The sequence below is a fragment of the Lepus europaeus genome, chromosome 2, assembly GCF_033115175.1.
Source record: "Lepus europaeus isolate LE1 chromosome 2, mLepTim1.pri, whole genome shotgun sequence".
NCBI lineage: Eukaryota > Metazoa > Chordata > Mammalia > Lagomorpha > Leporidae > Lepus > Lepus europaeus.
The window spans coordinates 110,633,543-110,704,095 of record NC_084828.1 but is presented as its reverse complement, the minus strand read 5'-3'; the positions used below and the strand labels follow the sequence as shown (position 1 = coordinate 110,704,095).

The 70,553-nt window shown below is 43.1% G+C and overlaps 3 protein-coding genes, 1 long non-coding RNA gene and 1 other non-coding gene across 8 annotated transcripts; 3 read left to right on the top strand and 2 right to left on the bottom strand.

The window, feature by feature from the left end:
• The first annotated feature begins 21,458 nt into the window (after positions 1-21,458).
• Positions 21,459-23,757, top strand: LOC133748990 (uncharacterized). The gene is made up of 3 exons (XR_009864559.1): positions 21,459-21,986; positions 22,109-22,407; positions 23,034-23,757. It is a non-coding gene; the product is annotated as an uncharacterized LOC133748990 (long non-coding RNA).
• A 1,642-nt stretch (positions 23,758-25,399) lies between these two features.
• ACTRT3 (actin related protein T3) lies at positions 25,400-27,553 on the bottom strand. Its single transcript, XM_062178031.1, has 2 exons — positions 27,329-27,553; positions 25,400-26,499 (listed from the first exon to the last, which is right to left on the bottom strand). The coding sequence occupies exons 1-2, from the start codon at positions 27,526-27,528 to the stop codon at positions 25,581-25,583; spliced, it is 1,119 nt and encodes a 372-aa protein (XP_062034015.1). The 5' UTR covers positions 27,529-27,553; the 3' UTR covers positions 25,400-25,580.
• Positions 27,554-28,584: 1,031 nt separating this feature from the next.
• Positions 28,585-28,657, top strand: TRNAV-AAC (transfer RNA valine (anticodon AAC)). Its single transcript has one exon. It is a non-coding gene; the product is annotated as a tRNA-Val (tRNA).
• A 911-nt stretch (positions 28,658-29,568) lies between these two features.
• Positions 29,569-49,292, top strand: MYNN (myoneurin). Of its 4 annotated transcripts, none has more exons than XM_062212025.1 (8): positions 29,570-30,220; positions 31,018-31,314; positions 37,118-37,911; positions 38,609-38,768; positions 41,493-41,671; positions 42,513-42,596; positions 43,652-43,738; positions 45,769-49,292. In XM_062212025.1, the coding sequence occupies exons 2-8, from the start codon at positions 31,049-31,051 to the stop codon at positions 46,029-46,031; spliced, it is 1,833 nt and encodes a 610-aa protein (XP_062068009.1). In that variant the 5' UTR covers positions 29,570-30,220; positions 31,018-31,048; the 3' UTR covers positions 46,032-49,292. The 4 variants fall into 4 exon arrangements, with proteins under 4 accessions (XP_062068014.1, XP_062068009.1, XP_062068022.1 ...); XM_062212044.1 differs by lacking the exon at positions 29,570-30,220 and adding an exon at positions 36,568-36,666 and having other exon boundaries at positions 31,235-31,314; XM_062212030.1 differs by lacking the exon at positions 42,513-42,596 and having other exon boundaries at positions 29,569-30,220.
• LRRC34 (leucine rich repeat containing 34) lies at positions 49,285-64,994 on the bottom strand. The gene is made up of 10 exons (XM_062212053.1): positions 64,913-64,994; positions 64,285-64,406; positions 64,120-64,184; positions 63,511-63,594; positions 62,137-62,265; positions 57,893-57,988; positions 54,514-54,668; positions 53,989-54,144; positions 52,957-53,083; positions 49,285-49,615 (listed from the first exon to the last, which is right to left on the bottom strand). The coding sequence occupies exons 1-10, from the start codon at positions 64,984-64,986 to the stop codon at positions 49,412-49,414; spliced, it is 1,212 nt and encodes a 403-aa protein (XP_062068037.1). The 5' UTR covers positions 64,987-64,994; the 3' UTR covers positions 49,285-49,411.
• Between the last annotated feature and the right edge of the window lie 5,559 nt (positions 64,995-70,553).

The window sequence follows — 70,553 nt, the reverse complement described above, 5'->3', positions numbered from 1 at the left end:
CATTTTGGAAATTTTTTAAAATAAGCAAAAAGGTTCTATGAGTAGGTAACAAGAGCTAAGCATAAATTTTAACAGAACTAAAGAAAAATTGTTAGTTTAACTCTCTTGTTCTTGCTTCAGACTGCCTATCTCCCAGGTTTTTTTTTGTTCACCTGCATTCAGCAGTCTTCCCTGGAATTGCCTGCCTGTCACCCTGGAGTGAAATTCACACACTTTTGTTCCGGTCTTCCAAACTTTTTAAAAAGAAAGACTGTATTGACGTGCAAACTGTTTCGGTCTTCAATTTACAATTTTAAATACAGTGATTTCACTCTACAAGATGAGAGAAAAGGTCCAAGTCTACAGTTACTCATGTGATTGGAATCCTCCCCACAGGTGAACAGATATTGCCATCTACTGTTGAGAAAAAATAAAATGGCTGAGCCAAAACTTTGCAGCCTTATTATGGTTTTGACAGATCATAAATTTAAAATGGAAAAAAGATGGCTTTATGAAAGTAGTCAGTTTTTCCTCCCTCACACTGCTAACTAGTAGTCACAAAGTAATTTGAGAACTAAAAAGCAGACAAAATAAAATAAAGCAGAAAACGTTCTCCCTAAAATCAGAGAAATGACTATGGGTAATTATTCTTACTTTTAATTAAAGGTTGAAAGCAGATCATGCTTTATTGCTTTCTATTTGACCCACCACGTTAACTGCTGCAACCAAGGAAAAGAAATGTAAATAATGTATCCCTTTTTCATTATCCTAATTTCATTTCAAAATTTACTTAAGATGCCATTTATTTTCTGTGTTTTCTTGTAATGCCACTAGCAGTGCTCACTACAAAGTCTGTTTTTAACTTAAGATTTAGCTATAAAGAAATTTTCTCTAGAAAAACTCCAGCAGTTACCATTCAGCCATTTTTTTTTAGGCCTCTAATAGTACATAGTTAAGCTAGAATTTAAAGAAAGTTGCTATAGGGCAAAAAGCTACCACAAAAGTTATACCTCTCAGAGAATGCCGCCACATCCAAACTCGCCTGCTAGCAATGGGAGACAGAGTTCCAAGCTCCCAGATCCATCAATGTGAAGAATGGCCTGTCTTTATTCTGGTGGCTGGTGTTGAGCTGGAGGAAATGATTTGGTGGCCGAAATTCAGTTGTTTTTGCACATAAAGAAGTATTTTCCTTTTTAAAGGGTATTTATTTAACTCTGTCAACAGCCAAGCACCATGCCACGTCCTGTGTCAGCTCCCTCGCAGTGGAGAGAAGCAGATGTGAAGTGTGAGGTGTGGAGGGAGCAGAGTGGGCCTCCAAAACATGAATGTCTGCGAAGAAAAGGGAAAGACATCTTTCAGCTCTGCAGTGTATGAAGGCTGCTTCCATGCTAGGCACTATAGCATCAGTGTGTATGTGCATGTATGCACATGCAGGGGAGTTAATGATTTTAAAAATCAGTAGCTGATTTTGCTATATCAACAAATCTGGTCCCAACTATGATGGCTTCTTTGGCTGGTATTTCCATCATTCCTAACATTGGTTTAACAGTCACTACTTAGAAAACATCCTCACGCATGTCACAGATTATTTGCCCATTTAACAGATGGGTACTAGACACCAACTATGTGCTGGGCTCTCAAGCACAAGAAATACAAAGCTGAAAAAGAAACCAACCCTTCCTTCAGCAACAAACCAACGCTCAGCTGGATTTCAGAATCAACGTTAGATATTCTACCAGAAGGACGAGGGAGTGTTGAGCAAAACAAAGGAGCACAGACCTGTATCCACAGGAGGACTGCAGCCAGGCGCCAGGACAGCATCACAGGAAGTGAGGAACTCCTGATCCAGCAGAGAGGAGACACTCCTTGAGACCCACAGGTCATTGTTGGATGCCATACATTCAGTGGGCATCAGCAGGTGAGTGAGTGGTAGGAAAATCAGGCATTTTCCAGGAACTTACTGAAGATGCCTTGTAAGTGTCTAGTATAGCAGATGATGTAAAATACACGTTATAGGAGAAAAGCTGACAAGCAAGGAAAAGTAGCATGTCCACAATCCCCTGAACTCCCATTATTCTCCAGCTTGAGCCCAGCAGATGATCCACACGCCCAGGACTCACATTCCAGCACACAGGGGCTCTGCATGATAACATCCTCATTTACAGTACACAGAATCAGTAGGATTCCTCCATATGAAATGAACAATTATGCCAGCTGCCAAATAAGGAAAAGGAAGTTGAGCATGTAGGAAGAAATTGGACAATTTATACTTAAATTATGATCGGCAGAGGGTGTACTGCAGACTGAGATGGGATAGGAGAATGAGAATGTGGCTTTGAGTTGCAATAAAGCAACTGAAAGAGAGTGTAGGATAATCCAGTCTGAAAGCTCACATGGGGTCTTTTTTATAAATGTAGAATATGTGAGTTGAAAAACTCTTCTGTCAAGTGGGATTCTAAGCCACAGGTGTTGTGAAGAATTCAGAGGCGGAAGCACAGAGGATAAACCATTTGTATGATCAATGACTCATCCGTTGAGTATAATTTAAGGCTAAGTTCAAGAATAAGTACACATCATGTTGGAGTGGACATGGCCCCGACTGGGACTAGAACCTGGTATGCCGGCGCCACAGGCGCAGGATTAGCCTATTGAGCCGTGGTGCCAGCTAATTCTTTGCATTTCATACCTTTCCCAACAACCCCCCACTATCAGAATCAGAACACGTTCATGAGCTACATTAATTTCCTTTATTATCATTCTCATAATATGAAAAAATGACTCAAAATCTTTCTCTTAAACTAAGGACAGAGGTTGTAGAACTGAGATTTGCATAGCAGTGCACTTTCACATAATTTACCTAATTTAATCTTTAAAAATCACTGTGAGTTAAAGCAAATATTAATAACTTTATTTTAGAAGTGAGGAAATGGAAGCTCAAGTTTAAAAGAACTGCCCAAGGTAATTGAGAAACTACATGGAAATAGACATTTAACCTCAAATAGTCTCTCAATTCAGTGTTCTACTTGTGAGAACAATAAAATTTCTCTGGCCCAGTCAGGATTTCACATATCAAAGCACAATCTCCTCATTACAATATTCATATTCATTGAAACACAAGAAGAACAAATATGAGAAGCACTATACTCAAACTGTGATGGGGCAGGGGTGGGGTTGGGGGGAGGCCTGACACTGTGTCATAGAGGGTAAAACTACCTGAAGTGCCAGCATCCCACATGAGTGTTGGTTCGAGTCCTGGCTGCTCCACTTCCAATGCAGCTCTCTGCTAATGCTCCTGAGAAAGCAGTGGGAGATGGCCCAAGTTCTTGGGCCCCTTCACCCACGTGGGAGACCAGGAAGAAGCTCTAGGCTCCCAGCTTCTGATTGGCCCAGCTCTGGCCATTTGGGGAGTGAACCAGTGGATTTAAGACTCTCTCTCTCTCTCTCTCTCTCTCTCTCTCTTTCTCTCTTTCTCTCTCTGCCTCTGCCTGGCTGTAGCTCTGTTTTTCAAATAAATTAACTAATTAAAAAAAATTGTTATGGTAGGGGATGGCACTATGGCATAGCAGTTAAGCTACAGCCTGCAGTGCCAGCATCCCATATGGGTGCCAGTTTGAGTCCCGGCTGCTCCCCTTTCTTCCTTCCTTCTTCTTTTAAGATTTATTTATTTATTTATTTATTTGGAAGTCAGAGTTACACAGAAAAAGAAGGAGAGGTAGAGAGAGAGGTCTTCCATCTGCTGGTTCACTCCCCAGTTGGCTGCCTCGGACGGAGCTGCACTGATCTGAAGCCAGGAACCAGGAGCTTCCTCGAGGTCTTCTCACGTGGGTGCAGGGGCCCAAGGTAGGCCAAGCAGACAGCTGGATCAGAAGTGGAGCAGCCAAAATGGGAACCGGCGCCTATATGTGATGCCAGCGCTGCAGGCAGCGGCTTTACCTGCTTTGCCACAGCACCGGCCCCTGCTCCACTTCTGATCCAGCTCCCTGCTAATGCACCTGGGAAAGTAGTGGAAGATGCCCAAGGTCCCTCAGACCCTGCATCCACATGGGAGACCCGGAAGAAGCTCTTGGCTCCTGGCTTCAGCCTGGCACATCCCTGGCCATTACAGCCATTTTGGGCATGAACAGATGGAAGATTTCTCTTTCTCTCCTTCTCTCTCTGTAACTCTACCTTTCAAATAAATAAATAAATCTTTAAAACAAAAAAATTAAAAACTGTGATGAGGGACCAGTTCAAGACCCAGCTGCTCCATTTGCAATCCAGTTCCCCACGAATGCCCTGGGAAAACAGCAGAAGATGGTCCAAGTGCTTTGGTCCCTGCACCCACATGGTAGACCTGGAAGAAGCTCCTGGCTCCTAGCTTCGGGCTGGCCCAGCCCCATTATGGCCATTTGAGGGTGAACCAGAGGATGGAAGCTCACTCGCTCTCTCTCTCTCTCTCTCTCTCCTCCTTCTCCTCCTCCTCCTCCTCCTCCTTCTCCTCCTCTCTCTTTCCTCCTCCTCTTTCTACTTCTTTCTCTGTAACTCTGCCTTTCAAATAAATAAAAAATAAATATTTTTGTTTAAAAAAAGAAGCTATAAAACTGTGACAAAGGAGGAATCAGGTCAGACACTGAAGCAGACTCTAAACTTTAGTGCCATGAAAGGATGGCTATCGCTCACCCCCTTCTGCCTCAGCAGCTAAAGGCTGGCGAGGCAAGAACTTTAATTAGTACAGAGCAGGTGAAAGCAGGAAGGACAGAGGCAGCATCACTTAAAGGAGGGCATCAGAGGTCTCACATACCCGCAGTCTTAACCCATGTGAGATTCAGATCACAGTAGCTCTAACACAGTGTTTTGGTTCTGATAAAATAAGGTAATCGGTGACAAACACTCAATAAAGGGTAGTTCAAATGTGATAAGATTGAAAGAATCCTTGCAAGTGACCTAGGCTCTAATGTCACAGAGAAAAAAGCCATAAAACATGAACCCCTTTAATTTCTCACTATCAGTCTTCAAATTGACTAATAGCTAATGGCTTGTCTCCTTTCCTCTTTGCTTTTTTTTTTTTCTTATCTTTTTTCTTTTTTTTGAGAGAGTTACAAAGAGAGGGAAAGACAGAGAGAGGTCTTCCATCCGCTGGTTCACTCCCAAATGGCCGCAATGGCCAGAGCTGGGCCGATCAGAAGCCAGGAACCAGGAGCTTCTTCCTGGTCTCCCACGTGGGTGCAGGGACCCAAGCATTTGGGTCATCCTCTGCTGTTTTCCCAGACCACAGCAGAGATCTGGATCAGAAGAGCAGCAGCTGGGACATGAACCAGCACCCATAAGGGATGCCAGCACAGCAGGTGGACGCTTAGCCTACTATGCCAAAGTGCTGGCCCCACTCTTTTCTGAGGCCAATCTCTCTGCTGCTGTACTGTCTTTCTTAAACCCTCTCCCCCTAGTTCCTATCAACACTCTTTTTTAGTCTACAGGTACCACCCTATTAGCACATGAACATGGTTCTTCCAAACTCCCTCCTTCAATTTATAATCCCATCCTCTGATTCTCCTGTTTCTCTTCTCTTCCTCTCAAACTGAAAAAGAAAATGTATAGTCCTATCACCCCTACAGCAATCCCTCAAAGTCAACTATCAGTCAACTATATACTGGTTCCTTGCCATCCCAGTCCATCAAAACTACTCTTACCAACAGATAGGTGACTACATAATGAATTATTCAAACCTAGATGCTCATTCTTACGAATGAAAGGTGACATAATAAACAATTACTCTAGAATTACAAGAACAAACAAGATCTGCCTCATACACAAATTCGGACTTCTGGCAACTCTATACATATGCCACTTGGACAGTTCATCCAATGTGAAAACACTGAATCATTGATCTCCCTACAAAAATCTGTTATGGGAGACGGCACTGTGGTGCAATGGGTTAAGCCGCTACCTGCAGGGCTGGAATCCCATATGGACACTGATTCAAGTCCCACCTGCTCTATCTCCAATCTGGCTTCCTGCTAATGGCCTGGGAAGGCAGCAGCAGTTGGTCCAGGTGTTGGGTCCCCGACATCCATATGGGAGATCCGGATGAAGCCCCTGGCTCCTTCAGCTTGGCCAAGCACTGGCTGTTGCAGCCATTTGGAGAGTGAACCAGTGGGTGGAAGATCTCTCTCTGTTCCTCCTTCTCTCTCTGTAACTCCCTTTCTAATAAACAAAAATTCTTAAAAAAAAATCTGTTCTTATATTGTTAAATTCCACCTAGATCCATGTAGTTTACTCAAGCCAGAAAGCTGGCAGCCATGCCCAGTTCACCCTTCCCACTCTACCCCTATACTCTCATATCCTTTCTGTAAAATCTCTGACACAGATCTATAAAACATAACTCGAATATACCCACTTCTCTCCTCCTCCAGTCACTACCAAAGATTTCCTCCACATGCGGTTCTCTGCACATCACCCTGATGTTTTTTTTCACATTCTGTAACTGCTGTGTAGATTTACTCATTATCTGTCACTATATGTCTTTTCTAGTTTACTGCCACACTGAGTTCCTGAAGTGTGGTCACTATAGTGCACAGTGCACTCCACAGCACAATGCTGATACATAGAAGATGCTCAATAAAGTAGATGAATGCACTAATAAACAAAAGGGAGGGGGCCGGCGCTGTGGCATAAAAGCCGCTGCCTGCAATGCCAGCATCCCATAGAGGGTGCCAGTCTGACCCTGGCTGCTCCACTTCCAATCCAGCTCTCTGCTGCAGCCTGGGAAAGCAGTAGAAGGTGCCCTAAGTCCTTGGGTCCTTGCCCTCCATGTGAGAGACCCAGAATAAGCTCCTGGCTCCTGGCTCCTGGCTTTGGATCAGCCCAGCTCTGGCTATTGTGGCCATCTGGGGAGTGAACCAGTGGATGGAAGACCTCTCTCTCTTTCTCTCTTTCTCTCTCTCTCTCTCTGCCTCTGGCTCTTTGTAACTCTGCCTTTCAAATAAATAAATATATTTTTAAAAAGTTAACAATAAACAATCATCCTGTGAAACACCTTTGGAAAATACTGGTTAAAAAAGTGTGAGATTAAGAATACTACAGCTGAATCCTGGGCCTTAATGAAATGTCAGCATCTGAATCTCTGAGGCAAAGACCAAACAATTAAATAAGATCAGAAGTAGGCCAGTAAATTACAGAAGACAAGGAAATAACAGAGAACTAGTGAATCCAAAGCATTCCCTCTATTCTTCTCCTTTGATTCCTGCTTTCTGTATGACCCTGTTTTAATTCCCTATCTTGCATCAACAGAGAAAAAAACACTAATGAACAGTTTTTTTAAAAAAACCCTTCTGGTTAAAGTACATCGTTCTGTCTGAGAGAGGGGCAGATCAAAATCTGTTGATATAAGGTGGCATGTAGCAATGCCTTCTCACTAGTCAAAGTGATCAGTTTCAGTTCATAATTGATCATAATGATAGGACTAAGAGTCAAAGGGATCACATAAACAAGACTAACGTCTGCTAATACTAACTGATAGAATAAAAAGGGGAGAGAATGATCCAACATGGGAAGCGGGATACACAGCAGACTCATAGAATGGCATATGTCCTAAATAGCACTCTGGCCTCAGAATCAGCCCTTAAGGCATTCAGATCTGGCTGAAGAGCCCATGAGAGTATTTTAGGCATGGAAAGCCAAGACACTGTGGCAAAAAAAAAAAAAAAAAAAAAAAAAAAAAACCTAAATGAAAGATCTCTGCGAGTGAGATCCCAGTGGAAAGAATGGGCCATCAAAGAAGGAGGTACCTTTCTCTGAAGGGAGGAGAGAACTTTCACTTTGACTATGACCTCGTCTAAATAAGATCAAAGTTGCCAAACTCAAAAGGCTTTCATAGCCTTGGCAACTCATGACAAGAGCCTAGGGTGATTACTGACGCCATAAACAAGAGTGTCAATTTGTTAAGTCAACAACAGGAGTCACTGTGCACTTACTCCTCATGAAGGATCTCTGTCCTTAATGTGTTATACATTGTGAATTAATGCTATAACTAGTACTCAAACAGTATTTTACACTTTGTGTTTCTGTGTGGGTGCAAACTGTTGAAATCTTTACTTAATAAATGCTCAACTGATCTTCTGCATATAAAGATAATTGAAAATGAATCTTGATGTGAATGGAATGGGGGAGGGAGTGGAAGAGGGAAGGGTTGCAGGTATGAGGGAAGTTATGGGGGGAAAAAGCCATTGTAATCCATAAACTGTACTTTAGAAATTTATATTTATTGGGCCGGCGCCGCGGCTCAGTAGGCTAATCCTCCGCCTTGCGGCGCCGGCACACCGGGTTCTAGTCCCGGTTGGGCACCGATCCTTTCCCGGTTGCCCCTCTTCCAGGCCAGCTCTCTGCTGTGGCCAGGGAGTGCAGTGGAGGATGGCCCAAGTTCTTGGGCCCTGCACCCCATGGGAGACCAGGAGAAGCACCTGGCTCCTGCCATCAGAACAGCGCGGTGCGCCGGCCGCAGCGCGCCTACCACGGCGGCCATTGGAGGGTGAACCAATGGCAAAGGAAGACCTTTCTCTCTGTCTCCCTCTACTGTCCACTCTGCCTGTCAAAAATAAATAAATAAATAAATAAATAAAAAGAAATATATATTTATTAAATAAAAGTTTAAAAAAATCTGTTGATGTGGAAATCAAACTTTCAAAGAGATTATCCTCAGCAATGTTATATATTTGCTATAGTTAGGTTCTTGCAATAAATAGCAAAAGAAGATTTATTCCATAATAAGAATGATAGTGATAACCATCAAATAACAGCTTTTTAAATAGTTTTTTAAAAATTAAGACAAAAATAAGCTAAACAGATATTCTCATGTCAACTAAAACATCATTTATGACTCTGTCTTTAACAACCAGCCAACCAAATAGGTGAGAACTAGCACAAAACGGGAGTGAGAAATGGAGATGAGCAGAACCATGAATCTTCATTATCATGTTTCATGAAAAGCTACACACTGGACACACACACTCAAAAAGAAAAGAGTCTTCACCTTTAGTGATAAACACCCCAAGCACACTCAATGGTTCTGCAACCCTGAACAGCAAAGGGCTGTTGTCAAGATTGATTCTGTCCCACAGTTAACAGCCTGTATACCTTTGTTATTCGATGTTATAAATAATCAAAGATCATGTCCATGGTACCTGGTAGTTACAAAACATCTCAACTAAGAGAAATTTTCCTTGTAAATAGAGCATCTGAAAGTTGCATGTCCCCACTTTAAAAACAGCAATGCCACCTGTCACTGCAGCCAGGAAAGAGGAGTGAGAGAAGAGTGGCTCCCAGAAACTGCTGAGGCAGGCCTCCTGTGTTGCAGAGAACATTTTCTTCTTGGACAGTGCCACAATACAATTACTGGCAAGATTGCAATCATATTGCAGTCTTGCCAATCTTCCTCCATCAATTAAGGTACTTTTGAATGGAAGCTACAAAAACTCTGACTCCAACTGGCTTAAATGATCAAAGTGCTCTCAGTTCACATATTTGAAAAATCCAGAAGTAGAGCTCCACCTGTCTTTTTCTCTGGTTTTCTGGGCTCCGCCTTTCTTTGTTGCCTCGGCCTTCAAACTGGCTTCCCTCTTAGTTGCAAGTGGCCAAACAACACTGGTTACCTCTTCATTAACATTCAAGCGGAAAGACCCTTACTTCACTCAACCATTGGACTGCATTTTGGCACTTTGTTCTGTTTGGGCCACCCCAGAGCTGATCCTGAAGGTCTGGGAGAGGCAATTGGATCCATCCCTGGATATAGGCATGGGTCAATCCATTCCACATATAATGCAAGGCTGCAAATGAGGGAAGGAGGAACGTGTGAGGCAGGGGAGGCACTGTCATATCCACACCCAGCTTCTGCATTGATACCCTTGGTCTCTATGACTCAGAATCACAAATTTTAAAAAAATGTGAGAAACAGACTCAATGTTGTAGCCATATTCTCTCTCTCTCATCCATCTTTACCTTCTGCTTTGTCAAAACATTTGGCAATGAAAGCAAGGTAGGAAAGGGAATAAGCAAAGATAAGACAGGAATAATGTGTTCTTCACTTAGGAGTTTAAGGACTCTGGAAAAGATTGAATGATTTAATCAGTGCAGCTACTCCAGGGTTGTAGCCAGATCTTGTGCTCTGGAGAAGAGAGTATGCAGTAATCAAGAAAATTCATTTAAATTTTCATTTAAATTATAGAAGAGAGAGTAAAATAAATAGATCACCCAGAGGTACTATATGAATGACAATTCTTGAAATAAAATACTGGCCCTGGTGTTAATTATGAACTCTATAATTACATAAAGGGCTAATCTAAAACATGGAATATAACTGCTAACAATAGCAGGAAAAAAACTGAAAATAAGCTTAATATTCATTAGTAAGTGAAGTTTTACATCATGATACAGCATCCAATGGGACATTAGCAACAGTACTAAATGATGGTTTTGAAGGCTCTGTCATAACCACAGAATAAAACTTAGGATTTAACTAAGTGAAAAAAGCAGAATTTGAAATGTAATTGTGTAAAATGTACATATAAGATATAATCGGGCTGGCACCATGGCTCACTTGGCTAATCCTCCGCCTGTGGCGCTGGCACCCCAGGTTCTAGTTCCTGTTGGGGCGCCGGATTCTTACCCAGTTGCTCCTCTTCCAGTCTAGCTCTCTGCTGTGGCCCGGGAGTGCAGTGGAGGATGGCCCAAGTGCTTGGGCCCTGCACCCGCATGGGAGACCAGGAGGAAGCATCCAGCTCTTGGCTCCGGATCAGCGCAGCATGCCGGCTGTAGCAGCCATTGGGGGGGGGGTGAACCAACGGAAAAAGGAAGACCTTTCTCTCTGTCTCTCTCTCTCTCTGTCTAACTCTGCCTGTCAAAAAAAAAAAAAAAAAGATATAATCGAACATGTAAAGAGACTGGAAATACACCAAACAATAACTTGAATTTTACAGAAATGTGATTAATTCCCACTTCTCACCTTTTTTTGTGATACTGTTACATTCATTTTATAACTGAAAAAAATGAGAAAACATTATTAATTGTAGCTGTCTTAGCAGTTTGCCTCTGTGCTGGTAAAAGAGCAGTTCTAATTAGCTAGTCAGTTCCCTACCTCGAAAGCATTCATTCTTTCACTGAACAAGAAATCAATTATTGGGCCAGTGCTGTGATGTAATGGGCAAAACCTCCTCCTACGTAGCTGGAATCCCATATAGGCGTTGGTTCAAGTCCAAACTGCTCCACTTCTGATACAGCTCTCTGCTATGGCCTGGGAAAGCAGTAGAAGATGGCCCAAGTGCTTGGGTCCCTGCACTCGCATGGGAGACCTGGAAGAAGCTCCTGACTCCTGGCTTTGGATCAGCTCAGCTCTCGCTGTTGTGGTGGCCATTTGGGGAGTGAATCAGTGGATGGAAGATTTTCTCTCTCTGCTTCTGCCTCACCCTTTCTGTAACTCAATCCACCTTTCAAGTAAAATAAATAAGTCTTTAAAAATAACAATTATTGACCACCTATTATGTGCTAGGCTCCAGTGATCTGTCATTGAGCTAAATAACATGTTCTCTGTCCCCAAGCTCATAGCACAGTGAAGAACATGGATCACAAGCAAATAATTTATTTCAAATTAAGAAAAATTGCTATGAAGGTAACTAAGAAAACATCATAAGCAGAGGAGGAATCTGCTTTAAAAGGGAGTCAGAGAGATTTTTTTAAAACAAAAAATATATTTATTTATTGAAGGACAGAGTGACAAGGGGAGAGGGAGAGATCTTCCATTCGCTGGTTCACTCCCTCAAATGACCACAACAGCTAGGGCTGGGCCAGGCAGAAGCCAGGAACCCAGAGCTCAAAACTCTATCTGGGTCTTCAATGTGAGTAGCAGGAGTCTCAGTACTTGGGTCATCTTATAATGCCTTCTTAGGCATATTAGAGGGTGCTGTATTGAAAGTGGAGCAGCCAGAACCAGAACCAGCACCCAAGAGTAGGTTCTCCAACCAGTGCTTCAACATGGATGCTGGTGTCACAAGTGCCACAATGCAGGCCCCAAGAGGATTCTGAGGAGATGGTATTTAACTTGAGGCTGAAGAGTGGGAAGGTGTCTGCAAGCATAAAGTAAGCAGTGAACTTGAGATAAAAAGGAGTTGCCAAGGCATGGGGATTGAAAGGAGGCGGCCAGCATGGCTAGAGCAGGACACAAGAAGAAAAAAGGGTTAACATGAGTTTGCAAATCATGCAAAGCCTTGATAAGAGTTTTGGATTTTATTCTCAGTGCAAGAGATATGCCAAGAAGAAACCTGGCTCAGTTTGACTTTTAAAGAGATTACCCACGCCTGATTGTGAAGAATGAACTGGTAGTGGGTAGGAGGCAAGATGAGCAGTAGGGAGTCAGAAGGTCTCCGCAGAAGATGGTGAACTGGATAAGGATAATGGGAAGGAATATGAATTAGATGGAAGGCTTTGGGATATGTTTTCAAGATATACCAGAGAGGGAGGAGAAAGCAAGACATCAGGGATGGTACCCAGATTACTGTTTGAGCAGTTGAGCATATGGCAATAGCATTCACACAGGGGAAAGTGAGGAAGAATAGATTTAAGGATAAAATGAAGACTGTAGTTAAGTTTTAAAAAAAACATGACTCTCTGTGTAACTCTTTCAAAAAATAAATAAATCTGTAAAAAAAAAAAAAAAAAAGAAACTGGACCACACAATCTGTTTCTATAGTCTCTCCCTAGGAAGACCTTTAAGGATGGAGAATATGCTTTTTCATCTTAGAAATCTCAGCATCCTAAACAATACAACATACTGTAGAGTAGGCATTTAGTATGTGTTTCTTAAGTGAACATCACAGCTTTGCACATATTTCACTCATTCCAGTGTAAAAGGATTCTAGTCAGGCTGGCATTGTGGAGTAGTAGGTTAAGCCGAAGCCTGTGACACCACCATCCCCTTCGGGCACCAGTTCACCTCCTGGCTGCTCCACTTCTGATCCAGCTCCCTGCTAATGCACCTGGGAAAGCAGCAGAAGATGGCCCAAGTACTTGAACCCGTGCACCCACATGGAGATCCAGATGAAGCTCTTAGCTTCAGCCTGGCCCAGCTATGACTACTGTGGCCATTTGGGCAGAGACCCAGCTGATGGAAGATCTCTCTTTCTCTCTGTCTCTCCCTCTCTCTAACTCTACTTTTTAAATAAAGAAGTAAATCTTTAAAAATAAAACAAAAAGATTGTAGTTATTGTAAAAAATTCTTTTAAACAGTTGTTCCTTACCAAGGCAAACAAGGAAAGATCATTAATTATTCTTCAACTTAAAAAGAGAATTAAAAAGTATGAGATTCTTAGCTTAAAATTCTTGTTTAGTTTTCTGTAAATAGAACTATATTTAGCTTTCTGTGATTAAAGCTTTAATATAGTGTATTAAACTTAACATAGTGTATTAAAGAAAAACTTTAATATAGTGTGTTTAAATGATTTTGCCTACTACTGACCTTCCTCAAGTGATTTTACCTCCCAGTGTTTCAGCTTCTGTCTTTGCAAAAGGGAGAGATAATGGTGGTTGCCTTATCTCACAAGGATGTCATGAAAATAAGTCAGATCAACTGCTTGGAGGGGGCTCTAGAAAGTAAGCATTATTGCATATGATGATGAATACCTACAACTTCAAAGATATTTTGAAACTGCCTCCCCCTGAGTCTTTGAACATGGGAAGCCTGTGAATAGCACCTGGGCTAAGTGTTTATCCAGTTCTGGCAAGCTTTCACCTCTTGTTAAAGCAGCAAATGGTCTCTGAACAAATGTATTTCTCATTCTTTGATAACTATGCTTCCTTGTTTGTACACTTGAAAGATGATTACCATCTGGCATATGAGGTCAAGTTGAACTCCTTGGTGCCATTATACTTCAATTGTAGCTCTAATTGAGTTTTTTCCCCCAAGGTTGAAAATAAGTCACTTGGTTCAGTTTAGCAGTACACTCACATCTTTCAAAAGGATTGTGAGATGAATAGACCACTGCTCTGCAAATTATATGTATAAATGTATTGTAGTATTCTCAAAAATTAATCATGAGAAATTATATGCTTCTATCTATTCATTGCTGCATTTTTTCTTGATATTTTTCTTAAATTGTTTTTAATAATTAAAATCATGCCTTTAACACTTTTAATATAGACAGTCATGGAACACACATAAATATCACCAAACTAATACCCAACAGGCCTCAAAAAACAAAATACAAGACAGTCAGGGCTGGCGCTGTGGCACAGCAGGTTAAAGCCTTGGCCTGAAGCGCCGGCATCCCATATGGGCTGGTTCAAGTCCCGGCTGCTCCTTTTTCAATCCAGCTCTCTGCTATGGCCTGAGAAAGCAGTAGAAGATGGCCCAGGTCCTTGGGCCCCTGCACCTGCGTGGGTGACCTGGAAGAAGCTCCTGGTTCCTGGCTCCTGGCTTCAGATCAACACAGCTCTGGCCATTGCAGCCATCTGTGGAGTGAACCATCGGATGGAAGACCTCTCTCTCTGTCTCTACCTCTCTCTGTAACTCTGTGTTTCAAATAAATAAAATCTTAAAAAAAATACAAGACAGTCAATTATCATTTAGGCCAATATTCTTACTGCGAGTGTGTATTAAGCTCATAGTGTTACATAAAAATCTCACAAACTATTAACACTGCCATAATTCTCCACATATCCCTTTACCTGTATACCCAACATAAACTGTATCCACTTCCTGCTGCAGAAGGAGTAGCACTACTGTTTTCAGAATACTAAAGTTTAATTCTGAAACTTTAGTCACTAGTGATATCCTACAAAGGCCTATGAAAGATAGCAACACATAGCCTTCTCTCAAATACATTTACCTTGGGTAGGCCCTAAACTGGTAGGGAGACCTATACCTCCACACTTGTAGAGAAGGCATTCCTGACTTCTGGTATTATTGAATTGTCCTGTGCCAAAGGTCACAGATTACTAGTCTATAATGCATCAGATTTTATCTCAAAAAGGTGTTCTGACTGGCCAATTGTAATGACTTCATATATCAACAACTCAACCAAACTTCACAGGCTTAAGGCAAAGTCCTTCATAAGACTGCCCTTATTGCAGACACCAGCTGTAAATTCAAGGGTCCACATTCCACCCTCACTTCTAACTAGCCGGCTACAAATTCCAGGTCCCCACTATCCTCCAAAGCCTAAATCACTGGAATGACTTACAAAACTCAGCAAAGTGCTGCACTTACAATTACAGTTTCATTATGGCAAAAGGACTCAAATCAGAGCCAGCCAAAGAGACCATGGGGTGAGGTTTGGGAGGGTTCTAGACGTGCAGCTTCCATTGATCCTCTCCTAATGTTCCCAAGAACACCATGCCTCCAGCATGCTGATACATGACTGTTGCTGTAGATTCGTTCTGAGAGGAGGAGTGTGGTGGGGGTAAGAGGCACGGAGTCACCACACAGACCCCGGGAGTCAGGTGAAAGCAGGCCAGAGGAGAGCAGCCTGCAGACTCATTTATTGCAGTTGGTACAGCAGCTTAAATAGCCAAGGCAGCCAATCTGGTCAAGGGGTGGTCTATGCCCTAACCAATCACAGCCTGTTGCCAGGCAGGCTCCGTTGCCAGTGGCCATCTTGACATGGCCTTCTCATTCCACCACATTTCCCCCTTTTCATTTATTTTTGAGCAACGGAAGACATGATTCTTGGCCATACCATTGTTGATCCCGTTCCCTGTGGTCTCCGTACGCAGCTGTACCTGTCTTAGGTTGTCCCACAGAGGTCCTTTCCATCGTTGACTAACCAGCGCTCAAAATGGGAGACCACAGGAGTGCTTGCTCAGATGGGGGTAGGAATGAGGAACAATGGTAATCAAGAATGGCATGACCACACACAGGCCGTGGGCTGTTTGAGTGGCTGACCAGAGCTAATGGGGTATAAAACAGTAGAGGATGTGGCTATGGGCAGTTCCTCAGGGTAGGATGATAGGGCAGGTGTGTCTGCTAACAGGTTGTGATTGATGGCTTCGGAAACCACACATAACAATACAGGGAGTATCACTGACCAGGAAAGTTTAGCGAAGTTTCTCGTGCTCAGAGTTTGTCTTGCAGCTTCAATGCAGGCATGTTGTTTGGATCATTGGTCATGCGACAAATTCTCTAGCCTGTCTGCCTCCTGGGAAGTTAGGCTGATAAGAGTGGGGTTCAAAGTGCCAACCCTCTAATTATATGGTTAGTCTTTTCTGACATGACAGTCCCTTTGCTAACTCATGTCATTAGCATAAACTGTTACATGGAGACCAAGGAGCCCACCACATAAGGCACTCCTAGCACATGGGAAATCCCAAAGAGTTAAGATGCTGTTTCTCAGAACTCAGGAACAAAAGCCAGCCCAATTTTTTACCTTATGCACTCACACATTATTTAAGTTTCATTTCAAATTAACTACCAACACTTTAACATCAGTGGTATTGACGTAAAATGTTTGTCTTTCCTTCTAATATTGGCAATTTTAGGGCTCTATTCCTACAATGCTGCTGCCCCTTTTAAGAGACCCTTGTTCTTCCCCTACAACCTCCATAGTTCTTATTTTCCCATACCTTGTGTGATTCACTTCTTTGTTTCCTTCACATTAAATAAATATTGCAGGTACTTAAATTTATAAACCGGGGCAGCAGTAGGGCCCAGGGCGGGGTTAAAACAAGTCCCAAGGGACTGATGCTGTGGTGTAGTGGGAAAACCATCACCTGAAGCACCAGCATCCCATATAGGCGCTGGTTTCTATCCTGGCTACTCCACTTCCAATCCAGCTCTCTGCTATGACCCAAGTGCTTGGACCCCTGCACCCTCATGGGAGACCCAGAAGTCATCCCTGGCTTCAGATCGGCTCAGCTCTGGCTGTTGTGGCCATTTGGGGAGTAAACCAGTGGATGGAAGACTTCTCTCCCTGCCTTTGCCTCTCTGCAACTCTGCCTTTCAAATAAATAAATAAATCTTTTTAAAAAAGCCCCAAGTACTTAATCAGCCACATAACCACTTGCACCCTCTCTCAGGTACAGATGTCACATAGGTCTTAAGACACAATCAAGGGGCCAGCGCTGTGGTATAGTTTAAACCTCTGCCTGTGGCACTGGCATCTCATATGGGTGCCGGTTATGTACTGGCTGCTCCTTTTCTGATCCAGCTCTCTGCTAATGTGCTTGGGAAAGCACAAAAAGCAGATGCAGATGCAGATGCAGTGGAAGATGGCCCAAGTACTTCAGCCCCTGCACCCACGTAGGAGACCCAAAGAAGCTCCTGGCTCCTAGCTTTGGATTGTCCCAGCTCCATATTTTTCACATTTTTTTTTTTTTGTGTGCTTTTTGTTGGTGACTTTGCTGTTTAAAATGGCTCCCCAGCCTTATGCTTAAGTGCTAGTGTTTTTTTTGTTGTTGTTTGGTTGTTTTTTTTTGTTTTGTTTTGTTTGTTTGTTTTTGACAGGCAGAGTGGGTAGTGAGAGAGAGACAGAGAAAGGTCTTCCTTTTTTGCCGTTGGTTCACCCTCCAATGGCCGCTGTGGCTGGCGCTGCGCTGATCCGAAGCCAGGAGCCAGCTGCTTCTCCTGGTCTACCATGCGGGTGCAGGGCCCAAGCACTTGGGCCATCCTCCACTGCCTTCCCGGGCCACAGCAGAGAGCTGGCCTGGAAGGGGGGCAACTGGGACAGAATCCGGTGCCCCGACTGGGACTAGAACCCGGTGTGCCGGGGCCGCAAGGTAGAGGATTAGCCTATTGAGCCACGGCACGGCCATGCTCCACTTCTGATTCAACTCCTCAATGCACCTGGGAAACAGCAGAAGACGGCCCAAGTGTTTAGGTCCCTGCCTCCCATGTGGGAGATACAGATGAAGCTCCTGGCTTCAACCTGGCCCAGCTCTGGCTGTGGCTGCCATCTGGGGAGCGGATGTAAGATCCTTCTCTGCCTCTCCCTACGTCTGCCTTTCAAATAAATCAATCTTTAATTTAAAAAAATGTCGGGAGGGAAGCAGATGCAGGGTGGAAACGAGGTCACAGGCTAACAAATATTATGGATGTTATTTTAAACGAGCAAATGATGGGTAGGGCTAATTCTAGCCATTTTTCCCAGACTAACCAAAACAGCCTACAGTGCAACATGGTGAATAGAACTGAAATTTGGGAGGCCTTTCTTGCCCAACTCTGTAAAAAATTAACTTGAACTAAATCATTTAAACCCTTCCAAGCACCAGTTTCTTCATCTATTAGAGCCATTTAAATCTTGTGGTAATAAGAAATCAAATCTGCCATAATGTATTATCCACAAATTTTTATGTTTTCACATAGATTATCTCATTGTATGGCCTCGTTGGACTCTTCTTACTCCAGAACCATGTAACTTAGAAGAAGAGAGTAACTTGGCCAAAAAGGGGAAAAAAAAAAAAAAAACAACCTTAAATGTTTGTAATACTAAGAAGAAATGTCCTTTGGAATCAGACGTTAGTCAGAAGGACTTCAAATATAAGAGTTGGACAACTGGGAACTTTCCAAATCAATGTCTTAAGTCATTAGAGTCTTTCACAGTGAGGAAACTATTCTATGGGTATGCTTGCTTCAGGGTCCCACAATCACCGCCAATTTTGCAAATGTGGAGAAGCGAAAGCACCACTAGATGGAGCAGGAACAAAAGACGTGAAAGCACAGTAGTATTTAGATATCCCTTTCTAAACAGAGTCTATTGAAGCTGAGTTACTGTCAGTGTAGAAGTCAGTAGCAAAATCAGAACTAGAACTTCAATCCATCCTTAATTACCTTGGGTTCTTTTTCGCAAAACAATGATGATAGGGAAAAACTTTTTCCTTCATAATGAACATTACTAGCAACTGTGGGTTCTTTTTTTTCCCCCACACTTCATAATAACACTCAGAAATATTTTTGTGTGCCTAATAGGCTGAGATGCTATACACATACAGGTTCATGAATTTACTGACATTGAGAGCAGGCATTTGGTGCAGTGGTTAAGCCACCTCTAGAGATTGGCCCAATCTTTTATTTGTGAGTCTGACTTAAGTACCTGCTCCTCTGCTTCTTATCCAGCTCCCTGATGTACCTTGGGAGGCAGCAGATGATGGGTCAAGCACCTTGGTCCCTGGCATCTACATGGGATACCAGGATGGAGTTATGGATTTCTGACTTCTGCCTAGCTCAGCCTTGTTGCAGGCATTTGGAGAAAGAACCAGCAGTTGGAAGCTCTGCCTTTCAAATGTTGAAAATACTTATATTTACTTACTTGATCCTCCTGACTCACCTCAGGATTAGGACTGAGACTCTCCCTGATGGCTGGCCTTTACTTGAAGGTCCCTTGCTCTCTCCAAGAATCTGCCCCTGGAAAGGCAGTCTTAAGAAAGTGAAAGCACTGAATTGGGATGAATCCCCACACGCCCTTGGAGTTGCATTTTCAGGATGAATGAGCAGAATGGCCTGTCAGCTGTGAGCATCACTTTGTTCCCTTAAGGGAAACCTGATTCATGGTTAGAGCAGAGGTCTAACTGCTTGGAAAACCAGCATCCCACATAAGCATGCCTGGGATAGAGCCCCATCTTCCCTCCCTGCTAATGGATGCCTGGGATGCAGCAGGTGATGGCTCAAGTACTTGGGTCCCTGCCACCCATGTGGAACATCCAAATTGAGTTGAGGCTCCTGCCACTGGCCTGGCCGAGTTCCAGCTGGTGCAGACATCTGGGGTGTGAGTCAGAGGATGGAAGACCTCAGTCTGCCTTTCAAATAAATAACAATAAAAATTTAAGAGATTTTAAAAAAGGGAGAATGGCGCTGCGGCATAGCAGCTAAAAGGTCACTGCCTGCAGTGCCAGCATTCCGTGGGGGTGCCAGTTCAAGTCCCGGCTGCTCCACTTCCGATCCGGCTCTCTGCTATGGCCCAAGAGGTTGGACCCCTGCAAAGACATGGGAGACCCGGAAGAAGCTCCTGTCTCCTGGCTTTGGATGGGCGCAGCGCCGGCCACTGTGGCCATCTGGGGAGTGAACCAGCAGAAGACTCTGCCTCTCCGAAACTCTGCCTTTCAAATAAATAAATAAATCTTTTTTTATTTAAAAAAAAAAAAAGGGAAAGGGTGAGATCACGTAAGAGGGCATACATTGTTAACTTCTTGTCATTCATCACTTAACTGAGATGAAAAGCAGCAACTATATTTACTTGAGAGGCAGAGTTGGGGGGGGGGGAAGTATAGTGGATCTTCCATCTGCGGGTTCAGTCCTCAAATGGCCAGTGCAAAGTCAAGGGCCTGGAACTTCATCTGGCTCTCCCACAGCGTGCAAGGGGCCGAGCACTTGGCGCCATCTTCCACTGCATCCCCACGCCCACCAGCAAGGAGCAGGATGGGAAGTGGAGCCTCGGGGATTCCACTGGGCGCCATTACCGGATGCCGGCAACGCTAAATGGAGGCTTACACAGCAGTGGCATAACGCTGGCCCCAGCAGTAGCTGTTGAGGAACACAATTTCCATTTACAGAGCTACTAGTTCCTTTAGTTAAATAGGAACTATTTAAAGCTCTCATACACACAAATCACTGCCCTTCCGTACCAGAATAAGGAACTCGGTGAGATTTACCTTAAGACGTAAAAACAACTCGAAATCTGCAGATCACAAGCTAGACTGTACAAACAAAAAGCGGGAGAGTGAGACAGACATACTCAGCAACCTGTAGCTGGCAACCTTGGCTCACTGCCCACTCATCGGGCCAACCTTGCAAGTGCTTCCCGGCTCCCAATGTGCACGTACCACGGCCCCATCGGCCACGTTTGGGGTCCACAAACCCACCCCTGATAACGAGGGAGGGCACACTGCAGCGCGCCGCACCCTTCGGCAGGTAGCATGTTTGAGCCGAGTCCCGGGTGCAAGTCCCACAGCTCAGGGAAGCGCACCACGCTGGGGGACCCGCTCCGTTCCTCTCCCTGCGGCCAGACGGCCTGCGCCTCGCCCTTGGCCCCCGCGGGACCCGCGGCTGACAGAGCCTAACTCTTCGCGGCGGCATTGGGCACCTCCGGAGAAGCCCCGCGCCGACCGCGGCCTCAGGCGGGGCGCGGGGGCCGGGCGGGCGAGCCACCGCAGGTCCCCGGGAGGGGCGAACCGGCCAGCGGCTGACATTTTTTGTTTACTGCGAAACGAACGGTGGACGGCGGTAGGCCAAGGCTTTTCCCACGCGCTGAAAGTCAGCGAGAAAAACAGCGCGCGGGGAACCAAAAGCGCGGCGCCTACGCCCTGCTCAGTTAGGGTTAGATAAAAAATGACCGGGCCCTCCCGAGCCCACCCTCCTCAGCCCGCCGCGCGCCGGCCGGAGCCGTCTTATAAAGGGAGCGGCGCTGCGCGCGCGGATTGGCCGAAGCCAGCGGCCCCGGGTATCGCGAGGTTTTTCAAAGCTCCATATCCGGCCACGAGGCCGAGCGCGGCCCCGCCCCCGCGTCGAGCCGGCGTTGGGATCTGCTCTTCCGGCTGTTCCAGAGGCGAGGCTGCGTGGAGCCGCTCTGCGGACCGGAGGCGGGTGCGCCTCGACTACCGTCAAAGAGAATGGAGTTCGTAGGGAAACGGAGTTCGTGGGAAAATGTTTAGGGATGACCACACAGAACGGCGGTTCCAGGTCTTATCACACTGGTTGAAGGACTTTGTAGAAATAGATTCCCAGGCAGCCCTGATGAAACCAGGTGCCCGGCCCGGCCCCTTCTCTGAGCTCTCTCTCCTTAAGCTTCTTAAACAGAGGATGGACTTTATTATGTTACTACTTCATTCTTAGTGTTAATATTAAGGACGGAATCTCCCCTTTTCTTAGGAAAGAAAGGCTTTGTAATCACTGCCTTTGCTTTAAAGTCTGAATGACTTTAGTCATTAAGACTAAAAAGAATACGCCAGAATTTTTTTTTTTTTGGCCCAGAGTAAGTGGCTGATCTTAAACGCTTAACCTCTGTTGGACTGGGTGAACTGCGGGAAGTTGTCTCCGTTGGTTCTAGATCTCAGAAGTAAAAGTGAGAAATTAAAGGGGGGGGGGGGGTGGGGGTGTCTTGCGATGTGGTGCAGCAGGTTAAAGCTCTGTCCTGCAGCGCCGGCATATGGGTGCCGGTTCTAATCCTGGTTGCTCCTCTTCTAGTCCCGCTCTCTGCTGTGGCCATGGAGGGCAGTGGAGGGTGGCCCGGGTCCTTGAGCCCCTGCACCCAAGTGGGAGACTTGGAAGAAGCTCCTGGCTTCGGATTCGCACAGCTCCGGCCCGTGCAGCCCTCTGGGGGAGTGAACCAGTGGATGGAAGACCTCTCTCTCTGTTTCTACCTCTCTCTGTAACTCTTTCAGATAAAAATAAATAGGCACTGTTCGGTCGGTTAGAGTCCCAGCTGATCTACTTCCAATCCAGCTCCCTGCTATGGCCTGGAAAAGCAGTGAAAGGTGATCCAAGTAAGTGCCTGGGCCCTGCACCCGCCTGGGAGACCTGGAGGAAACTGGAAGCTCCTGGCTTCCAACAGGCACAGCTCCGGCCTATGTGACCAATTGGGTAGTACACCAGCACATGGAAGACCTCTCTCTCTCTCTCTCTCTGCCTTTCCTTCTCTCTGTGTAACTCTTTCAAATAAATAAATATCTTTTTTAAGAGGGGGGAGGGTTAGTTTGCAACCATTTTTAAGGAGAGGGAACTATAACAGAATGTTTGCATTTTATTCCTCTTACCTCAAGTTACTGCAGGGGAACGAGCTATTAGTGAATCTATACAGGATATTGTCATCTAGTTACTCAGTTCACTGCCCAAGAGGCCATGTGCCTGGCTAGCTGAGCAAGGTTCTTCAGTATCACTTTAAACTTACATCTCTTAACCTTTTCAAGTCGCAATATGTTAAGTTGTAAAATGGGAATAACACCTTTTTTGCCTCACTCTCTGGGGTATTGACATATAAAATGCTATGATGAGCTATATTTTCTTTAAATAAAGTGCTTTAAACAGAGGGGTTAGGATCGTCCTCTGCAATGCTTGTGAATACAGGGATGCTACTAGCATCAGCTATTTCCACCGCCCTTGTTTTCTACAGGTTACCCAATCTAGTCTTGTTTACAGTCAAGATGTGTACCAAGGAATGACGTGCACTTCTTCACAAAGGTTGTAATCATGCCAAACTGAGTTTCCTCCTACTGCTTGTACATATCCATTGTCTTGGCACCCTGGCTCTGCAGTTCTCCGGTCGGTTCTGTATATTTCTATACCTCCTGACTGACAACACAAAGGCACAACTGGATGCCATGGAGGAAGTGAACCAGAATTCTCTAATTCTCAAAGACGACATACTGCATTTTGAAAGTGCTGATAAGTACATTAGCTCACTGACCTTCACAGTGACCCTGTGAGACAGATAGGATTGGGAAACCCCATTTTACTGATTTGTCTTCAAAATGTTTAAACAACTTGGCTTAAGTCATACAAATCGTTGTCCCTAAATACAAAGGGAAAGGCACTTCATTGGGTTTAAATTCTAGCTGGCCTGGGGCCAGCGCCCGTGGAACAGCACCCTGGCCTGAAGCACCAGCCTGAAGCACCTGCATCCCATGTGGGCCTCAGTCCGAGACCCGGCTGCTCCACTTCCTGTCCAGTTCTCTGCTATGGCTTGGGAAAGCAGTAGAAGATGGCCCAAGTCCTTGGGTCCTTGCACCCATGTGGGAGACCGGGAAGAGGCTCCTGGCTCCTGGCTTTGGATCGATTGGCGGCTCTGGCTGTTGCAAGTGAACCATCAGATGAAAGACCTCTCTCTCTCTCTCTCTCTCTCTCTCTCTCTCTCTCTCTCTCTCTCTCTCTCTGACTCTCCTATCTCTCTGACTCTCCTCTCTGTGTAACTCTGACTTTCAAATAAATAATCTTTAAAAAAAAATTATAGCTGTCCTTTAAACAAAGACCTAAAGCTAAATCTACTAGAAAAATCTTTAACTCGATCTTCAGATGATACTAGACCCTCTTACAGAGCCACAGAGTATTTTATATTTTTTAGGTCACTAAATCACTTTCTACCTTGTATCACTGTCATTTAGGTATGATCTTCATCTCTTCTACTAGACAGTTTCTTATGATTAGATCTTACTCCTGATTTAGCACCCATTGCACTTAGCACAGTACTTTGCATAGAGCAAACACTAATACTTTGAGTTATATCAGTAATACCACCACTCTCTAGCTACCCAGGACATCTCAGTCCCAACTTTCCCTTTCACGTCATGGAGTCTTGTCAGTTTTTCATAATTTCTTCTTTTTCCTATTGCTGATAGTCTGGAGTGCAAGACTTGGCTACTTTATATCTAACAATTTCCTAACTACGAAATCGTCAAGGCTCTTTCCAGTTTATTCTCCAAATCACTTCCACATTTACCTTAACATAATTCCTATGTCTACTGCTTCTAAATCTTTAATTGATCCCCTTTGCCTATAGGACATTTAGCACATAAAGCCTTTCAGTCCCTGGCCTTAATTTGCCTTTGTGGGGCTGGCATAATTGTGCAGTAGGTTAGGCCACCCTTGATGTCGGAATCTCATATAAGCAGCTCCCTGCTGCTCTGCTGCTGATCCAGCTCCTTGTCAATGTGCCTGGGAAGGCAGTGGTCTTTGGACCCCTGCCACCCACATGGGAGCCCTGGATGGAGTTCCTGGCTACTGGTTTGGGCCTGGCCCAGCCACACCTGTTGTGGCCATCTGGGGAATGAGCCAGCAGATGGAAGTTAGTTCTCTCTCTCTCTCTCTCTCTCTAACTCTGGCTTTCCAATAAATAAATCTTTTTTCAATTGCTTCCCAACTCATAACTCACACCGTTGCATACGAGCTCTTCATTGTAACATAATAAGTCTATTGAGCATGCCTTGAATACACTTTGTTCATTTTCATCACAGGCTCCTTTCTCATCCCATTGTGCTTGCCTGGATATCTGCCTTCTTTTCCCCCACCCACCCTAATGCCACCCATAGCAGCACAGCAACCTCCTTTACTTCCCTACACTTCAAAAAACTTTCATCTTACAGCACTCATTGGACACACAGCACATTGTACCTCAATTGCCCTCTCTTTTAAGGAAATATAAACTCTCCAAGGTCAAGAATAGTGTTTCAAGGGGCAGGCATTGTGGTACAATGGGGTAAGTAGCTGCCTGGGATGCCCACATCTCGTATTGGAGTGCTGGTTCTAGTACCCCCTACTCTGCACTTTGGATTCAGCCTTCGGCTAATGCACCTGGGTGGCATCAGAAGATGATCTAAGTGCTTGGGCCCTGCTACCAAGGTAGGAGACTAGAATGGAGTTTCTGGGCCTGGCTGTTAAAGGCAATTAGAGATGGAGCTAGCAGGTGGAAGAGCTCTGTCTCTGTCTCACCCTCTTTGTGTGTCTGTCTTGCAAGTAAATAAATAAATGCATAGCATTTAACTTTGTTTTACTCAACATGTGTTGTTTGAGTATCTCACCATTATTATTTACCCTCATAGAAATGCAACAAAAACATGGACATCCCAATCATTGAAATGTTTTCTGTTCTCCCAGAAACATAATAGCGAAAGTTTTCTGTCACATACACAGAAAACATTTTTTTCCTAACCATTTTATCTGCATTTCAGAAGCATCTTTGGTGTACTATGTTGGGCCCCACTTCTTTAAATTCTGCAGCAGTGATCCACATGTCCTGGAAGGCAGACAGGGATGCAAGAATAGAACCTCCCATCCACACTGATATTTTCCTTTCTGGGGGAGCTGTGACCTGCACTGGCGTGTTGGCGGGTGCCACCTTTGCTATATCCTTAACCAGCCGCTTGTCTAAGCCAGGGAAAGAGGTCGATCCCCCAGAAAGGATAATATTGGAGAAGAAGGAATTTCTAAGATCTGTATCACATTTCATTATGCTGCTGAAGCACATCTTATCAATGCCAGGGCCATCCACGTTCATGAAACTTGGACAGAAGAGGGCCTCTGGACAACGGAAGAGCTGCTCATGGAGCTTGATCATCTTCCCATCGGGGAGTTGGTAAATTTTCTCTATACTCTCAGGTTTCTTGGCCATTTCCTCTTCATAGTTCATTGCTACATAACAGGTAGTCTCCTTAATGTCTGCGACCACCTTTCTGTCTGCAGCACTGAGCAGCATGATCCCATGGTCTTTCAAGAGCATCATGAGGTAGCTGGTGAGGTCGAGGCCTGCCAGATCCAGCTGCTGGACACCATGAGGCAGACAGTAGCCCTCAAAGATGGGTACACACTGGGTAGCCCCAGCACCTGAATTCAGCACAAAGCCAGTAGTGAAGCCAGCAGCAAAGAGAGCCAGCACAGCCTGGATGGACATGTAGAAGGCAGGCACATCTAGGTGCTCAAAAAACACCTCGGCGATGCGCTGTCGGCTGGCCAGGGGGTTCAGAGCCGGCTCCGTGATCAGGACTGGGCCCTCGCAGGGCTTGAGCTTCAGGTTGGCGTCGTAGATGTGCTTCCACATGATCTCCATGTCCCCCCAGGAAGTGATGAGACCGCGCTCCACCGGGTAGCTGTGGGGAGAGTGACAAGACCAGGGCAGCGTTCGGTTTTCCAGTTTCTATTCCTAGTCCCTATATTTATTCCCAATGTCCCTTCGTGAGCAGCACCTGCCACAGCCCCTCAGAGAAGACAGCGGTGCCAAACTGAGCACAGCTACTACCTTCTTGTACCGTTATTTCCTGCTTACCATTTTCTCTGTCAACACTGATTTTTGTTTTTAAAATTTTATGTTTGAAAGGCAGAAAGAGAGAGCTTGAGGGAGAGAGAAATCTTCCATCTACTGGGTCACTTCGCAAATGGCCGTAACAGCCAGAGCTGGACCAGGCTAAAGTGGAAGCCAGGAGCCTGGAACTCCAATGGGTCTCCCACGTGGGTTGCAAGCGCCTGGGCACCTGGGCCATCTTTTGCTGCTTTCCCAGGCCCATTAGCAGGGAGCTGGATCGAAGTGATACAGCTGGGACTCTAATCGGCTTACTCCCCTGGGCTACAATGTTGTCCCTTTGCCTTTTTCTTGTAAAACTGGGAACTTCCTACATTACAGTATACTTTCTTTATCTCAATTAATTGCAGAGGAAAAACCCCAAATGTCAGCAGTACCAGGAATTAGCTGACATCCGTCAGTGTGCTACCTTCATGTCCACGTTTGGACACTTCTGTGTAGTACAGTGAGGGAGTACCGTTGGGTCGTCAGATGTCCCGGACCCGCCGGGGCTGGGTGGCCGCGCCTTGGCAGGCCCTCCCTGCGGCCCCCGAGACCGGGGCGCTCTGGCGGTGGCCACCTCCAGGCCGCCGCCCGTCCTGCGCCCCCACGCCCGGTCGCCCGCCACCGGGAGGCAGTACCTGATGGACAGCGAGCTTCTCCGGTCCTGCGCCTGGTCGCCCACGCACAGCTCTTGCGCGCCCTCGACCGCCCAGTTCTGGCCCTTGGCGCGGCCCACAATGTTGGGGTAGACAAACTGGGGCTCGCGGCTCCCGGCCATACCCGCCTTGATCACCCCCGAGCCGTTGTCGATCACCACGGGAAGGTGCTCGTAGTTCATGCCGCCGCCGCCTGGGCCGCCTGGGCCGCCAGGCCGCTCGGTCTGCGGGCTCGCGGGGGCCCACGGCCTGGAACGCCGCGTCACAGAGGCCCCTCGCGGCCCGCGGCGGCTGGGCCCGGTGAGCGCGGCCCTGGGTCGGGAGCGCCCCGAGTGCGGGAATGTCGTGATCAGGGAAATCCCACTTTCCTTCCCAGGACACGAATCTCACTCTTCACGAGTGCACCTCCCGCACACCCCGCAGAGCCGCGAAACCAGTTTCATTTCCCTCAGCCATTGACTGCTGCTTCACAGGTGTCCGAACGTCCCGGGCCTGCGGGAGGCCTGGAGAACGGAGAAGGGATGACATTAGACAGTGTGCGTGTGTGTGCGGGGAAGTATCTTTCCTTTCATTTGTAACCGAAATGTACGCAAGTCAAACGGTAGACCTCTCACGTTGCATTAAATCCCCCGCTGTCATCCGAAAACGCATTCTCATTCCCTAGCCTGGAGTTTTCATCCCAAGGACGAGTCTCCCTCCCCCTTTGCAGACAAGTGAGATCCTTTTAGGTCGCGGGAAGTTCAGGAGAAAAAAAAAAAAAACCCACACCGCGTGTCCCAAAGCCTCCGGTTTTGCACACCCTGTGGCGGGCTTTCAAACAGGCGCGCACACTGGAACCTCTTCGGAAGCGCGAGGAGGAAACGCCCGAGTCATTCAGGCGTCCCTCGGTGAAGGGCCGAACCCGAGCGGCGGCGCTAGACGCTGCCCGCAGCTCGCCCCCGGGACTGGGCAGCGCCTCGCAGGGGCAAGACCCAAAATGGAAACGCTTCGGCCTCGGGAAGAAAGGGTGCCCGAGGGAACGAAGCCAGCAGGTGCCTGGTGTCTACCGCAGCACCCGGGGATCTTGTCCGCAGATTCACACTTTGGAAGCAGTTCGGTTGGACATGTGGTTGTTTTCACGTTTCGTGGTGTTTCTTTGCATCCTGTTAAAAATTACAACTGATTCTGCATGTTGAAACAGCTTACGTACATGTGCTGAAAGTATATCAAGGACTTCCTGAGGACTGTGGCGCAAGGTGGTTTCCGTAGTGTAGTGGTTATCACGTTCGCCTAACACGCGAAAGGTCCCCGGTTCGAAACCGGGCGGAAACAAGTTTTTTTTTTTTTCCCCCCTGCTTTTGAGAAAGTACCAAGTTCATTTTGGCTTTATTTTTCCTTTCTTTCTTGATTGCTGAGAATTTGAACTTTCAAATGTTTTCACTGAAGTCTTGCCATATGGAAGAAGGACCCGGATTTTAAAAACATGGGTTCGACTCAGGGTCTATCGCTGAAAGAAGCGCGCAGAAGGGCAGCTCAAACGGTACGAAAACTGTGAGCCCGTCTCCTGCTACATATTCCTTGTAGAATGCCACTGGATTTTTCACAGCTTTCCCTTCTAGATCACCTTTTCCCCTAAACGCCAGGAGACCATGTTTTATTCTCTATCCTAGCTGTCCTGCTCGATAGCTAGGTCCACAAGCATTTCTGAATTAAAATTGTCGGGAAGGATTCTGACGACAAAGGGAGCTCTCAAAATTATACTCGGAAAGATGAAAACAAGAAAGGTCCAAAAAGAAAAAAAAAAAAAAACCAAGAAAGGGTGCAACTCAAGTTTTTCCTTATGAACACAACGGATGTGGACTTTATTTTAAAATGTTTCTTACCAGGAACAGAGGAATTTATAGAAAGCAAGGGGGTGGGGGTTGTCTCAAAAGAGACAAATTGAATCCCATTTTCTTTTCAAAATAAAGTCTCTTACGGCCACGACAAATGACTTTTAGCCAACCATCCCTTGGTTTTCTGATATTTACGATGTCCACAGATACGAGGGGAAAAATCCACCTTAGCAAGACTTGTTTCGGATACTTCCGCATATTACCGGCCCAAGCGGTGCCTTTTCTCTCACTGTTAGAAAATCTGAATAAGATGTAAATAATTGCATTAAAATTTCTCCAGCTCCAGGCGCCGGCAAACCTTTTCCGGTGTAAAACCCACCTCCCTCCAAAGTTGCGCATGCCCCGTGTGCCCCTCTGCGTTGGGTTTCGCGCATCTCGGACTTCTGTCACCAGGTAAGGGTATCCTGGAAACTCATCTATCGTTGGCTGAGGCAAACAAAACCCAGGGGATCCAGAGACCTTCCGGGTACGTAGAGGGGAAAGGGGTGATCCGTCTCCGATCAGACGAGCCCCCACGACCGTCAGCCCGAGTTCACAAAGCAGCTGTTCCCACTGGGGGGCCCGGAGGAAAGGGGGTGACGATGGGAGACGGCGAGCGACTACAAGCCCCAGCATGCAGTGCGCAGCTTGGCTGTGGGAGCGCGGCCCGGGGCGCAGCGCCCCCCGGCTTCCGTCCAGGAGCCCGGCCGAGTGCGAGGTGCCGACTGTTGGCCGGCCAGGACGCTCAGAACCAGAAAGACACCCTCTGGTGTCGGGTCCATGACGCCTGCTGTTTCGGGGCAGCCTGGCATGCCGGGGAGTGGGCTCGCGGGGCCAGCCCGCTGGCCCGGCCGGCGTCGGCCCTCCACCGCCCCAGAACCTCCTGCGCCGCTGCCGGACGACTACCCGGATGTGACGCGACGTGGAGGAAGAAGGGAGAGGCGGAGCGTGGCGCGGTGACGTCCTCCCAAGATGGCGGAGAGAGAGTGAGGAAACTGTGTTCCCGCTTGGGTTGCTAGCGGTGAGTTCCGACTTCACCCCCAAGCCCACCATCCCCGCCCACCCCAAATGCAGGGCCATTGTGGGGGCGGCTCCTTGTGGTTCGAGCACTGGCCGGGACGAAGGTGGGAAGGCTTGGACGAAGCAGCCCCGGTGGTGGCCTTGGCCACAACCTCTGCCGTGGGAACTCGCGGGAGTGGGAGCTGGGCGGAGGACAGGGCAGGGCAGCCGAAGCCGCCCAGGCTGTCGCTTTGGTTGTCACTCTCCGATGACGCTCGGTGAGGAGCAAGAGGGAGGGGAGGGGGTGTGGCCGCCTCGGAGCCAGTGACAGAGCCTTTGACATCCCGTGGCCAGGCGCATTCTCCCAGTGGCCGCCTCGGGTTTCGGAGACACCGCGGCCGGCGAACGGGTTTGGGCGATATGAGAGCAGATTTTTGAAACTCAAGCCATGTTCTTCCCCGTGCTGTCCCAGGGAATCATTTCTAAGTGACTTAACGTGCTTGTCTATTGAGGGTTCAGCTAGTGAAAATGTGCAGCCCTTATCAGTTTCTGAAATTTTTGTTTTCATTCATCCCCGCTTATTGTGTGTCCAAAGGATTGCATTAGTGTCTCAGATGATACAGAGATGGAAAGGCGCTGATAGTGGCCTCGTTCTTACCGTGTATGTTTGAGAAGGATCTTCAGGGGGGATAAATGGAGAGCTAACTTTATTCTGGTTCATGGTATGGCCCCTGTCCTTTTTCACTCCTACCAATTGCTTGTGTGAATGTTTGAGTAAAACTTATGGTTGCTGATTCATTGTTTCTTTCTGTCTTTTAGATCAAGAGTAAAAGTCCATTCTGATACCAAAATGCAGTATTCGCACCACTGTGAGCACCTTTTAGAGAGACTGAACAAACAGCGAGAGGCAGGTTTCCTTTGTGACTGCACCATAGTGATTGGGGAATTCCAGTTTAAGGCTCATAGGAATGTGCTAGCGTCTTTTAGCGAGTATTTTGGTGCAATCTACAGAAGCACATCTGAAAACAATGTCTTTCTTGACCAGAGTCAGGTGAAGGCTGATGGATTTCAGAAACTCCTGGAGTTTATATACACAGGAACTTTAAATCTTGACAGGTAAAGTACACGTTTTATTTCCAGTTATACTAGTCAGTAGTCTTTAGAGCTAAAGTGGATTTGTATTTTTTTTCAGTCTCTGAACTCAGTCTTCAAATATGCACACTGAGCGCGTGCGTGTGTGTGTATGTCAAGATTTTATTTATTTGAAAGCCAGAGCTAGAGTGAGATCTTCCATCCACTGGTTCACTCCCCAGATGACTGCAATGGCTCCATAGCCACAGGTCTCCCACATGAGTGCAGGGTCCAAGGACTTGGGCCATCTTCCACTGCTTTCCCAGGTGCATTTAGCAGGGAGCTGGATCAGAAGCAGAGCAGCCAGATCTCAAACTGTTGTCCATATAGGATGCTGGTGCTACAGTCCTTGGTTCCACCCCTTATACCATAGTGCAGGCCCCTCCATGGTGTTTGTTTTAATGAAGATGTCAGAATCACTGATTTGAGGTGAGCAGACATTTGACAAGTACAAAAATGGCGTTTTAAACAGTAAGATTCTGACACATCACTGAAACGAAGCCTGTGGTTTCAGTTATGTAAACTTGAGAATCAGACAAAATGAATTCTTAGTGAATGACAGTTGTCCTTTGCATTTTGGTCTTTATATTCTCCTGGTCTCCAGTCTCTCTCCCTTATGATCCTCTCCCGCTTAAACAGGGAGAAGTAGAGCATAGATGGAGAAAGAAGGAAGAGCCAACCTCTGTGCTCAGACCTTCAGTGCTCCCCTTGCCTGCCTGGTTACAGTGTTCAGGACTTAGTCCTAATCTAGTTCTGGAAGATACCTTCTTTGGAGCATAAATGGCAGCAACTCTTATCTGTTAACCTACTAGTGCTGATGCTTCTTTAAGATGCTTACTGCTATCAATTTGTTAACAAAAAAAAGATTCTGAGGATTCTGGTAGTACAATCACTTTGCACCTCCCCTACATAATGAACTAAATAATTAGATTAGTAGCAATACGTTTGCTAGTTGTAGGAGATAAAAGCAACAAACACTGATCAAACTATCCCATCTGCTTTCCTCCATTTGTTAAAGAAAGTTTAATCAGGAGTAGACTTTGGTAATCCTCTGACAGAAAAATCTGTAGGCTTTAGAATGAGATCTTGCCTGTCAGCTAGTGTCTCCTTGAGCAAGATGCAGCCTCTCTGGGCCTCAGTTGCAAAAATGAGATGATACCTTGTATAGCTGTGCAGAAGGCCAACCTCCAATAACTATTAGTCTCCTTCCTTTATGTTCTCTACTCTCATCTCCCCTTAAAATTTCACATTTCTTGAAGAAATACTAGAAACAAAAAAAGATTCTAAGAATCGTGCCGGGGGATTCCAATACAATCCCATCAGGGTGGCATGTACCAATGCCATCTCAGTAGTCCAAGTGATCAATTTCAGTTCACAATTGATCACACTGATAGGTCTAAGAGTCAAAGGGTTCACACAAACAAGACTAGTTTCTGCTAATACTAACTGATAGAATCAAAAAGGGAGAGAACGATCCATCACGGGAAGCAGGATACACAGCAGACTCATAGAATGGCAGATATCCTAAATAGCACTCTGGCCTCAGAATCAGCCCTTAAGGCATTTGGATGTGGCTGAAGAGCCCATGACAGTATTGTAGGCATGGAAAGCCAAGACACTGTGGCAAAAAAAAAAAAAAAAAAAAAAAAAAAAAGAAGAAGAAGACCTAAATGAAAGATCTCTGCAAGTGAGATCCCAATGGAAAGAACGGGGCCATCAAAGAAGGAGGTACCTTTCTCTAAAGGGAAGAGAGAACTTCCACTTTGACTATGACCCTGTCGGAATAAGATCGAAGTTGGCGAACTCAAAAGGCTTCCATAGCCTTGGCAACTCATGACTAGAGCCTAGGGAGATTACTGACGCCATAAACAAGAGTGTCAAATTGTTAAGTCAACAACAGGAATCACTGTGTACTTACTTCTCATGTGGGATCTGTCCTTAATGTGTTGTCCAATGTGAAGTAATGCTATAACTAGTACTGAAACAGTATTTTACACTTTGTGTTTCTGTGTGGGTGCAAACTGATGAAATCTTTACTTAATATATACTAAATCGATCTTCTGTATATAAGGATAATTGAAAATGAATCTTGATGTGAATGGAATGAGAGAGGGAGCGGGAGATGGGAGGGGTGTGAGTGGCAGGGAAATTATGGGGGGGGAAGCCATTGTAATCCATAAACTGTACTTTGGAAATTTATATTTACTAAATAAAAAATAAATTAAAAAACAAAAACAAAAAAAAAGAAAACTCTTGAAATTCTGCCACCCTCTGATAACTACAATTAATATTTGAAATACATTCATTCTTAGGTGATCTCTATAGGTAGACACTTGCACATTTTAGCTTATCAGTGCTAGAATAAAATGTTCCTTAATCCTTTTGAAAAGGACACAGTTTTATTATAAACATTAAAGCAACACAACAGTAGGGCTGGTGTTGTGGCATTCCATATAGGTTCTGGTTTAAGACCCAGCTGTTACATTTCCAATCCAGCTCCCTGCTAATGTGCCTAGGAAAGTTCAGGCCTCTGCACCCATGTGGGAAAACTGGTAGCTGTTGCACTAATTTTGGGGGGTGAATCAATTGATAGTAGATCTCTGTCTCCCCTTCTCAAATAAATAAGTAAATCATTAAAAATAAATAAAGGAGCAGGTGCCTCTGATCTAAGAATTTAAGATACTGATAGAAAATAGCTACAAAACCAGTGAATTTTGGTTGACTTTAAATGTAATGGTTTCCCTTTTTTAGTTAATTCTGCTGGGGCAAGAAGAGGGGAATCTTACATTGATTTGCAGACACTGCAGAGCACCATTCTTTGAGCCCTTGCAAAGATTCAGTGTGAAAAAGCCAGATCTCTGGTTAAAGCCTTCTTTCCTGGCCCTGTCTTCCCTTGGGAGCTAATTGTTTGAGCCCAGCCAGAAATGTGAGAAGACTCATACCAAAATAGAAAAGCTGTACAACTTAGTGATTAAGAAATCAGGCAGAATAATAGATAATTAAGTGGGCTCACAGACTAGATTACCTTGGTCAAATCTTGATTGCAATACTCTGATCTTGGACAAGTTACTTAATTTTTTGGACCTCTGATTTTTCATTTGTATATGAAATGGGGATTATTACAGATTCATGAGCATGTCCTGAGCGTTAACATGAACTAATTTTGGCCAGCGCCGAGGCTTAACAGGCTAATCCTCCGCCTTGCGGCGCCAGCACACTGGGTTCTAGTCCCGGTTGGGGCACCGGATTCTATCCCGGTTGCCCCTCTTCCAGGCCAGCTCTCTGCTATGGCCCGGGAAGGCAGTGGAGGATGGCCCAAGTGCTTGGGCCCTGCACCCGCATGGGAGACCAGGAGAAGCACCTGGCTCCTGCCATCGGAATGGCGCGGTGCGCTGGCCGCAGCGGCCATTGGAGGGTGAACCAACGGCAAAAAGGAAGACCTTTCTCTCTCTCTCTCTCACTATCCACTCTGCCTGTCAAAAAAAAAAAACAAAAAAAAAACCCATGAACTAATTTTGTCGAGCATTTAGCCACATACCTAGCAGTATGTAATTACATGGTCTTCAATGGCTGTTCAAATGACAAAAATAAGTTTGGAAGCATGATAACTTAATGCTGATAAATAAAAGCAGATCAATTATTTAAGTAAATTATTGCTGATTGTTTCTCTTGACTGAAATTACAGGATGTCCATTAAATAGTTGGTATAAATTACTGTTTTAGTATTGAACAATTAGTGTGCAGCTTAATGCTGGTTTGTACTGGTCTTAAAGGCTAGCGGACCTTAACACCCTTTATGGAATACTAAGCACAATCACAATTTGAGACCAAAAAATCATTAAATATAGTAAGTGGTAAAGTAAAATTATGTTCTAGTAAGTCTCTCTCATTTTTACTGTACTCTTTAGATTGTGTAACAAAATCAGTAAAAATACTTAATGTTTTTGAAGAGATCATTTTGTAAACAAGATAACATTTGGGGCATCTGTGCTATTTGCAAGGTGACATTATCTTGATTACAAAGATTCTTTGCGGCTGGCGCCGTGGCTTAACAGGCTAATCCTCCGCCTTGTGGTGCTGGCACACAGGGTTCTAGTCCCGGTTGGGGCGCCAGATTCTATCCCGGTTGCCCCTCTTCCAGGCCAGCTCTCTATGGCCCCGGGAAGGCAGTGGAGGATGGCCCAAGTGCTTGGGCCCTGCACCCGCATGGGAGACCGGGGGAAGCACCTGGCTCCTGGCTTCAGATCAGCGCGATGCGCTGGCCGCAGCGGCCATTGGAGGGTGAACCAATGGCAAAAAGGAAGACCTTTCTCTCTCTCTCTCTCACTATCCACTCTGCCTGTCAAAATAAATAAATAAATTTAAAAAAAATTTAAAAAAAGATTCTTTGCTTTTTATTAAAAAATATAGCCAAAGATCATAAAAAATAAGTAATTTTTTTTAAAAGATTAATTAATTTATTTCAAAGTCAGGGTTACACAGAGAGACGAGAGGCAGAGAGAGGTCTTCCATTCACTGGTTCACTCCCCAGTTGGCCACAAGGGCCAGAGATGCACTCATCCAAAGCCAGGAGCCAGGGGCTTCTTCCATATCTCCCAGGTGGGTGCAGGGTCTGCTTTCCCAGGCCATAGCAGAGAACTGGATTGGAAGTGGAGCAGCCAAGACTTGAACTGGGATGCCGGCACTGCAGGCAGCGGCTTTACTCCATAGTGCTGGCCCCAATAATTTTTTTAAGTCCAGCGAATTCAGATTATATACCAAAGTTACTTGTAATATGTTTAGGAACTTGGGATTTATTTCCCCAAAGGATAAAATATTCTCAAAACAAGTGGCTAGGTTTCAAAATTAGCCTATAAATCTACTTAATCTAAGCTTACTAAAGAAAAAAAAATCAAGTAATTGGTGTTAATACCAACTCAGCTAATTTTACAGCTAAGAAAATTGAAGTTTCTAGAAATGTTGATTTATCCTGATTAATTTAATTGAGCTGGTAATGTCCCAGCCAGTACTAGATTAATCAAATGAACTTTGGCTGCATTGTAAACTTCTGGAGGGCAGGGATTGTTATTTAATATCCCTTTTAGTATCACATACGGTAGATAATGTTGAACAAGAGACTTAAGCTTTCTGAATCAGTCTGCTGTGACACACTCTCTAGCTAACTTGGGTTGAGTATCACCAAAAAGGTGGGAGAATTGCTCGAAGTTGCTTCACACATTCTAAAATCTGTTCCTCCAGTTATGCTCCGTGGATCAGCAGCACCAGGGAATACAGTGGAAATGTACAACTCAGACCCCATCATAGACCTGCTGAATCTAAATCTTAACAGGATGTCAGGTGATTCTTATGCACAATAAAGTTTGAAGAGCGGGAAGAGTAGTAGGAAGCACATTTTATTAGGCTTCCTGTTGCCAACCCAGAAAAGTTGGTTGCTCTCTGAAGAGGCCTCATAATGAATGGGAGGAGGTGGTGAGGAACCAACATCTTTCTTGGTTTTAGACTTTTCTAAAAACAGCCAGAAAAATGTAACATTTTGGTTCTCTGTAGTGTTGCACTGGCAGGTATAAACAGCCATTATTTTTTAGCTTTTTAAGTTCTGTAACGTTGGAGACTTGCTTAAACATTATTTTGAATGAATGAATTTTGTAAATTGGTTGTTCTTAGTTATGCCCTTTCCAGCGATCTGCTCCATTAAGTCTTAAAGGCACTGAGCTGTATGTGTAGCTCTATTTCAAAAAGTTTTACTCTGATGAGAATATTGTCATTTAGCCGCATTGTTTCCTTACAGTTGGAATGTTAAAGAGATTCATCAGGCTGCTGACTATCTCAAAGTGGAAGAGGTGGTCACTAAATGTAAAATAAAGATGGAAGATTTTGCTTTTATTGCTAATCCCTCTTCTACAGAGATATCTAGTATTACTGGGAACATTGAATTGAACCAACAGACTTGTCTTCTTACTCTACGAGATTATAACAATCGAGAGAAATCAGAAGTCTCTACAGATTTAGTTCAGGCAAATCCTAAACAAGGGGCATTAGCAAAGAAGTCATCTCAAACTAAAAAGAAGAAGAAGACTTTCAACTCTCAGAAAACAGGGCCGAATAAAACCGTGCAATATCCCAGTGACATTTTAGAGAATGCATCTGTTGAATTATTCCTAGATGCAAATAAATTGTCTACACCTGTAGCAGAACAAGTTGCACAAAGAAATGATAATTCAGAACTTGAATTGACATCAGTTGTGGAAAATACCTTTCCAGCACAAGATACTGTGCAGACTGTTACAGTGAAACGGAAACGTGGAAAGTCACAGCCAAACTGTGCCCTGAGAGAACATTCTCTGTCTAATATAGCCAGTGTCAAGAGTCCTTATGAGCTGGAGAACTCTAGGGAGGAGCTGGATGAGAGGTACTCCAAGGCCAAGCCAATGTGTAATACATGTGGGAAGGTGTTTTCAGAAGCCAGCAGCTTGAGAAGGCACATGAGAATACATAAAGGAGTCAAACCTTACGTGTGCCACCTGTGTGGAAAGGCATTTACCCAGTGTAACCAGCTGAAAACACATGTAAGAACGCATACAGGTAAGACTGTTTTGTGGGGAGAGAAAATTGTTTCCAACTGTAATTACAATATTATAGCACATTTACTGACTACAGAAATTTGGCATATTCTATTCATAAAAGTATTTTAGCAATGTTAGACTATTAGAAATAGATTTGTAGGCATAAATAAGTATTTTAATGATTTTTTTTTTGAAACTGGTATTTTAAGTCCTAACACATCAACTGCAACTGCTGCTACCACTTTCACTCAAAATAAGCATAAACTTAGTTCTAGTTTACTAAGATTTGACAGACAAAAAACTATTAAGACAGATAAAGAGAAAGTACAATTAACAATTCAGGGCAATTTGTAGATAGTGCTAACATCTCCTTGCATGCTTCCTAACTTCAACATTTACTTTATTTTGCATGTCCTCTTTGTGGTGGTAAAGGATGAGCACCATTGGTACTCTTAGATATGTACCATTTAGGATGTAATACATATTTTCTCATTGATCACCTTTCAGTATTATGAATCGAGAAACTAATTTAATTCTACCAGTATTTTCAGTAGTCTGAAAAAAAAAGATCCTATTTGCTTTTACTTTTAGCAGTTAACATTTTCTGACTACCAAAGCTAGTACTATTGATGAAACTTTTGCAAGTTTATATAGCTTATGCACTTAAAACAGAATATTTCCTTCTAAATGTAAGTTTTATTTACTTTTTCCTTTAGGTGAGAAGCCATACAAATGTGAACTGTGTGATAAAGGATTTGCTCAGAAATGCCAGCTAGTCTTCCATAGTCGCATGCATCATGGTGAGGAAAAACCCTATAAATGTGATGTATGCAATTTACAATTTGCAACTTCTAGCAACCTCAAGATTCATGCAAGGTAAAAAATGAACTGTTTTCATCTTTTATTCTTGTTAATAATTACCATTGTTCTATGAATAGACTACTGTATTCAAATTCAGGACTGTAGAGTTCTAATTGTGATTCTATTACACAGTATTCTTAGCACATTCACAAGAAGTCATGGTTGGAAAGAATATAAGGAGGAAGCTACTAGGAATACGGTGATAGTGTGGTCCTCTGGTAATTAGTTTGTAGGCCATTATAAAGCTTTTCATCTTGAGACTGAGAATTATGTGATACAGTCCTGCTCGCATTTTCAGAGTATCACTCTGGCTGCTGTATTAGGAATAGATCACAGTATTGCAGGAATGGAAGCAAGGTGACCAGTTAGGAATCTATTGATAATACCCAGGTGAGAGTGATGACAGTTCAGGAAAGAGTGGAGAATATAAGTGGCAGGCTCGGCCGGCGCCGCAGCTCACTTGACTAAACCCCGGGTTCTAGTCCCGGTTGGGGCGCTGAATTCTGTCCTGGTTGCTCCTCTTCCAGTCCAGCTCTCTGCTGTGGCCCGGTAAGGCAGTGGAGGATGGCCCAAGTGCTTGGGCCCTGCACCCGCATGGGAGACCAGGAGGAAGCACCCGGCTCCTGGCTTCGGATCAGCGCAGCACGCCGGCTGTAGCGGCCATTTGGGGGGTGAACCAATGGAAAAAGGAAGACCTTTCTCTCTCTCTCTCTCTTTCACTAACTCTGCCTGTCCAAAAAAAAAAAAAAAAAAAAAAAAAAAAAAAAAAGTAGCAGGCTCTGAATATATTTTAAAGGTAGAACTAACACAATAAAAAAATACCAACAGCTTGGATATGGGGTCTGAAAGAAGAGTCAAAGATGATACTGAGGTTTTGGGCCTGAGTACCTGAAAAGATAAAGTTGACTTTAAGTAACATGGAGAAGGTTGAAGAACAACAGTTTGAGAGAGAGTACATGCTAAATTTGAGATGAATATTAAACTTCTGAGATGTGCAATAAGAAATTGGTTATCTGAGTCTGGAGTTGAGGGGACTGGTTTGAAGATAAAAATTTAGCAGTCACCAGCACATGGTAGTATTTAAAGCTATAACACAGGCCGGCATGGTGGCATAGTAGGCTGAGTCTTCACCTGTGGTTCCAGCATCCCCTATGGGCACCAGTTCGTGTCCTGGCTGCTCCACTTCCAATCCAGCTTCCTGCTATGGCCTGGGAAAGCAGTGGAATATGGCCCAAGTGCTTGGGCCCCTGCACTGGCATGGGAGACCCAGAAGCTCCTGGCTCCGGATCGGCACAGCTCCGGCCATTGCGGCCAACTGGGGAGTAAACCAGCAGATGGAAGACCTTTAAATAATAATAATAATAATAATAATAATAAAGCTGTAACACTAAATAAGTCTCCAAGAAAATGAATAGAAATAGATAAAAAGACTGAGTCCTGAAGCCTTATAATCTTAAGATTTTTTGGGAGATGAGTAAGAACCAGCAGAGGTGACTAGCAAGGGGCAGCCAAAACAGGAGGAAATGTAGTTAAGTGGGCTGCCCTGGAATCCAAGTAAAGGAAATTGTTCCAGATGGGAGTGATTAGATCATTTGTGTAAAATTCTGATGGTGAAAGGAGGTAGAGGCTTGGAATTGGTTTGGGTTTAACAAAATGGGAGGTGATAACTCTTTTGACAAAAGCATTTTTAGCAGAGACAAATAGAGAAGCAATGGAAGTGGAATATTGAGAACTCAAATTTTTGGTAAAGCAGAGAAATGGAAGAGCAAGTGCTTTCAGGGATATTCTTTGTTACTTTTTTAAAAGATAGGAGCTATCAATATGTTTGTAGGCTATGATTCAGTGGAGTGGGGAAAGATGATGTTGAGTGGGGAAAATTGTAGGAGTAATATTGAGTAAGATCTGACGTACTACACAAATCAAACTATTGGATTTAGATGAATTTTCATCCTCATGATCAAGTTAACCTGAGGGAAGGCAAACCGTATAGGTGCAGATCCTTATAAGCAGAGTTGTGATGGTAGAAATTTTTCTTTTGATGAAATTTTTCTCAGTGCAATAGGAGACAAGGATATTAGCAGGAAGTAATGATGGGTGAAGGTGTGCCAGTGGTTCAAAGAGACTTGACAAGTGAAAGTGAACTAATGAACTAATGAGAATAATTGCCTGAATATTAGTGGTCCATGACAAACACATAAAGTTTATGACAGATTTTTTTTTTTTTTTTTTTTTTTTTTGACAAGTACAGTTATAGACAGAGAGAGAAGAAAGGTCTTCCTTCCATTGGTTCACTCCCCAAATGGCCGCCGCGGCTGGCACTGCCCCGATCCGAAGCCAGGAGGCAGGTGCTTCTTCCTGGTCTCCCATGTGGGTGCAGGGGCCGAAGCACTTGGGCCATCCTCCTTTGCCCTCCTGGGCCACAGCAGAGAGCTGGACTGGAAGAGGGGCAACCGGGACTAGAACCCGGTGCCCATATGGGATGCTGACGCCGCAGGAAGAGGATTAACCAAGTGAGCCATGGCGCCGACCCCGAGATTTTTTTTTTAAATACATCTTAGAACCAGAACTGATGTTTTGGTAATAGTTATTTTTGTCAGTGTACATTGAAACAACTGTTAATCTTACAGTGTTGGCCTTTCAAGATGAGATGAAATAAAAATCTTTGTGAAGAATGTTTGCTATATAAATTAACCTCCAAATTTTTTTTACTCACCAGAGTATAACTTTATTTACTAACAGGAAGCATAGTGGAGAGAAGCCATATGTCTGTGATAGGTGTGGACAGAGATTTGCTCAAGCCAGCACACTGACGTATCACGTCCGTAGGCATACTGGTGAAAAGCCTTACGTGTGTGACACCTGTGGGAAGGCATTTGCTGTCTCCAGTTCTCTTATCACTCATTCTCGAAAACACACAGGTAAGAGTTTGACAAAAAGAAACTGCTAAACATAAGGAATAAAGGAAAAAGGGGAATTGGGCCTTTACCGAGATTACAGACTTTATATTTAGATATCTGTGTTTGCACTTCTCAAAGACATGTCTATGATTTTCACATATTTATAAATTAGATATAAAAGCTAACATTTTCTAGAAAAATACAGGGTGGGTAAAATTTTTGACCCTGTAATTGATACAGATTAAAATGAGTAGGAAAATTTTGATTATGTATGAACTTGAATTGAGATATGTTTTATGACTTTAGAAGACCTCAGCATCTTCAAGGTTCATTTCCTTTGGATGAAATTGTGGAATGATGTTAGGGGTAGGGAGTGGGTTTGGATAGAACATTTATTTTACAAGTTCTTAGGAGGTTTCCTTCACAGACTTTCTGAGATCATATGCAAAGTATTAGTTTTGAAGCAAATTTGAATTGGTCAGAGATTTTCATTTTTTGTAGGTTACATTTTTTAATAGAATCATCTCTAAATACTCATTCTCCTTTGAGATAATATAATAGATAACAAGAAATGAAAAAGAGTAATGATTTACATGTCTTAATCATATAAAAACTTAACTCATTACTCAGTTCATCTCTACTAGAAGTTATATTTGAAGTAATAAAATTTTAATATGCGAAAAGTATCAGATTATATGAACAGTATAACTATTAATATTCATTTGAAATTGGGTCACTAAAATCTATAAAATATAATAGAAGTTTTATAAATCATATTTTAGAACAGCTTACTTTAGATTATTTGTAATTGCTAAATATTTTATTGGTATAGTACACCACTTCGCTTTTATTTTCCATCTAGGTGAAAAACCATACATATGTGGTATTTGTGGGAAAAGTTTTATTTCCTCAGGAGAGCTCAACAAACACTTTCGATCCCATACAGGTCTGTGTTTAGGGAGAACGTATTATTTTTTGTTCTCTCTTAATTTCTTTTTATGTAAACATTGACTTTTAAACCATTATGGACTTCATGGTGTCTAGTCATACTCTACCTATAACAATATTTAATGTATAAATATCAACTTTTTATTTACATATCTTAGGTTTTTTTTTTTTTTTAAGTTATTGGGAATGTTAAATTTGGTCAAGAATCGTATAGTTTTCCCAGGAAATGTGCCAGATAATTAATAGTTTTTAAATGCTTTGAACTAAATTGCACAGATATTCCAACAAATGAAAAGGGAGAGATAATACTAAGATCAGATTTTCTTATTAAACAATGTTTAGTATACAAGTTTTAGGAATAAATTTTAATAGACATGTTCTAAGAAGTAATTTGTAAGTAATATGAAGAAAATACTGATTATAAACAAATTTTAAAGGAAAATGTGACTTAAAGTATACTGCTCTGTTTCAAAATCCCTCCTCACAATTCTTACCTGGATTAATGAGTACCTAGTAGAGATTTAATAAGTTTGTTGGAAACTTCTATTTGTATTTTCATGCTTCTTAAATGAACAGTTCCTTATTTTAAAACAGTTATATGATTGTAGCATACTGCCAATATTTTTTAAAGAATCTTCTAATTTCAAGGTAACTGAAAGCAGAAACTATAATTAGGCTTTTTGCTCCTTCCTCTATATATTTGCCAGAATATGGCATAAATACTTTCATCAGATATTTATAGTGAATGCCATCCAGTGCAATTCACTAAGTATCTGATAGAAATAAAAGAATAAATTTTTTTGTTGTTGTTGTTGGAAACAATTTCTTTTAATGAAGAAACTGATTTTCCTGAAATAGGGCTTCATTTTCTATAACAGTGCCTATGTGTATGGAATTTTTCATATCATTTTATTGTAACCAAATGATTAAAATAATCATTTGAAACCAAATATAAAAAGTACAATCGTTTTTACCTTATATTCTGGAACATTATATTTTTATCTTAACTAGCAGCTTTTAAAATATTGAGGTTTTAAACTTTTTTTTCCCCAGGAGAAAGACCGTTTATCTGCGAATTATGTGGAAATTCTTACACAGATATCAAAAATTTAAAGAAGCACAAAACAAAAGTCCATTCTGGTAAATGTGATTTTTAAAATTTGTTGCTATCATATTGGTGCTATTCATTAAAATGTTGAGATGTACATTTTAACAATTTTAGATATATATGCATGAGGAAAGCAGAAATGTTCTCTGGATTTCTTTTTATATTGAGCTTCTAATAAAAAAAAATTTCCTCCTTTAAAAACTTAAGAATAGTTTCAAGAATGAAGGAACATGTGAGCAAGCTGGATATCACTGCTTCCATTCTAGAGTCTGGATAACTCAGGATAAAAGGGTATCACAAACACTAGTCCTGGAATGTTTGAGAGAAAGTAGGAAAATAGGCAACCCAAAATTTTATAATACATAAAAATGAAAAGCCAGGCTATAAAATTTTTTAAGTCTGTTGCTTAAAATGAATCCTTGAAAAAGTTTCCCAGTGCTTACCATTTTATTTGTCATGATGATAAATAACAGTAGGCTTTTTCAGTGTATAAAGATGATATATGATAGGCCGGTGCCACGGCTCACTTGGCTAATCCTCTACCTGCGGTGCTGGCACTCCTGGTTCTAATCCCGGTTGGGGCACCGGGTTCTGTCCTGGTTGCTCCTCTTCCAGTCCAGCTCTCTGCTGTGGCCCAGGAGGGCAGTGAAGGATGGCCCAGGTGCTTGGGCCTTGCACCTGCATGGGAGACCAGGAAGGAGTACCTGCTTCTGGCTTCGGATTGGTGCAGCACGCCGGCCATAGCAGCCATTTGGGGAGTGAACCAAAGGAAAAAGGAAGACCTTTTTCTTAGTCTCTCTCTCTCACTGTCTAACTCTGCCTGTCCAAAAAAAAAAAAAAAGATATGATATTACATCTCTTAGAGCAAACATGACATCAAAAGGGTTAGGTTGGAAACATCTGAAAACTGCAATGAATTGTTCATTCAAGACCACTTATTAAATACTTACAAAGTACACAAATATGAGAAAGCATGAAATTAAACAAGGCATAGTTTTGGTCCTCAAAGAGCTTACTACCAGGTATAGAAACCAGACATCTAAATTATAAGAGATAATCTAGGACATAATAAACACAAAAATGCTGAGGAGGATACTAAGCTTTTCTGAGGTGAGTACTGGAAAGGACTTGATTTTGGGGAACTTAAACAGTGGAGAAGAGTTCAAAGGATGGAGATAGGGAAAGGAGGGTTCATTCTAGGTGGAGGACATTGTGAAGAGTCACTGGGACAAGAAAGCACAGGCTGTATTCTTGACTGGATGAACTGAAGAGTGGAAGAATATGGAGAATTATAATTTTATGGAAGTAAATTCTGTTTTGTCTGTTTAATGAGGACAGTGAAACTGAATCCATGGGAGCACATAGCATTTTAAAAGAATATGGAGAATTATAATTTTATGGAAGTAAATTCTGTTTTGTCTGTTTAATGAGGACAGTGAAACTGAATCCATGGGAGCACATAGCATTTTAAGCTACTGGAAAATTTGAAGACAGAGTACATCTTTTGTCAGTATGATTACTCTGAGTAGAGCAGGATTTCTCACCTCTGAAAATACATGAGTGTCATCTTCTGAATTTGAACTCAGAACATTATGAACTCATTAAAACATCCAGTGATGATATAGAGTATTTATTATGGCATATCAGTGTTCCATACTTTGAAAGAGTTAGAGAAGTTATACTTCTCTAACAGTAATTTACCTTCAAGGAATTTATAGTCTAGTTGAGGATTTTAGGTCAGAGCATCCTTGAGAAGAATATTAAATAGCAGTAAGAGAGATGCCAGAAGTTTATGAAACTTAACAAATGTGTGATAAAGTAAATAAGAAACAGCTCACCCTAGTCCAGAATTATTAACTGTATGTTTATAATAGAGTTGGTGCTTGAACTTAGCCTTGAGAGCCAGAATGAGTTTTAGGTGATGAGGGATGAGCAAAAGAGAAACAGCTTTAAGTAAAGGTATATAGGTTCAAATGTAAATCCTAGGAATGCTAAGTAGATTATCTCAAGAGTTTTGTATGTAAAGATAGCATACTTTTTTTTTTTTCCCTTTCCATTTCAGGTGCAGATAAAACTCTAGATTCCAATGTAGAGGATCATACTTTGAGTGAACAAGATTCCATACAAAAAAGTCCTTTGTCAGAAACTCTGGACGTAAAACCTTCTGATATGACTTTACCTCTGTCTCTTCCACTTGGCACTGAAGATCACCATATGCTTCTACCTGTCACAGATAACCAGTCTCCTACAGCAGATACATTGTTGAGGTCAACTGTGAACGGGTATTCAGAACCACAATTGATTTTTTTACAGCAGTTATACTGACTTGGTGAGGAATATGGAATTGCTAAGATGTTTTTGGCAGTAAATCAAGCATCTCTGGTAATGTGCATATATTCATATTAGATTTCCATTCATTCAAGTTGTGACCATTATTTTTCATTCACTGGAGTAAAAGCAAACCTGATTCTGCATCATAACTACAATGTTTATTTTTGATTTTTGGCTTTTATGTCTTATACATTCAGCTTTTTACAGAATGAATTATACTAGGGTAGTACTATTTTGGGTAGATAAGTTTTAATTTTAATTGCCTTAATTCCTTTTTTTATGTTGCATTTTAGAATTACCCTTCATTTACTGAAGGAGAATTTGTTGGTTTACATGATTTAGTTTGACTTGTGGGTTTTTTTTTATTTCCTTACCCAAAAAATGTAGGCAAAATCCATAAGAGTAGAAGCCCAAGAGTGTTGCTGTTTGTGAACTCCATTGACCAATATATAAACTAAAAAAGTTCGTATTTCTGCCTATGAAATTTAGGTACTAAATAAGAATTGTGCTATTTCTCTATTAATATATTCCTTTAGAAGTAATTTTTCTAATGAAACAAATGTTTCTTAAAAGCTAGAAAACTGTAAATATATTTTCCTTCATTTAAAATTAGTATTCTGAAGAAAACCAACGGTCAGTACTTTTGGTTTGAGTTATTTGAGACTGTGCTTTCAAAATTTTAAATAGATATTTGATGTTTTTGTCAAAAGTTTCAGAATTTGATTGAACTTATGTTTTAATAGATTCTAGATTACTGGAATTGAAAATATGGTGAGTTTTGAAAATATTTTGATAAGCTCTTTTATGCCTATTATGCACTTTTTAAAATAAATATTCTAAAAAGTTTCTAGACATAAACTTTATGCATATTAGAAATCACCTGGCTTCTAAATTTGATACATTATATTCCATAAACAGTTAAGAAATTAACTTCAGTTATAAGTAAACATTTTGGGTTATCAGAAAGTCAGTTAATAAATAAAACTTTTTTTCTATAAACTTTGGGCTTTTAAATTTTGTAAGTTAATCCACAACTTTCTGTTGTTGGTTGTCATAGTTTCACTGTGGTCCTTTTCCTTTGAAGTGAATGTAGAAATATTCGCTACCACTCTTCCCCATCCTATTTTCCACATACTAATTTATTTCACAGCCTGATCTTTGGACATTAAATTTTCAGTTCCACAAAGGCAGTCTATACAGTGTTGATCAAACACCACGGTGACATTATTTCTTATTTCTGCCATGCATTAGTTGTGGCTTATTTGTTTCCTGGTTTTAAACTACACTTGTAATAAAGTTAATGTGTTTTTTATTGGTATTGGTTTCAATTGCAATTTTCTTGATTTGGGGTCCAAGTCATAGAAGCTAATTAGAGAGTATAATGAAAACACTTACTTCTTGTGGAGCTCTTTACCATTGCACAACACACAAAGCATTTTCACAGTTTAAATTGCCACCAGTGGGACAGACTTAATTGAAGAGAGTTTGAAATACTGCTTTTGTATACTAGAAACCAAATATTTGGTTATTTAACAAATCTATGCATGTGTTCTAAGTAATGTATTAAAAGTTAATATAACTTAAAAAGTTATAAAATGTTCAGCTAATCTACTCTGGCTTAAATATGATAGGAATTCATTGGAATGTGATGAAATTAAAATTTAAAAATTAAAAATTAAAGAAAATTAGAAGGCATGGCCTCTTTAAGAAGCTACTAAAATGAAAAAGTTGTGTTTAAAATTTGTATCTTCATTAATCCAAGCAGCTAATGAACAAAAGAAAGATGTCATAATTCTATAAGGGCAATAGTTGGCAAGGTTCCTCTAATATAATAATTTGCATTTTGTCTTTAAATAGATTAACCTTCAAATTTGTTCTTTTTAGTATTTGATAGTACTAGAGTGGCTAAGGTTGATTGATAGTGCTTTTTATCATCACATTGGCTTAGCTAAGTAACTGTTTTAAATTGACATGGCTTGAGTCTTGATCAGTATCATCTGCTCTTCCAGAATGCCAATGTAAAGGGAGCTTGCAAACTAAGTATCCCTTATCATCTCATACTGCTATGTGCTGTTATCATAATATGCATTTACTTAGGTTGTATGTATCCAGTGTCATTCTGACAATCATTATCATTTTGGTCATGTCCATCTTTAGATATATTTGTTATAATCAATGTTTTGGGAAAGGTCTATTCTTAAATTATTTAAGTATTACAAAGTTTTTTGAACATCTTTAAAATGCTGGATTTCTTTCTGAAAAACAAAATATTTTCTAAATGAATATAATTTTGTATTTGTATTAGATTATTCCTAATGTATTGCTAGATTTTAGACTTTTTTTAAAGGAAATTCTAGGTTATGTATAAATTATTTTTGATATTTTTTAATGGTACTTGTTTTATGTTTAATTTCACAGGATGATTTTGATAGACAAATTTTGGAAAATTTTTTTCCCCAAATTTCTGTCAGTCCATTGCCACAGTTGTTTATCATTTCTGTATGTTTTAGCCAACAGAAAATATGCAAATGAGTATGTAAAATAGGCAACGTACTAATTTCTAAAAATCTCCTGGACTAATAGTTACAACACTTAAGCATACCAGAAACATGGTTAGGAAATAACAATATTCAGGCCACTCTACCTGAGACCTGCTGCAACAGTCTACTGGGCACGTACATTTGCAGGAGCCCCACATGTGATATTAATATGTACCAAATATTGAGAACTATTAAACACTTCTTGGTGTTCCGCCTTTTGGAAAGCAGATAAAATGAATGAAACTCTTCAATGTACCTTCCCATTTTTTAATGGAGATTTGAGTCCCTTGAACTTGGCTAGAAATATCACCCAAAAAAGAAACTCTATTTATGTGTACTCTTTAAATTCTACATTTCACTCATTATTTGTAAACCACATTGAGATCTAGAAGTACTTGGGTCCTTACTACCCATATGAGAGACCCAGTCTGAATTTCAGGCTCCTGGCTTTGGCCTGGCCCAGCCCTGACTATTGCAGGCATTTGGAAGATCTCTGTCCCTTTGTGTCGCTTTGCCTTTCAAAAAAACAAAACAAATATTTAAAAAAGATAACTGTAATTACCTTTACTTAAATGCTATTTCACTACTTGGTTGTATTTTCCATTGTAAAAGGAATTAAATGGGTTCCTAGGCTTATTTCTTCAAAGTTAAAATTTCAGGCTATCATATTTCTTGTAGAAAATTACAGGTTTTTTCACAATGCAGTTTAATAAAGTCGTACCTTTATACATTTGTCAAAAGTAACTTTTCTAATTTATGAAAGAAAATACATATAATGGGCCACATTCCAAAAGCAATTAGAGAAATGTAGAAAACTATTTCAGAGCTCTTTTTTCATAGATGTTGACCTACTGGAACAAGAGCAAAACCTGCATTAGACGAATGGCCATAAGCTTCTCCGTAAGTTGGTGTCCAATAATAGTGTTTTTTAAGGCCATTGGAGAGTTCTGCAAGATACACACGTCCATCTACCACAAATGGCTCCACATCTGTATTGTCTGGTTTTAGATAGCTCATTTTAATTAAATCTGAATATGCCTAAGGTTTTTAAGAAAAGAAAATCTGTGATTAATATGTATTGTAAACATTTACATAATGCAAATTAAGTTTGGTTTTCAAATTAGCTATGTTAATTTGTAGACAATATTCTAGGGCTGGTGTTGTAGCACAGTAGGTAAAGCCCCCACCTGTGATGCCAAGCATCCCACATGGGCTCAGGGTCAAGACCCAGCCGCTCCACTTTGGAAGAAATTCCAGGACCTTGGCCTGTCCCAGGGAGTGAAGGGGAGTGAACTAGCAGATGGAAGATCTCCCTCTGTCTCTCCCTGTATGTAACTGCCTTCCAAATAAATAAAAATAAGTCTTAAAAAAATATTTTGAATAACATGAATTTTAATATTTTGCAGGTATTAGATTTTTATGCATTTAATTAACACAATGAAACTCGGTTATAAGACTTACTTCTAAGTTTTAATGGATGAAACATATTTGTCATTTTGTAACTCCTACAGTTAATTATACTGCCAGCTCTGTGTAACAAAGTTCCCTTGGTCAAAATTTTCAGATCTTGGCCGGCGCCGTGGCTTAACAGGCTAATCCTCCGCCTTGCAGCGTCGGCACACCGGGTTCTAGTCCCGGTCGGGGCACCGATCCTGTCCCGGTTGCCCCTCTTCCAGGCCAGCTCTCTGCTGTGGCCAGGGAGTGCAGTGGAGGATGGTCCAACTTCTTGGGCCCTGCACCCCATGGGAGACCAGGAGAAGCACCTGGCTCCTGCCGTCGGAACGGTGCGGTGCGGTGCGCCGGCCGCAGCGCGCCTACCGCGGCTGCCATTGGAGGGTGAACCGGCGGCAAAAAGGAAGACCTTTCTCTCTGACTCCCTCTACTGTCCACTCTGCCTGTCAAAAAAAAAATTTTTTTTTTCAGATCCTACAGGTATTCTTTAAATGGCAAGAGAGATTGCTTTATATGCTTTCAAAAACCTGTTAGGGACCTTTCCCTTAGAAAGTAAAAGAAATTCTGGATTTGGGTATACAACTGTAATGGAGTTCATGAACACACCACCCCCACCCTGCTAAAGCCAATTGACATTTAAAGATGTATTTATCTATTTGAAAGTTAGAGCTACAGGGAGAGAGAGAGAGAGAGAGAGAGAAACCAAGCTTCCATCTGCTGGTTTATTCCCGAGTTGGCCACAGTGGCTGGGGTTGGGCCACGGCCACACCAAAGCTGAGAGCCAGGAGCTTTTTCCAGGTCTCCCACATGGATGCAGGGGACCAGGCACTTGGGCCATCTTCTGCTGCTTTCCCAGTCACATTAGCTGGAGCTGAATTAGAAATAGAGCAGCCGGGACTTGAACCAGTGTCCGTGTAGGATTCCTGTGCTGCAGGCTGCAGCTTAACCCACTGTGCTGGCCCTACTAATTGACATTCGGGTTAATAATAACTCTGTAATTTCAGGGGTGGGGAATCTTTTTTTCTTCCAAGGGCCCCTAAATATATCATAATTCAGGGACCACACAAAATTAACAACTTAAAAATTAACCTGGCCAAATGATTTAATGAGCCTTATTTGGCCCACAGATAAGATGTCCCCCACCTCTGTAAGATGCTGGCCTATTAATTGTTCTCCTTAAAGAATATTCTTTGTACATCTCTTAGGGATCCTTGATATCTACGAAAGGGTGTAATACACATGTGTTGAACTGGTTTGTCAGTAGAACTGCCATTATGGAGAGGGGTTCAGAAATTTAGACTAAAACATTTAAAAATTTGCTTGTGTTTAGTTTGTTCCAGACACAACTTACATAGCTTCTAGTGTAGAACTAAAAGGATATAGATGTTATTCTAAAATTACAGGTTTTTTTGAGATCCTGGTATTTATTTATGTGCATTTGTTTGAAAGGCAGACGTATGCCTTCCATCCATTGGTTCAACTGCCTATATGCCCACAATAGCCAGAGCTGAGCCAGGCAGAAGCCAGGACCCCAGAGTTCATTCCAGGTTTCCCACAAGGCATCAGGGACTCAGGTACTTGAACTGTCATCTGCTGCCTCCTCAGGTGTGCATTATTGGGCAGCTGGATTGAAGCAGAGGAGCTGGGGCTCAATCCACACTCTAACATGGATGCAGGTATCCCAGGTGTTAACTTTTGTGCCAAACACCCTATTCAGTGTATACATTTTATTAACTTTAATAGTGGGATTTTATTTGGTCCTTTTGCAAATTTTGAGAATTTTACAACTTTTCTGTTATTTTGATTACATATAAATCCATAGTAATACTTTAAGACTCCTATTGTGTGAAGTAAAAATTTCACTGAGATAGTTCTTTGATACTCCTTTCAAAACAAAAGCATAGGGGCTGGCGCCGTGGCTCACTTGGTTAATCCTCCGCCTGTGGCGCTGGCATCCCATATGGGCGCTGGATTCTGTCCCGGTTGCTCCTCTTCCGGTCCAGCTCTCTGCTGTGGCCAGGAGCGCAGTGGAGGATGGCCCAAGTGCTTGGGCCCCTGCACCCACATGGGAGACCAGGAGGAAGCACCTGGCTCCTGGCTTTGGATCGGTGCAGCGCCGGCCGTGGTGGCCATTTGGGGAGTGAACCAACGGAAGGAAGACCTTTCTCTCTGTCTCCCTCACTGTCTATAACTCTACCTGTCCAATAAAAAAAAAAAAAAAAAAGCACAATAACAATTTTCTTCTTATTTGAGAGGGAGGCAAAGAAAGAACACCAATCCAAAAAATTTCTCCCCAAGTGCCTGCCTCAGCCAGAGGTGGGTGAGGCCAAAATCAGGATTGAGGAACTCATTCAAGGTCTCCCACATGGATGGCAGGAACCCAACTGCCTGAACCACTACTGCTGCCTTCCAGGCTCTGCATCAGAGGAGAGCCACAAATGGGAGTTCATTCCAGGCATTCTGAAATAGAATAGGTGTGTCTTAACTGTATCTTAACCTCTAGGCCATGCACTCTAGGCCAAGCACCAACCTAACAATTTTTGTGTGGAAAAAAAATGAAGAAAAAATAAAAGTCAAAATTTGTATTTCTATAATATACCAAATATTTTGACAGCTTGTACTATAACTTCTTCAATTCTACATCTTGGTACAATTATTAGCGAGTAGATTGGAAATTTTGCACATCAAATCAATTTTTTTAAACTTTTGCTTTGGAGGAGTTAGAACTGTAAGATGATACTTAACATCTTTTATTTCAACCACAAAACTTCCTACTAGTTAACTTTTAGGACTTAAGTGTAAAATTATCAAATGAGCAGTGTCTCATAAGGCTTTGTAATCATTTCCAAGGCACCTGTAAATACTGTCTGAGTCAGATGTTACACAGATGATCCTAGGAAAAGTCATCAGTAGAGATAAAAACTTACCACACACGTAGCCTCATCAAATTTGTTTCCCCAAATGTAGATATTAGAGAATGTGGGGTTTGTTTTCATTGATTTTGAAAGTGCAACAAGACCTTCTCCCTCTATGTTGTTGCTGACTACTGACAACCTGTAGAAAAACAAAATAACCCTGGAAACACAGTTCCACAAAGAAATACATTATTCCATATTTTAAAAATATTTTTATTTATCTGAAAGAGACAGAGATCTTTCATTTGTTGGTTCACTCCCCAAATGTCCATTACAGCCAGGACTTGAACAGTAAAGCCAGAAGCTCAGAATTCAATCAGGTTCTCCCACTTGGGTGGCAGGGACCTAAGTATTTGAGCCATTACCTGCCACCTCCCAGTGTGCAGTAGAAGGCTGGAACCAAAACCAAGAGCCAGGACTTGAACCTAGGCACTATGACATGGGATGCAAGCAGCATCTTAGCCACTATGCCAAACACACACCCCTTCAGTATGTTTTAATGTAATCATCAAAATATTGGCCATGTAATTTCTAAACTCTAAGAGATGAATTTTTCTAATTGGATGTATTTTCTTTCAAACTCACTTTTAAGCCTATCATATTGAAAGTTTACAATTTTTTTAAAATTAAAGACAATATAAGCAGTCATAACCAGGATTATGATGAAAAGATGTTACTTAGGAAAAGCAGAAATTGAAATGTTTACTGAAACTTAATACAATGAAGTTTAGAAACTAAGCTTTCATATTTCATCATCCTTTTTTGAATATTCATTCAATTGAATATTATTTATTTATTTAAGAGAAAAAGCGGAAGACAGAGATCTGGTTCACTCTCCAAATGGCCACAATGACCAGGTCCCTGGTGTATTAGCAGGGAATTGGATCAGAAGTGGAGTAGCTGGGACTTGAACCAGTGCTCATATTGGGATGCTTAACCCATTGTACCACAACATCATAATCTTCAGAGTAAGGGGCTTTGAGGTTAGCATTCTAAAAATTTAACTTTTTCTGTTGTCTTGATGAAATATAAAATCATACTAACGCTTTAAGACTTCTGTTGTGTGAAGTTAGAGTTTCACTGAGATAGTTTGCTCCTGCATTTTCTATTCTGTTAAAAGAAAGATCTATTACTTCCAGAGTAGTATTGCATTTCAGTACATCAGCCAAATACACCATCCCATCATGAGTTATCTTATTGCTAGGAAAGAAAAAAAGTTATATTAGAAAACACAAAGTGTTATTCTTACATTCACAGTGATACCTCGAATCATTAATAAACAGTACTTTCTATTTTATTTTACTAAGTTTCCAAGACAAGTTAATGAAATTTAACCATAAAATTCTACTTTCATCCTGGTATACATATGTAAACTGCTCATTCAAGTTATTTAGATATAGGATGTTAGTATAAACAGTAAGTATTAAAGCTTAAAAAAATAAAAGGTTGGTAACAGTGCCTGCATTTTCTAGTTAGAAATAATGTCTAATGAAGTATACCATGTACTATGGGATCTTTGCATAGATTATTCCCATGACTTAAATAATTCATGTGTAATTTATCACTTACCAGCTGACATCAAGGTACCGTAGGCTACTGTTAAGATACAGTGCGTCACATAACTGTTGTAAACCACTATTTTTTATATCATGCTTACACAAATGTAGTTCAACAAGGAAGTGATTTTCTTTCAACATGTGGCCTAGGTGAATGGTGGACTCTTCCTAAAAATAGATATAAACTAGTTTCTAAAATACAATTTTGAAGCAGTACATGTATATTCCAAACATATGCTGTTATTTAAATTATTTTTTAAGTATTTATTTACTTATTAGAAAGGCAAGATTGCAGAGAGAGGAAAAGAGAAGGAAGGAAAGGAAGAGGGAGGAGGGCAAGGACGAGAGGGGGTGGGGGGTTCCTCCCATCTGCTGGTTCAGTCCCCAAATGGCTGCAACAGCTGGGGCTGGGCTATTCCAAATCCAAGAGCCTGGAATTCCATCTAGGTCTCTCATGTGGGTACATGGGCCCAAGTACTTGTGCCATCTTCCACTGCTTTCCCAGGTACATTATCAGCAAGCTGAATCAAGTTAAAAGGGGCTGGTGCTGTGGCGCAGTGGGTTAAAGCCCCAGCCTGCAGAGCTGGCATCCCATATGTGCACCGGTTCGAGTCCCTGCTGCTCCTCTTCAGATCCAGCGCTCTGCTATGGCCTGGGAAACCAGAAGATAGATAGCTCAAGTCCCTGGCCCCTGCACTCACTTGGGAGACCTGGAAGAAGCTCCTGGCTCCTGATTAGCTCAACTCTGGCTGTTGCGGTCATTTGGGGAGTGAACCAGCGGAATTGAAGACCTCTCTCTCTGGATCTACCTTTCTCTGAAACTGACTTTCAAATAAATAAAATAATTCTTAAAAAAACAAAAACAAAAACAAAACAAAACAAAAAACCAGGCACTCCAATATGAGTTGTGAGCATTCCACGCAGCATCTTAATCACTGTGCCAAGCACCTGCCCTTCTAATAAGCTTTATAGTCACTGGAAATGCAGATGATGAACATGGAAAACTATCTGTTCTTTGTTAGGTACAAGTACTCAGAAAAATCTTAAAAGCTAAATGAAACCACATAGCAATAGCACAAAAGGTAAGTTTATAATAACCAAAACTGACCAGGTGTTAACTTACCTTTTACTTTACAAACATAGGCAAATTATGTTACCCAGCTGAGTCTATTTCTTTTTCTATAAAGTGGTGAAATTATGCTGTCCCTAAAATAATACATTTAAAAAACACCTAGTGGGGCCTGTGCTGTGGCTCAATAGACAGCCTCTTCCTGTGATGCTGGCATCCCTTATGGGTGCCAGTTCGTGTCCTGGCTGCTCCACTTCCAGTCCAGCTCCCTGCTGATGGCCTGGGAAAGCAGTGGAAAATGGCCCAAGTGCTTGGGCCCCTGCACCAGTGTGGGAGACCCGGAAGAAGCTCCTGGCTCCTGACTTCGGATAGGCCCAGCTGCAGCCATTGTGGCCATTTGGGGAGTGAACTAGTGGATGGACCTTTCTGTCTCTCCCTCTTTGTCTGTAAATCTACTTTGCAAATAAATAAAATCTTAAAAAAAGAAAAAGACCTGGCACAAAACAAGCATTCTGTAGCAAACTGAAATTTATTTTTTATAGTTCAGTATTCTGTAACTCTAAATCTGATTTGTTGGGAGTATTGCTTTGACACTGAAAAAAAGGGATGGTTTCTAATTTAGGGCTTTGAAATGCAAACTGACCACTTAGAGGGTGCAATGCTACTCTACCTGGGCACAGATGACATACCTGGGCACAGATGACATACCCAAGATATTTTGGCATTTGCATTTTAGGCTAAGAATCTTGAAAGAGAGGGATCACCCTTATGAAGGGAGAAATAGTAAAGCATTTTAGCCCCATTCACTGATTTAATTTGTCCAGAGTGGCACTTAACAATGACATTTTTCCAAACTCCCCATGAACAATCAAATTTGAGATTCAACATCTTAGTGCTTCTTATTTTGTTATTTGTCCTTCATGTAATGAACAGTAAAACCCTTAAATAGAATAATTTTACAGGCTTTTATATAGGAACAGCAGAGCAGGGAAGTACAGGAAGTACTTAATTCACAGAGCTCTGCAACCATCACCACCATCAGTGTTCTTAGGACATTTTTTTTTTTTTTTTTTTTGACAGGCAAAGTTAGACAGAAGGGTCTTCCTTCCATTGGTTCACCCCCCAAATGGCTGCTATGGCCAGCGCCCTGCACCAATCTGAAGCCAGGAGCCAGGTGCTTCCTGGCTGTCTCCCATGCGGGTGCAGGGCCCAAGGACCTGGGCCATCCTCCACTGCCTTCCCAGGCCACAGCAGAGAGCTGGACCAGAAGAGGAGCAACCGGGACTAGAACCCGGGTTACCGGCGCAGCAGGCGAAGGATTAGCCTGGTGAGCTGCGGCACCGGCCAATGTTCTTAGGACATTTTCATCACTCCCTCCTCCCCCCTGAAAGAAGCCCCACAACCATTATCAAATACTCTCCCATTTTTCCACTCTCCCATTTTTCCCCTCCCCCACTCCCCAGCCTAGGCAGCCACTGATCTCCTTTCTGTAGACGTGCTTATATATGAGTAGACTCAAACAATATGTGGCTTTTTGTGACTGCTTTAACGTATTCAAGGTTCACCCATGTTGTAACATACCTGCACTTCATTCCTTTTTACTGCCAAACAATATTCCATTTTATGGGTACTCTGTCCCATCCCCAACCCCATCTCTCTGCCTCTCAAATCAGTTTACCGGTTAATTCTCTTTAAAAACAAGTTTAAAGTTCATTTGAACACTGAACTTAAATGAACATTTGAACTTGAACTCGAATGCTTATTTTTTGGGCTGCACAAAGTGCTTTAAACATTTACCTTTCCTCTTAGGAGTGATCTCTGTTTTTGTTTAAAACAATAATTAAATGAATTCCTATTCTCTAGCTTTTTACTGATGAGAGTAATGTTAAACAGGGAGAAGCCTTGAAAGCGGGAACCATGCTTTTTGTTTATCTTTCTGTCTCCAGCCAAGAGCTCACCTAGAGATATGACCAAATCCCAATTCGTTTTGTTATAGATTTAGTAATGGCTAAGTCACATCACCATAACAGTAAAAAACTGCCTCTTGATCATTTATGGTTTCCTTTTAAGTACTTTGACCTCACAAGTTTACTTCCTCAGAGGAAAGGTGACACATGAGCTACATCTAAAAGCATATTTAGTTATAAATATCTTATCAAGCATTAGTATAATTTTCCTTTAAATAAGTTTCTATTTGTAACTAGTGCCTTATAAGTAAACAATTCCAAAAATATAATGAATATTGAACATAAATCACAGTAGTACCTTAGTTTTATTTATCATTACGCTGTTTTTATTACCTACCATCACTTTGTACACATACCTGTTCACCATACAGTATGGGTCGGTTGAGGTTCATTCCCTTAATTGCTTGGTTTTGAGTTAGTACAGTAGCAAATGCTATCACACTTTGCATTCCCTGAAAACAGGTAAATTCATTAAGGAAACTGACACTTCATAAATTAATTCTCCTACATAAATATTTCAAGATCTGAAGTTCTGGTAAGTTAAAATTGTTTTTTTTGTTTGTTTGTTTGTTTTGACAGGCAGAGTGGATAGTGAGAGAGAGAGAGAGACAGAGAGAAAGGTCTTCCTTTTTGCCATTGGTTCACCCTCCAATGGCCACTGCAGCTGGTGCATCGTGCTGATCCGAAGCCAGGAGCCAGGTTCTTCTCCTGGTCTCCCATGCGGGTGTAGGGCCCAAGCACTTGGGTCATCCTCCACTGCCTTCCCAGGCCGTAGCAGAGAGCTGGCCTGGAAGAGGGGCAACCGGGATAGAATCCAGCGCCCTAACCAGGACTACAACCCGGTATGCCGGCGCCGCAAGGCGGAGGATTAGCCTGTTAAGCCACAGCGCCGGCCTCAAAATTGTTTTTTAAAAAGGTTTATGCATTTCCTGCTCTACGTATTGTAGGTTGATCAAATTCAGAAATGAAGTGTTACTAAATTCTTTTTTCTCTGCCCTAAAATCTATCTCCAGCCTGCATGGGTGGTTCCCTGATGTTTCACTGTTCATTTTCTGGGCGCTTGCCCCAGGTCTGCTCCCAGCCTCAAAGTTCTCTCCGGTGCCCAGGGATGCAGACCTCCATGTGCAAACACACACATGGATTCTGGCTGGGGCTAGGATACTTAGGCAGTGCACATCCCTGAGCAAGCCTTTCATTTTCCTCCTCATACTCTGGTGGGAACATGTTACTAATCAGATTTTGTCACAGCTCCCACTGACCTCCCTCCCTCTACCCGACTGGAAGGGCCTAATCCTCCTTCCCTTGGGTGTTACTTGTTTGAAAGGCAGAGTTAGAGAGGAAGACACACACAGAGAGAAGCGAGAGATCTTCAGTCCTCTGGTTCACGCCGCAATTAGCCACAACAGCTGGGGCTGGGGTACACTGAAGCCAGCAGCCAGGAGCTCCATCTGGATGTTCCACGTGGGTGCAGGGGCCGAACACCCGGGCCACCTTCTGCTTTTCCAGGCACATTAGCAAGGAGCAGGATGGGAAGTGGGACAGCAGGAACTTGAACTGGTGCTCATATGGGATGCTGGTGTTGCAGGCTGTGGCTTAATCCACTGCACCACACTGTCAGGCTGACTTTCTTGTTATGAAAATCTGTCATACTTAATACTTCATTATTCCTCCCTTCTGACTGCTGCCATATCTGAATATGCAAAATATTTTCTCAGTACTACTTTCCTATTAATACTTTTCCACAAAGCTCACTGTTCCACTGTAATACTCTGTGTCCCTGCCATAAATGAAAATCATCCCTTGAAATAAACAGAAACATCTATAAACATGAACATCAAAATTACTTCATCGCCCATACAGGCAGTGCTACTCATACCCTACGTAAGGAAGCGCTGTCTTTGTGTCTGTTACGCTAGCTCCCCTGCCTGCAATGTTCTGCCACAGACCCTCTCCATGGTGGGTACTCCTACACCTTATTACTGCAGCACCTTCCCAGGTTTTAACTGACCATCCTGTCACCATCTCTTCTCTTCTCATCAAAGAACTCAGTCATGGTTGCGTTTTTCTCGGTTTCTTCCCTTCTCTCCTTCTTCCCTTCACTCCCCTCCCCTTTTCTCCCCTCTCTCTCTCTCACTCACTCATCTATTTATTTGAAAGGCAGAGAGAGAGATACCAGTCTTCTATTTGCTGGTTCACTCCTCAAATGGCTACAAATGGCCCAGAGTTAGGCCACATTGAAGCTAGGAGCCAGGAACTACATGTAGGTCTCCCACATGGGTGGCAGGGCCCATGAACTTGGGCCATCACTTGCCGCCTCCCTGGCACATTAGCAGAGAGCTGGATCAGAAGCAGAGCAGCTGTGATTTGAAAAGACCTTCCAGTAGGGGATGCTGGCATTGTATGTGGCAGCTTAACCTGCTGCACCACAGATAGATATTTTACCAGCTAAATATAAGCTGGGGGGCCAGTGTTGTGGCACAGGTTAAGATGCTGCTTTTGATGCCACACTGGAGTGATAGTCTGGGTCCCAGCTGCTCTGCTTCCAATCCAGCTTCCTGATGTGTCTAGGAAAGCAATGGAAGATGGCCCTTTGGGCCCCTGCCACCCATGTGGAAGACCAGGATGGAGTTCCAGCCTGGCTTCAGCCTGCCCAGACCTGCCTGTCATTTGGGAAGTGAACCAGCAGATAGAAGATTTCCCCTTCTCCCAACCCCTCCCCCTGTTGCTCTACCTTTCAAATGAATAAATAAATAAATAAATCTTCTTAAAATATAAGGGCTTTTTAAGCATCAGAGCCATATCTGAATTGCTTTGGTAGTCTTAGTGCCTAACAGAATGGCTGACATGTATCCAAAATGAATATTGAATTAATGCTTTCCCAGAACCATACAGATAGCATCTATTACCTTAAACCAACAACCCCAAAGAGCTGCCTGGCCCTTCTTACTATTTTCATATCCCAGTGAATTTTGCTTTAATCTGAAGCTATGTACCAGGTTCCTAAGAGTGGACCTTAGGGCTGGTGCTGTGGCGCAGTGAGTTGACGCCTTGGCCTGAAGCGTCAGCATCCCATATGGGCGCCGGTTCAAGACCCGGCTGCTCTACTTCCTGTCCAGCTCTCTGCTATGGCCCAGGAAAGCAGTAGAAGATGGCCCAAGTCCTTGGGTCCCTGCACCCCTGTAGGAGACCCGGAAGAAGCTCCTGGCTCCTGGCTTCAGATAGGCACAGCTTTAGCTGTTGCGGCCATCTGGGGAGTGAACCATTGGATGGAACACCTCTCTTTCTTTCTCTCTCTCAAAAAAAGAGTGGGCCTTAATTTTTGAAAGCATGTTTGACAAAGTGAAGTCTGAAGACATATAAAACACACATTTCTCTTTATCAGGCCAGAAGGCGGCTCATAGCAGCTTTTAGCATCCTAATTTTAAGTTTTTAATGCTATAATATAAATAATAAGTATCTATAAGCTATTTTCAAAAATAAAAGAACTTATAAGGACTGGCATTGTGGTGTAGTAGGTTAAGCTACTGCTTGCTGTTGGGACCATTTGGGTGGCAAATCAGCTGATGGAAAAATCTTTCTTTCTCCCTGTCAGTCCCGCCCTCTGCCATTCTGCCTTTCAAATAAACAAAGTTTAAAAAAAAAAATTGGGGGCCCCATGTTGTGGCATAGCGAGTAAAGCCACCACTGGGTCAAGTCTCAGCTGCTCCACTTCTGATCCAACTCCCTGTTTATGGCCTGGGAAAGCAGTGGAAGATAGCCAGAGTGTTTGGGTCCCTGTCACACATGTGGGAGACCCAGATGAAGCTCTGGGCTCCAGCTTGGCCCAGTTGGCAGCCATCTAGATAGTAAACCAGAAGATGGAAGGTCTCTCTCTGTCTCTCTTTTCTAACTCTTTCAAATCAATAAATAAATCTTTTTTTAAAGGAATTTATATTATACTAATGAGGTACTATTTAGTTAAAAAAAAGAGTACTTTCTTTTTTTTTTTTTAAAGATTTATTTTATTTGAAAAGCAGAGTTACAGAGAGGCTGAGGCAGAGAGAGACAGAGAGAGGTCTTCCATCCGCTGGTTCACTCCCTCAGATGGCCACAAAGGCTGGAGCTGCACTGATCTGAAACCAGGAGCCAGGAGCTTCTTCTGGGTCTCCCATGTGGGTGCCATCTTCCACTGCATTCCCAGGCCATAGCAGAGGGCTGGATTGGAAGTGGAGCAGCCAGGACTCAAACCGGTACCCATATGGGATGCTGGCACAGCAGGCGGTGCCTTTACCCACTACGTCCCAGTGCCAGTCCCCAGTTTTTTGCTTTAAAAAATCCAATGCAAATTAAAATGAGCTATGAATGCAAGTTTTAGAATGTTTTTATTATACTAGGTAGTTTTCTATAGTATTTACTATTACTATAATCTGATTTTATTAACAGTCTGTACTATTATGTTGAGGGAGAGGAAGAAACACCTTTTCTCTGACATTGGACATTAGTGGCAAGATGAATCATTCTTAAAGACTCATTTAGCTGGTCTCCTGAACAGTTCTCTCCATTAGGTTTCATGGAAGAATGACCCACAATCAGGGTGGTTTCTCATAACTCATTTACTCACCAGATCACAGTCACCCAGATCTAATTTCTCTAAAGAGGAATTTATTTGCAACATTGTAGCAAAAAACATTCCACCTTTATTTTCAATCTTGTTTCCAGTCATTCTTAGATATTTCAGGGTTGTATTCTTCTGAAAGGAAAAAACATCAAAACTTAATTAGGTTTTAGTCTACAGAATTCTCTCTCTCTCTTTTTTTTTTTTTTTTTTTTTTGACAGGCAGAGTGGACAGTGAGAGAGAGAGAGAGAAAGGTCTTCCTTTGCCGTTGGTTCACCCTCCAATGGCCGCTGTGGCCGGCGCACCGCGCTGATCCGATGGCAGGAGCCAGGTGCCTCTCCTGGTCTCCCATGGGGTGCAGGGCCCAAGCACTTGGGCCATCCTCCACTGCACTCCCTGGCCACAGCAGAGAGCTGGCCTGGAAGAGGGGCAGCCGGGACAGAACCGGCGCCCTGACCGGGACTAGAACCCGGTGTGCCGGCGCCGCAAGGCGGAGGATTAGCCTAGTGAGCCGCGGTGCCGGCCCAAAGTCTACAGAATTCTCTAAATTACATGAGTTAGGAAACCATATTACTATTTGTAGACTCATCACAGACTTGGGAGAACTGTAAAAAGGTGTAGCCACTTAGGGAAACAGCTCCTCAAAATGGTAGCAGAGTTATTACATGACCCAGCAGTTCCACTCCTAGGTATACAATCTCCAAAACTGAAAATGTCAGTCTACACAAAAATGTGCAGATATCCATACATGGTTCCTAACAGCCAAAAAGTAAAAAAACCAGCTGCCCATTAACTGATGGATGAGTACACTACAATGTACCCATAAAATGGAATATTGTTTGACAACAAAAAGGAATGAAGTGCAGGTATGTTATAACATGAGTGAACCTTGAATATGTTAAAGCAGTCACAAAAAGCCACATATTATTTGATTCTACTCATATATAAAATCTACAGAAAGTAGATCAGTGGCTACCAGAGGCTAGGGAGGAGGGGAGGGGAAAAATGGGAGAGTATTTGATAATGGGTTTGGGCTGCTTTTTGGGGGTGGAGGGTTTGATGAAAATGTCCTAAGAACACTGATGGTGGTGATGGCTGCACAACTCTGTGACTATAATTTAAAAAAAAAGTGTATCAAAGACTTTAAGAGGATATATTTTATATATGTAGATTATTTTATCTCAATAAAGCTGTTTATTTTTTAAATGTGTTCAGAGGTGTTCATGTAATGTTCACACTTCAATAAACTGAAGTACAGTAAAAAAATACATTCCTACAATATTAAAATAAGTTCATATTAACATTTAACACTTTTTTCCAAGCTATCAGAAGTTAAAATTCCCACACAAAGCATTAGCTTGAAGTACATAAGTACTTACACGTAGTGCTTTGGCAATGAGTTCTCCCCCATCTGGCCCAATATCATTAAACATAAGGTTTAAGTAAACGAGATAAAGTTGTTTCTAAAATAAAGAGGTAAAATAAACTTACTACACATACATTACTGGAAATCAATCAATTTTATATTTACACATATACACTCACATAAACATACAAACTTTATTTTAGTAAAAGTGTTAACTCCAAAGGATATCTTTATGACCCAGAAAAACTAAAATTCCAGAAAAGCAACTACCATTAAAACAAATAAAAGATCATCATTTAAGCAAAAATATAATTGCAATATAAATGACAGAAAAGACTATGTTCAGTTTTGACCAACAGTTGGAAGTATGGCTGTGCTTTATGTGTTCAGTCATGGTGCACATGTGCCTGACAGCTGACTCAGGGACTCTGGGTTCCAGCTCTTAATAAGACACATGAGTTTCCAGTGGAACAAATATAGCAGAAAAATCATTTCAATAAATAAACAATATAGCAGAGTCAGGACCCTTGACATTTTGCAAAAACTAGTGATCTTGTGTGTGCCATTAGCCTAAGTGGTTTCACTATCAGCAGAAAGAGGGATATTCTGTAGGAAAATATACCTGCAGCAGCTTTGCAGCATAGTATGCGCCAACATCACTTAGGAGGTTATATCTAACATCCAAACCTAAGGGATACAGATGAATAGAAGCGGATACTCCTTATAATGAATACTTCCAAACTCAGGAAATGAAAAGCAGCAGGTATTGATTCTTAAGGACACATACCAGAAATACACGGATGATTCTTTAAAAGTTTGGAAAGAATCCAAAAATCTTCACCTGTTACTCTTTCTACTGGTATTAAACGATTGTTACCAGCAATGTTTACTGTGATTCCTTTTTCCAGTCTGTTAATATTAAAAATGAATTTTTTTAATAAATAAATCCAGTAAAGAAAGGAAAGGATTTTTTTCATCATGTGTAAATAGTAACATTGTAGATAACATTTACCAGAACCAAGTCTGTGGTAGACTTAACTAGTACATAGATAGACACAGGTAACTTAAAGCTACTGAACATTCTACAGACTTTGCAAAAGCACTTTATTATACACTGCATAACAATTTCTCACAAAGTATCCCTGCTTTATATATAGTAACATTGAAAATTTCAGTGATTTACCTAAACTCACGCAACTCACAAGAGTTAAATCCAGAGCCCAGGCTTGGAGACTTGTGGTCTATCGCTCTTCTAAATATCCTATACCACCTCTGAAACTTGCTGACAGTGTCACTCAGCTACTTATCTGAATCAAGCACCTTCAACTGGCTACCAAACCACTGAGTAGAACAGGATTTTCACCGCTGAGTACCCTTGAACACTACTGATATAATCAAGCATTGGTGTTCCTTACCCCTTTTTAATTTCTTCATCCACTTCTTGGAGTATACGTAATATAAAATGGTTAATTTTCCGGTGTTTCTCCATACACAGATTATAATAATCTTCCTGGAGGTTGGCAAGAGCCTCCAGAGCTTTTGAAAAAATAAATGGATCCATCATCACATATAAATTATCCCAGAAGCTTTAAAAAAAAAAACCCTCTTTCAAAGATGTGAGTGTTTGGGTGTCATTGGGGTGGGGAAGAAAAGCAGGCAGAATTTCAGGATAGAAGAAGAGGAAAGAAATAAAAGTAATGGGAAAGGGAATAAAAATGCTAGCTGTAGAATGAGGGTCATGGAAGCACCCGCTGAGGGGATTCAGGTCAGCACCCTAACTGAGAAACGACCTGAAGAGAAGCACTCATCTCTGTTATGAGGCAGGTTAGGTAGCTGAGGAAAGTGATGTCCAGAAAAACAAAACATTTTGTTCAATATCACACAGCTAATTGGGGCAGAGCACAGAATCACTGGCTCCACAGCTTTTCCACTGTGCCTTATTGGGCTAGAGTAACTCAGGCTCTCAAAACAGCTTCAAATAAAGCCAATTTTATCTGACAGTCTAACTCTAAAGTGATCTGAAAGATCACCTGTTCCCACAAGCCTCCTGGACACCCTCCAGAACATCCCAGCTTGGCAACACCTTGGAACGGAACTGGTTTTTCACACCCAGGGGAGGCCTGGCTCACAGAAGCTCTTCCCATGCCTGGGATCTTCCACTTCCTTTTTCTAAAAGTGATTTTCCCACATTCAGTTCTCAATAAAGCAAAGCAGGAGCAGAGGTCTCCTTTCTCTATTACATGCACACCTTTCCTTAACACTCTTAAAATACTACTTAAAACGCATCTTTGGCAAGGCCCACGTGTTCTGTTGCTTTTCTTAGAAGCATAGGCTGGTCACTGTTATTTTCGTTCCTTCCATCTTTTCGTGTATGTCTTTTTAAGAATCAATGCTCAGAGCTCTCACTGACTAATCTGTTGTGGGTTTTTGTTTGTATGTTTTAAAAGCGCCATCTTCTCTAAGTAACTGCATCTTAGAAATGTCTTGATGGGGCCGGTACTGTGGCACAGCAAGTTAAGCCTGCGCCTATGGTGGTGCCGGCATCCCTGATGGGCACAGGTTCAAGTCTCAGCTGCTCCACTTCAGATCCAGCTCCCTGCCGTGGCCTGGGAAAGCAGTGGAAGATGGCCCAAGTGTTTGGGTTCCTGCATCCGTGTGAGAGACCAGTTAGAAAATCCTGGCTCCTGGCTTCAGCCATTTGGGGAAGTGAACCAGAGGATGGAAGATAGTCTCTCCTCCTCTCTCTGTTAGCTTTGACTTTCAAATAAATAAATAAATAAATAAAAAGAAATGTCTTTTGCTGAGTGGATTTCTGCACTATATGAATTAAAGAGTTTGCTAAGCAGATCTGCAGACCAAGATTTAGGACAAGGAACATTGTATTTAAAATGAAAGAAATAAATTTGTCTTATATCTTTAAGAAAAACGTTTTATAAATACATTTAACACACATGCTTACTCCAGTTTGGAAATTTCCATATAAGAAAACACATGCTCAACAGTACTCCCCCAGCCAACCACAGCCACAGCTGAGGCCTTGCAGCACTTCCTGCTGTTCTTGTATATGTGTATGTGTGTTTTTAAACAAAACTTGAATCTTTCATTATAGTTTGACATTCTTTTTTAAGATAACAAAATGTGGGGCCAGCGCCGTGGCTCACTTGGCTAATCCTCCGCCTGCGGAGCCAGCATTCCATAGGGGTGCCAAGTTCTAGTTCTGGTTGCTCCTCCTCCAGTCCAGCTCTTTGCTGTGGCCTGGGAAGGCAGTGGAGGATGGCGTAAGTGCTTGGGCCCCTGCACCCACATGGGAGACCAGGAAGAAGCACCTGGCTCCTGGCTTCAGATCAGCGCAGCGCTGGCTGTGGCGGCCATTTGGGGAGTGAACCAACGGAAGGAAGACCTTTCTCTCTGTCTCTCTCTCTGTCACTATCTATAACTCTACCTGTCAAAAAAATAATAACCAAATGCAGTTTTCCCATGCCCTTAGTCTCTGAAAGCTTACAATGCCAGCATATTACCTGACATGTGGATGGATGTACATAATGAAAGCCTTTACCTACTTAAGGAAATTTTTGTGTATCTAACAAATACAATAGAACAGTATTTCCCAAAAAGGGTTGTGTAAGAGATTAATATTCTAGGCCGGCGCCGCCACTCACTAGGCTAATCCTCCGCCTTGCGGCGCCGGCACACCGGGTTCTAGTCCCGGTCGGGGCACCGATCCTGTCCCGGTTGCCCCTCTTCCAGGCCAGCTCTCTGCTGTGGCAAGGGAGTGCAGTGGAGGATGGCCCAAGTGCTTGGGCCCTGCACCCCATGGGAGACCAGGAGAAGCACCTGGCTCCTGCCATCAGATCAGCGCGGTGCGCCGGCCGCAGCGCGTCAACCGCGGCGGCCATTGGAGGGTGAACCAACGGCAAAGGAAGACCTTTCTCTCTCTCTCTCTCACTGTCCATTCTGCCTGTCAAAAAATAAAAATTAAAAATTAAAAAATTTAAAAAAGAGATTAATATTCTAAAGATAAAAGATGTTCCAAATAGAATGAGTTTTATTTTCAATTTGAGAAGTGTTAAATTAAACAAAGCTAGGCAGAGCCCTACCTCCCACACATCTCAGGATATTTAAAACACGCCCGTATGCAGGCACTTCAGATAGCTGAGGTTGGCGTGAAGGAGTGACATGAACCTTGCCTTTCTCAGATTCAGGCAACCATGGCTCACTTGGAATGCAATCTAGAAAATGCTGCCTTGGCATCCTGGCCAGGAAACACAGCAAGCACAGCAGATCTCAAGCAGAAGCTGGAGCTGAGCTCCCACTGGGCTCCCTGTGCCCCTCCTGGCTAACCACCTTCCCTGATACAAAGAAGAGAAGGACTGAGAATCGCACGCACGGAGATTCCATGCTGGCCACAACACTCCCCTGACATACAACTCATTTTTGTGACTTATAAATAAAGGAACAGATTGCAAGGGAAATATGGTAGAGAAAGTTATGAGACTATTCTTGCTTTGCTAGCTGTTGAGTTTAAGTATTCAAGTTTCGGGAAGTGTGAATTTAGCTTAAAGGTTGAGAAGGCCATGCCCCACGTCAGAGTGCCTGGGTTCAGTTCTGGGATCCAGCTGCTGACTCCAGCTTCCTGGGAGGCATGCACTTCCTGGGAGGCAGGAGTGATGGCTCGTTCCGCCCTCCACGTGGGAGATCTAGATGTGTTCGCAGCCCTGGCAGTTGCAGGCAATGTCCAGGAAGTGAACCAGCAGGTAGGAGCTATTTGTCTCAAGTTAAAAAAAGAAAATGTAAGTAGCTGCTGTATGTTTCTGCTGCTTGCCTTCTGATTAAAAATTCACTTTTTGTATTTTATGTCAGGATTTTAGGGTACCAGTAATTTACTTCCCATACTATATTAACATTAGAGGGAAAACAATAAGGCATTTTAAAATTGTAAAGCAAAAAGTAGAGAATAACCCAGCTATGCAGGAAACTGTCAAGAATCTAAGCCAGATTTTTTCAGTCACACCTCTGGCAGTGTGTTTAAAAATCTACAGAAGAGGGGCTCATTTTGGGGGCAGCGCCGTGGTGCAGTAGGTTAAAATCCTTTGCCTGCGGCGCCAGCATTCCATATGGGCACCAGTTCTAGACCCGTCTGCTCCTCTTCCAATTCAGCTCTCTGCTGTGGCCTGGGAAAGCAGTAGAAGATGGCCCAAGTCCTTGGGTCCCTGCATCCACATGGGGGACCGGGAAGAGGCTCCTGGCTTTGGATGGGCGCAGCTCTGGGCATCATTGCTGTCATCTGGGGAGTGAACCAACCGATGGAAGCCCTCTCTCTCTCTCTCTCTGCCTCTCCTTCTCTCTCATGTATAATTCTTCCAAATAAATAAACATTTTTTAAAAGGGGGGGGCTCATTTTGGAGATAGTTCCCTCCAAACTATTCCATCTGGGAACAGCTAATTTCTGGGAAATCCAAGGGCTGACAGTCACACTTGGATGCTCCATCCAGGGAATCTGCACTTTGTAACTTGGAGTAAAATACTTACATTTCTGCACACACAAAAGGCAGGGCACAGCAATGCCCATCTCCCAGGTGCACTAAGGATTAAGTAAGGCCCTGAGAACAGTTTCATACCTACAAACACCTTCATTTATTTTTTTTAAATTATTTTGCTTATTTGAAAGGCTTCGAGACAGACAGAGCTTCCATCTGCTGGTTCACTCCCAAATGCCCGAAAAAGCTGGGACTGGGTGAAGCTGAAGCCAGGAGCTCAATCCGGACCCTCCGCGTGGGTGACAGGGCCTCAACTCCTTGAGGCATCACCTGCTGCCCTCCAGGTGATCCTTCCCCTCAGAGGGAAGCTGGAACTGAAGTCAGGCCTTCCGAGGTGGGACAGGGGCATCCCAACCCTCGGGCCAAGGCCCACCCTCCTCAACACACACAGACTTCCAAGCAAGCATCCAAAACTGGAGCGGGGCGGTTGGAGTGGGGGGGAGCAGCTGCTGGGGCCGACATTCAGGCTACGCTTAATTTGTCAGTGATTTCTCGGTCGCAAAGATATTTAAAACAGAGTGGTCGAGAGCGGAGCCAGGGCGGGACGCCCTGGGAGCTCTCTCGCTCACCTGGGGCCCGCTCTCAGGGGCTACCCTGCAAAGGGGCCGAGAGAAGCGTCCCCTCCCCGAGACAGCAAAGCCACTGACACACCTTCCCTCGATTACCAGGACGGCCCGCGCTGCACCCCGCGCCAGGGCCCCCTCCCAGCCCGCGTTTGGGGCTGCCCCAAAACCTGGGCACAGCTGAGGCTCTCTCCACCGCGCCCGCTCCAAGGACTCGGCCTGGCGCCCAGGGGCACCCTACTTCTTACCCTCTTCGCCCGACTGGGCCAAAGCCGGAGAAGAGTCCGCAGTGGGGGTGACACTGGGGGACCCGGCCGGGCCGGGGGCGACGTCCTCCGGGTTGCTCCCCATGCTGCTCTCACCTTGCCAGCCCCCGCAGCGGCTGCGGCGGCGGCGCTGCCATGACGACCGCGCGCGCCCCGCCCCTCGCGGGCCTCGGGGGAGCCGGAGGGGGCGGAGCGAAGGCGGGGAGCTGAGGCTGCGCCATCCCCAGCCGGGCTCCGAGGAGGCCCTGGAGGCCTCCCTGGACCGGCTGTGACCGCTGGTTCTGTGGAGGCCCGGCGGTCACCCCGCCGTGGGTTAAAGGCACACAGGCAGGGCGCCCCGGCCCCCAAGCAGGAAGGAGTTCCCCAGGCTAGGAGGCCTCTGCGGCTGGGCTAGGGACTCGGGTTGCAAAGGAGACGATGCTAGTCCCCTCCCTCAGAGTGTGCACCTGCTTGTGCTGAGGGCCCGGGGCTATGGGATCACAAAGGGTTTGTGGAGGGGCGGGGCCCTGGCGAGGGGCTGCTCCCAGCCGCGCCCCCGGGATTAGCCGGAGGCAGCCTGCCGGGGCGCCGGACTGCTTGGCACGCGCTGGGGAGGCGCAGGTACAGGGGAGTACCCAGATCTGCACCGGGGGTGGGGAGGCGGGAAAGGCCAGAGCCGCAGGGAGCCCCAGGCATCTTCTGAGGAGCTCA

Bases quoted from the DNA above. Each gene is read 5' to 3' on its own strand.
- ACTRT3 (XM_062178031.1), bottom strand. From the start codon at position 27,528: ATGAACTACGAGCACCTTCCCGTGGTGATCGACAACGGCTCGGGGGTG. The intron at 26,500-27,328 runs GTACTGCCTCCC...CTCTCCCCACAG, and splicing joins AGAAGCTCGCTGTCCATCAG to CTACCCGGTGGAGCGCGGTC.
- MYNN (XM_062212025.1), top strand. From the start codon at position 31,049: ATGCAGTATTCGCACCACTGTGAGCACCTTTTAGAGAGACTGAACAAA. The intron at 41,672-42,512 runs GTAAGAGTTTGA...TTTTCCATCTAG, and splicing joins TCATTCTCGAAAACACACAG to GTGAAAAACCATACATATGT. The intron at 42,597-43,651 runs GTCTGTGTTTAG...TTTTTTCCCCAG, and splicing joins ACACTTTCGATCCCATACAG to GAGAAAGACCGTTTATCTGC.
- LRRC34 (XM_062212053.1), bottom strand. From the start codon at position 64,986: ATGGAGAAACACCGGAAAATTAACCATTTTATATTACGTATACTCCAA. The intron at 54,669-57,892 runs GTATGTGTACAA...ATCTATTTTTAG, and splicing joins CCATACTGTATGGTGAACAG to GAAGAGTCCACCATTCACCT. The intron at 53,084-53,988 runs GTTAGTATGATT...GTTTTTCTACAG, and splicing joins CACAACAGAAGTCTTAAAGC to GTTGTCAGTAGTCAGCAACA.